Consider the following 62,304-nt stretch of genomic DNA (forward strand, 5'->3'; position numbering starts at 1 on the left):
GTGCAGATAATTGGGCAGTGATATATGTAAGAGGATCCACTGCATACACTCCAACCGGCTTCTTGACTCCCATACGCTCAGATGGCCATTGAAAACTATTGATTGTCATCTGTTCCAGCATATCGTAGGCCTGAGCGGGATCCTTTGCAAAAATGGTACCTCCAGCAGCAGAATCAACAGACAATCTAGTAGGTGTGTTCAGACCATTGTAGAACTACTCAATCTGCTCCCAATCAGCAAAGTTGTGGTTCGGGAACCGTCTCAACAAATCTTTGTATCTCTCACATGCTTCATACAACTGCTCAAAATCATGCTGCCGAAAAGTACTAATCTCGATCTTCAGTTGGGTGGACTTGGCAGGTGAAAAATATTTTGCAAGAAACTTGACTGCCATGTCTTCCCAAGTAGTTATGCTCCCCAATGGCAATGATTGCAGCCAGCTCCTTGCCTGGTCCCTGAGAGAAAAAGGAAACAAACGCAGTCTAATTATATCTTCAGAAACTCCATTAAATTTTACCGTGTCTGTTATCTCCAGGAACGTCCTCAAGTGTAGGTGAGGATCTGCAGTAGCGCTTCCATTAAATTGGTTCGATTGAACCATGTTGATTAACGCCGGCTTCAGTTCAAAATTGTTGGCGTTAATGGTCCCTCGAGCGATTCCTGAATAGTGAGCTTGGATCATCGGTTTGAAGTGGTCTCTGATTGGCACCACGGGAGATTGTTCTAATTCTTCTTCAGCCATGTTCCTCAGTTCTTCTCTCCTTATTCTTTTCAAAGCTCTCAGAGTGCGTTCGATCTTCGGATCAAACAGTAAGGAATTCGCACTTTGAGATCGTCACATAAACTGCAATTAAAAACAAGAAGAATTCAATTAGTAACTTAAATTAAAAAAGAAAAACTCTAAATTAAAATCTAGACTAATTGGTAACAAGACTAAATTAATTTTAAGCACTACTCTCCGGCAACGGCGACAAAAACTTGTTGTAAAAAATCCTCGCAATCGTACGAGTGTCAAGTTTTAATATAGTGAATGAATCAAGTATCGTTCCCACAGAGAGTAAATTTAAAATATTCAGTTCTTGTAATTAAAATAGTCCAAATTTTATCTAGAAAATTAATAATTGAGAGATTTGCAAAATAAATAAAAATACGCAGATGATTTTATAGCACGCACACAACTTTCAGAAAATTATCAATCAGAGGAAAAATGGTCTAGATGTTTAGATTTCACCTGGTTTCAACAACAATCATTCATAATTAATTTAGTTTCATGAATTCATTTCAATTAATATAATAACCAAGAACACTTAAATTATTCTATTTCCCTCTCCCGAGCAAAAAATAGATTATATCAACTGCAGTTCAATTCAAATATCCCTATTTAAGAATCTAATTGCAGTGATCTATGTAAAACAATGTTCTTCTTAAAAGCTCCGTTAATGTTCTATACTCTCTCGAGCTATATAATAATTAACAGTGTTAATTCTATATGTCCTATTCAAAATCCCCTCTGTCGAGTGCCGGATTCCAAATAAATATAACAAATCAATTATTGATCAGATTATTGAAACGACAATCAAAACTAGAAAGAACAATTAATCTAAGAAAATTCAATTCAATAAAATCAAAAACTCATGAAAGCGTCTACACCAGGTTCCATCCGACCTCTAGTCTCTAACAACATCTATGAACAGAAGCCCCAACTAATTATGGCACATTCTAGTCAATCCAACAAAAAGACCTCTTAAGATTATAGCCCATAACACAGCACAAGAAAAAAATAAGGCGAACAAATGAATTTGCGGAAACTTCGGATTTGAATAGTCCTACAGTTCTAGGGTATCCCCAATTAATATCACAATGAACTCAGGTTAAAACATGCACGTTCCTAACTCTCACAGAGATCTCACAAGATTCAACAACAATATTTATGAAAGATATCTAGCAGCTAGAACTTCACTTACGAATGAATCAATGAGATGAAGGAGATACCGTAAAGAATCCTATTGACAATAATGATCAGTCGCCGATGCTCTGTTCAGAGAGTTCTTCAGTCAAAAAGTTGTGTGAACCGTTGTGTATCTATTATCCAACCGAAGATCGTATGAATGAAGAATATTGTTAGTAACATTATGTTTTATATCATGAAGTCCAGGCGATCTATCACCCTGACATTTATTTGAAGTCCAGGCGATCTACCACCCTGGAATTTATTTGAAGTCCAGGCGATCTACCACTCTGGCATTTATTTGAAGTCCAGTCGATCAACCACCCTGGTATTTATTTGAAGTCCAGGCGATCTACCACCCTGGCACCTAAAAGCCTGTGGCATTCCACAGCATCTAAGACCAGGCGATCTACCACCCTGGCAGTCATCTAAGACCAGGCAATCTACCACCCTGGCAATTAAAAGCCTGTGGCATTCCACATCATCTAAGACCAGGCGATCTACCACCCTGGCACTCATCTAAGACCAAACGATCTACCACCCTGGCACCTAAAATCCTGTGGCATTCCACAGCTTCTAAGACCAGATGATCTACCACTCTGGCGCTCATCTAAGACCAGACGATCTACCACCCTGGCACCTAAAAGCATGTGGAATTCCACAGCATCTAAGACCAGGCGATCTACCACCCTAACACTCATCTAAGACTAGGTGATCTACAACCTTGGCACCTAAAATCTTGTGGCATTCCACAGCATCTAAGACAAGGCGATCTACCACACTGACACTCATATAATACCAGTCGATCTACCACCCTGGCACTCATCTAAGACCAGTCGATCACCCTGGCACCTAAAAGCATGGCATTCCACAGTACCTGAGTCCAGACGATCTACCACCCTGGCAATCATCTAATACCAGGCGATCTACCACCCTGACACTTATCTAAGACCACACTATCTACCACCCTGGCACTTATTTTAAATCCAAGGGATCCATTGCCCTGACGCCTATGTTCAAAACACATGCTTGTGAAAGAATTTGAATCTACCAGTTGATGATCAAAGTATTATTAAAGAGTCAAAAGGAAGACATAAGGAAAGAAGCATTCATTAAAATCAAGATAAAATGTTTACAATATGGCCGATTTTAAAAATTCTGCTCTTATTCTATCTTGTTCTCTTCCTGGGCTGCTGGTTCCTTGAAAGCAAGCTTGGGTTCGGGCTCCACGATCTCTTACCCATTTTTGGGAGTCTTTTCATCTGGCTGCTCGAAGTGGAGAGTAGCAATAGCCTTGTGAATATCAGGAACTCCTTCCTGGCTCAATCCGGCCTCATCATACTGGGCAGTGCAGAGTTCAAATCCTTGAGCAAAAAAGTCAAAGGACTTGTCAAGCACTGTCTTCTCGAACTCTTTTGAGGACAGATAGGAGTCCCTCCACTCCTCCTCGGACTTCAGACGATTTTCCAGAGCCATGGCAACATCACCATCCAACAAGCGGAGACGATCCATTTCCAACCGGGACATATTAAGCTCCTCTAGAGTAGCCCTGGTCTCTGCGAAGGCTTTTTCCGCTTTCCCTCGGGCTACCTCCATCTCTTGCTTGGCCGCCCTCGCCTCTTCCCTCGCTGCCCCTATCTGGAACAAGGCTGCAGAGGATTCATCATCTAACTTCTTCCGGACTTTATCTAATTGATGCTGAAGAACACCCTGCATCTTGGTGGCCTTGGCACGAGAATCCTCCAAGGATTTCCTCAAAATCCCCACATCCGTCGTATATATTTCTCGAGCCCGGGTAATTTCAGATTGAAGCAGGGCATTGGCTTCCTCAAAAGAATGAGCCTGGGCACCTTCTTGATGAAAGTTAACATGGGCCTCTTCTACCGTGTTCACAGCATACATAGGCCCTAGAAAGAAAGTCAAATGATGAGACAGAGTTAAAACAAAAGAAAAATATAGATAAAACAGAAAGGGTTGAAAAAGAAGGTACGACTTACGGTGTATGCATGAGAGATGCCCTCCGAAAGCTTGGTAGTAGTTCCCCGCTCGGTGAGATGCAACCTTTCCTCGGGAGTGGTCAGGCTTTGGAGGAGGGAAGCCTTAGAGGAATCCGTCCCTTGTAGAAAGAGTAGGGGGCGGGGCCCCCAAGACTGGACATCTTTGCTACCCCACTCCGGGCTGACCTTGTCATCCCAAGACGGGTTGGTTTTCTCCATTATTTGTAAAGGAAGAACAGAAAGGCTAGGATCTGAGGAGGTCTTCTCCTCCGAATCACTGAGGAGGACAATCTCCGACTCCTTGAGAGCTTTCCTCTTACATTGGTTTAGAGGCACCTCATCCTCCAGGTCTTCTGTGAGCAGGGAGAGTTGCGACTGAGGAGCAAGGAGAGGGGCAACAAAGGATACCACCCGGGCCTCGGTGGCTAGGGCATCAGGTATGGGTTGCAGAGGAGGAGTCGGGGTTGACCCAGAGACAGGGGGTTCCTTATTTACATGCGAGATTGGACCTTTCTTTTCCTGTTTCCCGGGGATCAAATCCTCGTTCCCCTGATCCATCCTGGCTTTTTTTCTAGTTTCGGCCAGAGCTGCGATTTTCTCCTTGGCAGCTTTCCTCTCGGCAGCCCGCTTGGTGAATTCTTCTTGCAACATTTCAGGTACTTCTGCATAAAATCAAAGAAAAGATGAATATAGATTAGAATTATAAATAGCAAAAATAAGGAGAAGGAGTGGAGTCCGAGATTACCAGGTTGAGTTCCCGAGAGGCCATATTCATCAACTGTCTGGTCCAAGGGATCTATCGCCCGGGCACTCAACTCGTAAGACTCCATGTTTTTGTCCGAAAGGAGAACAGACGAGGGAAAAGTCCTCTTCCCCACCAACTCGAGGCTACGGGAATAAGCTCATTCGGTCTTGTAGTGAGGAGGGAGTTCAGGTTGAGGTATAAGACTGTTCAAGAACCCGGTGGTGAAAATAAAGGGGACCGGGGTTGAAGGAAGAAGTATTTTTCTTTCCACCCCTTCATGGAAGAATGGATGTCATTAAAGAAGCGGGTATTCAACCGGGCACCCAGGGAGAAGGCCCCCTCGTTATACCGGCAAGTAAAAAAGTAATGTAGGATGAGAGGGGTGATAAGTGCAATTTATGCACTTAATTTATATATGATTTGACTTGGATTTTATGATGTATTGAGTGGATTTTATGCATATTTGTTGTTGTTTTTGTGAGATGCAAGGATTGGAGGAAAAGTACTGAGAAAAAGCGAAAAGACGAATTACGGACAGCAAACTTCAAAAAATTACTGGGCCTTTTAGAAATATCCAAATCCAATCTTCACCATTCAGAATGAAGCTCAATATGTTTTAGAGATTCTTTCCAAATTTCAGCTCAATCCAACGGCTAGAACTTAAGTTATGATTTTTGCAAGAATACTGCACAAGAAAAAATAGTGCAGGGCGCACCCGTGCCTGGAACCGGCGCACCCGTGCCCTATAGCACTTATTTTTTAGAAAATTATCGGTGATCAGTGAACCTGCGCCCGAGGACAGTGCACCCGCGCCCTGGAACCCAAAAACGCGGCGCACCTGCGCCCGAGAGTAGCGTACCCGCGCCTGACGTGTCGTATTTTCGAAAAATTTTAGTCTCGAACTTTAAAAGGACTCTTTGACATATATTAGAGGGAAATCGAGGGTTTTCATCAGTTTTTAAAGGCTAGAGACGGCTAGAGACCAAGGAAAAAGGAGAAGAAGCATTCTTGGCACGAAGACGGACGAAGCGACTTCCGGAGACGGAGAAGCATCATCTACCTTCGTTTTTATTTCGTTCTTTCTCCTGATTTTTTAATGATGTTCAAGAACATGCTTTGTTTGATTTTTATTTTCGTTATGAACTAATTCTTTTTTCTGGAGGGACGACGTAGCTTGACTTGAAACCATGTTTTTAATATTTTTATTGATATATTAGAATTTTTCATTCGGTTTATTTGTGTTTTCCTAAATTGATTGCGTTCAATTAACTGATCACTAGTTGAATTGTTATATTTATTTTAAATCTAGCACTCGAGAGAGGCGATTTTGAATAGGACCGTAGGAAAATACATCGTTGGTGTTTATAAAGTTCGAGAGGCCTATAACTCCATTGAAGTCATTGTAAGAATTATTCTGCTGTTTACCGGATTTGATATCTAAACTTTGATAGAAATATTGAGTTTGATATTAGATACGAATTTCTACTTGTCACTTGAGAAAGGGAGTAGAAAACATTGATAATTCTTGGTTAGTAAACTAGAAGAATTTATGATATAGATTTCTTTAGGAATTAAACTGGTGGATATTCAAGTGAATTCGAACCTCTAGAATTCATCTCATATTGAATTTTCCTGATTGATAATTCTCTGAAAGTTGTGTGCGTGCTATAAAAATTCATTGCTTATTTTATTTTTCTACAAATCTCTCAATTATTAATTTTTTAGATAAAGTTTAGACTATTCTAATTACAAGAACTAGATAATTTCATATTACTCTCTGTGGAAATGATACTTGATTCATTCGCTATATTAAAACTTGACATTCGTACGCTTGCGAGTATTTTTCACAACAAGGGGTGATAGCTAGATTGTGCATCTTGAAAAGGATATAGGTAGAGGCCATGATACAGAAGGAATTGGGGTGGAATTGGTTCAAAGGGACTCTGAAAAAATTGGCAACCTCAAGGTAGAAGGAAGGAATGGGAAAATGGAGACCACTGCGAACTTGGTCTCGGAAGAAGGTGTAGCAACCCGGGGGGGAGTGTCGGGGACATTTCCCTCCTGGGGGCGAAAGAGAGTATAGGAGAAGGGAATCTCTCCTGATTGGCAAAGTTCCTCTGTAGCCCCTTTAGAGAGAGTGCTGGGAAGAAAAGTAAACCAGCCAAGAGCAGGAGATTTGGCAGGGGAAGGGGGAATCATTGCCAAGGGTTTAGGATTGGATACTTTCTTTTTTCCTTTTCCTTTTGGGTGGGAGGAAGAGGCGATGGTGGATTTAGTCATAGCGCGTGAAGGATTTTTGGATCTACGGGGTCGGGAAGAGTGGAGAGAGTCAGAGCAAGCGTCGCTCGAGCCACCGCTCGCCTCCTCATCTTTGGGCGAGTCTTTGGCGTTCGCACCAGAGGTAGAATACGTACCAGCAGACATTAGGAAGGAGAAGAGGAAACTTACAGAAAGTTGATGATGATGTACGGTATGCAAAGGGAGACGCCGGGAGCTCTAGAGAGAAATGCTTAGGAGCAGAGGATACTAGATAAATCGCGAGGAAGGAGACTGTGAGGAAGAAGGATAGGTGGAACGAGAAATATGTAATTAGAAGTTTGAGGCAATCGGGACCGTACAATTTGAAATGAACGGTGGAGATGCACGAAGTGTGCTTGTAGTGACCCGTATCCGAAATTAGCGATTAATGAGTATATTAATCGTATGATCATTTAATACATGATTAAGGAAATTCCAAATGGATTAACGGAGTCCAGAAATGGATCCAGGACACTTGAAAATGGCCGAGAGGGTCCCAAGACTCGGATGGGATCGGAACCACCGATCCAGGATCGGAGCCTCTGATCTTGGTGAGTTCGGAACCTCATCGAAAGCATGGAGATCGGAACTTCCGATCAGTAATCAGAGCTTCCGATCGACTATCGGTGACAGGTGTGTGGCTTCATGTGGAGGAAATTGATGCGTGTGATCGGAGCTTCCGAAGTAGGAACGGAGCTTCCGATCTACGGCGTTCGGAACTTTCGATCGTGGAACGGAGCTTCCGATCGATGTCTATAAATATAAGGACCGAGGCTCTCATTTCTTGCCAATTCCGAATCATCTCCTTCGCTCACGTGGCTCTATTTTAGGGCTTTGGATACTCTTATTTTAGAGTTGGAGTAGGGAAATATTCTAACATAGTCAGACAGTGTCTAACGTAGTAGCGGAGCAGTGCTCGAGGTTGTGGAGCTGCAGCAGGGGTGTGCCCCTAGTTGGGGGATAGTCGCCATCAGCGGGCTGACGACGGACACAGGTATAGCTATGGTCTTCTTAAATTATTTAGGAGTATGCAATAGCTTAGTTAAGGCTTTTAGAGCTTAATGAATAATGCATGGGTATTTGCATTGTAGAGTTGTTGATAGGCTTGGAACCTAGAGTGGGACTGCTAGGACTGCCTGTAGTAAGATACGTAAGTACTGACTGAGATAGCCAGCGGGTATGCATGCTTATGTGTTGCATTTATGTGTCATATTTTGCATGGATTATTATGCAGCATGTGCATATCATATTGTGTCTGTCCATCTTTTGAGATGAGTCATGTAGGGCCGCTCAACCCTGTTTGGATGGTTGATGTCTAGTGCCCAGTGACTGACAGGTCATGGGTGATTAGCATCTGGAGGACATGGTCCACGTCCTGATGAGCAGTGTATACAAGGTTTGCTCCCCGGGTTGTACCACTCATGTCCTAGGCGCCATTACTGAGCATTTGTATACAGTTATCCCATATATGGATACCCGATCATTTGCATGCATCATATTTGTATGTTTTATCCAGTGCTTTCGTATTTGAGCTTAGAGCTCACGTCCAGTATTTTCTGTGTTTCTGGACTCCCCATTCGACGGGGCAGGTGTAGGTGCAGGTTTGAGCACCAGGAGCTTGGAGTAGCCAGCGACCAATGAAGACAGCAGGATTAGCTGTAGGTTATGCCTTTAGGCTTATTTATTCGATTGAGTTGTATAATCGAATTTGTTTATCCGGTTGTATTTTGCCGGTCTGCTTTTATTAAGTCTTTCGCAGTGATTTATTTAATGCATGCTTAATTATGCTCTTAACTCTGATTAGATAGTGGATCTGGTTTGGGTCGCTACAGTGCTCAAGAATATGAAGCGACATCTGACAAATCCCTGACACACACACTACGAGGTGGTTAGGGCTGACGTCAAGCTTGTGTTCTTTCCCAGACTCACAATTGAGAAGGCCACTTGGAGACTAATTTTCTCGGGACAGCGAAGCAAGTTCTAACCCGACTATTTTTGGGAGGTGTGGTGATGCCCCGATAAGATAGCCCGAACATTTACAGGGACCCGGGTTCTTGAAGGACCCGAGGTCTTGAAGGACCGGGTAATCTTTTGAGACCGGGAAATCACTGAAGCCCGAGTATGAACACAGAGGCCTGGTATGCAGGGGAAAGAATCGAAGAACCAGGGAAGCGGGAGAAACTCGATGGGATAGCTAGATCCGGGCTTTATATTTCCAAAGGTCAGGAAGAGGTCACGCTTACCTTGCGTGTATTTGACTTTTATTAGAGACCAAATCATTACTAATCACATGGCAGAAGGTACGGGTTCCCCCCAGAGATTACGGGGATGTCTAGTCTCATTTAATGTGGTCCTATCACGATCACTGATGGTCAGGTAACCCATGTTGTGCAATCATTACGGAACCCAGGTTGCCAGATATAAATACTAAGCCCTCGGGTCTGATTAAGGTATGTTCATTATCACTCATCACATTGAAAAAAATGCATGCACTCACTCTTTCAAATTAATAAGCCCACTCCATACATCTTAACTTGACTTAACCATCGGAGTGGCGACATCGAAAATTCCTCCGGCTCTCCACTTACGAGTTTCTTTGTTTCTGGTGTGTAGACATCCATCATCGACGAGATAAGGAAGCTTGTTGATTTACTTCCCGGGTTCTCACCCACCACCCGGGAATCCATTTTATGATCTCCGCATCAGATCTCGTATAATCAAATTAAAATTAAATTATTAGATGTAGTGTGAGGGTACAAACCGACCCCTATGCTGTTATCTGATAATCAGGGGTGTGCAATCGGTTATAACCGAACCGACCGAACCAAAATTATGAAAACCGAACCGATCGATCAAGTTTTTTAACAAACCAAACCGATCGAATTTTTATAACAAAACCGACTAAACCGAATCGATTAAAAATCGGTTATTTCGGTCGACCGAAATAACCGATTTATTATTAATATTTTTAAAAAAAAGCCTTTTAAAAGTCATTTAAAAAAAACAAAACTATATATAAATAAAATTGGGAAAAGTGAAAAAGTTAAATGAGTCAAAAAGTCCTAGATAATCTTTTCTAGTTGGGTTGGGTTAATTAAAATTGGATATATAATGTTAAAGCCCAACAAAAATAAAAAATTTGGATATCAAAGTTAAGGCCCAATATGTATTTTTTAAATATATAAATAAATATCGGTTAAACCGATATTTTTTGAAAAAAACCGAAACCGAACCGATATTTAAAAAAAAAATAACCGACCAACCGAACCGAATTTTTGATTTTTTTCGGTTCGGTCGATTTTTTTGGTTTGATCAATTTTGCTCACCCCTGCTGATAACACTACATTGTGTTGTTTTCGCAAAACGGCACCGTTTTGTAAGCTGGAAAAAAAAAAAGGAATTAACGACAGTGCTTTTCATTTTGACTTTGATATTTTGCCGAAATAAAAAACGAGAAGTCTGTACACCATAACAGAAGGAAAACCAAAGTTAAAAATAAAAATAAAAATTTGAGTGAACATGGTATTTGTTATTATGATTATGATTATTTTTTATTACAATACGAGTAGGTGATTTATTGTTATTGGAGTTTAAAACCCTCGTTCGTCGTGTATTTTTCTTGACTAACATTTTTGTGAGACGGTCTCATCCGTGAGACGGGTCAACCCTACCCATATTTATAATAATAAGTAATACTTTTAACATAAAATGTAATACTTTTTAATGGATAATTTATATAAGAAACTCATTTCAAAAAAATAACCATTGAGACCGTCTCATATGAGTTTTTGTCATCTTTCTTCTTGGCCATAACCTATTTTGGATTTTTAATTTATTCAACTATTCTGTCAATAAGAAGGAGAAGGAAAAAAAAATTAGAGCCCGTTTGCTTTTAGTAGCTTTTTTAAAAAAAAATATGTATTTTTTGAAGTTGATTTTTAAAAATATTTTTTTAAGTAAAAACTGAAATAATTTTGTATTTGGATAAATAGATTGAAAGCACTTTTTTAAAGTTGAGTTATAAAAAAAACATTGAAAAGTTATAAATATGAGCTTTTAAAAAAGAACTTATTTTTAGGGGTGGAATCGGGTCGAGACCCGTCCCGTAACCCCCTTACCCGATTTCCGTTCCGATAGGAATTGGGATATATTTTTTCTTCCGATCCCGCACCCGAAAAGTGTCGGGACCCGAATGTTCGGGATCCCGAACATTCGGGATCCCGTCGGGTCGGAAGAGGGTAATCCCGAATAATATTTTTTTCAAAAAAAAATTCTATGAAAATATTTTTTTGAAAAAAATTTATGAAAAAAATCAAACAATTTCTTAATACATTATAAATAAATTAAAATTTCTTTATATATAACCATTAAAAAATTAAAACATTTTTTTAGTACATTACAAATAAACTAAAACAACTACTTTATTAATAAAAAAATATATAATTATTCATAATAAATAAAAAAACAAAATAAAAATTTATAACTCAATGTTAATATTAAAAAAGATAAATATAAAAAAATTATATGGTATATAATTATAAAATATTATTATTAAAACATAAAATTTTTAAAAAAAATTATTTTTTTAATTAAAAAATATTATTAAAAATATTATTTTTATATTCGGGTCGGATCGGGAATCCCGTCGAGAAGGGTTGCCTATCCCGATCCTGATGCCGACATTGATCGGGTCGGGAAAAATCCCAACCATTCGGGTCGGGAAAAGTTCGGGATGGGAAAAATTCGGAACGGGAACGGGTTGGGAATCGGGACGGGTCGGGATTTCTGTAAAATTTGCCACCCCTACTTATTTTGACGGGTGTTTGGTTAAGCTTATTAAAAAGAGCTTATAAGCTCTTAGAGCTTAAAAACTGTTTTACGAGCTTATAAGCTGATAGAACTTATTTAAAAATAAACTGTTAAACAGTTAAAGTGTTTGAGTAAACTTATTTTAAATAACTTAAAAATATTGATATATTTCGTATTATAAAATATTTTTATTGTCAAAATTACCAAAAAGAATATAATTCTATGAAAATAATGTTTTAAGTTATACATATACGAAAATAGTTTTAGAATAAACTTATATTTAAAAAAAATGTTTTAATATTTTACTTTAGAAAAATTTATGTGATTTGAATTTTTTTTAAATAATATTTAATGGGTGGAGGATATGATGGAGATTTTTTAAAATATTCAAGGATATTTTAGAGAGATAGAATATTAAAATAAGATCTTTTTCAAAAAAGTATATCCCCTTACTTTTTTAAAAACAGCTTATTTTGACCGCTTATAAACTGTTTTTAAAAATTTTTACCAAACAATTTTTTGGAGCTTATAAGCTTGCTTTGGAGAGCTTATAATCTCAACCAAAGTGCTTTTAAAAACACTTAAAATTTATCCAAATACATTTGAGATAATAAAAGAACTTTTTTAAAAAAACACACACACACACACAATTTTTTTCTCTTTTGTCTATTGAAACCAAATGCACTCTTTAATTGATTAGTGGGAAATATTAAAGAACTTTAGAAGATAGCTTGCAACTAATAAAGCATGAAATCCAAGTGACACTATATAATATAATACCAATTTGATTCAATTATATGGGTCCATTAAGATTTACAAAACGGGCCGAAAAAGCAGCGTGCTTTATTAAAGTCGGCTTTTTATACACACAAAATATCTCAGTGATTGTCTTTGAGAAAAGAAAATTAAAAACTCTTCAAAGTTCTAATTCTAAAAATACAATGCGATATTACAAAGTAATACTTTATGTGTTAATATTATTACCACAGGTCCCTGTTTCGAATCTTTGATGTTTTCATATCGCTCAAATATCGTCAAACAAGAAATTGGATTTTCTATATTACAACTGAATTATTTTTTATACTACACCTGAATTATTTCTCTTGTACGATATAGTCACATTTTAGACACTAGATACCTAACATATGACGTGTATTTCCATTAAACTATAGGACCACGTCAACTTAGCCCGACAATTTAGACAATGGACACAACTTACAAGCTAATATTGAAAGCGTTAATAAGATTGTGTCCAATACAAGAATGCAAAAGTACACAACAGCAATGTATTCCACAGAGAGAAATCCTGGCATGTTACTTTTCTGCTTTTTTTTTTTTTTTTTTTGCCACCCAATTCTCTCATTCACATTTAACTAATTGCTCGAGTTAATTTTGTCCAATAACAAACAATGAACAAACCATGATCTTTTGTACCCCTGATGAAAAGTTCCAACATTAAGCTAACTCATCTAGACCTACATCAATTTGAGTCAGTTGAGAAAATGCTAATCAGACATGTTAAGAAAAATTGATCTGTGAGATCACCCTCTAGCTTTCTTTGGATTATGGCCCGTCTTCCGTTTATGGCGACTGAAGTCTGACACGAACCGAAATGTCTGGCCACAACCTGACTCGGTGCAAACATAGGGTCGAGCCCCCGTGTGAACTCTAATGTGCTCGGTCCTCGCCCATGCCCACTTAAATGACATCTTGCAGCCTTTCCAGGGACATTTCAGAGGACGGTCGTCAAGATGAACTCGTCGGTGCTGCACCAAATACTTGTGGGAAAAGAACTTTTTCCCACATCCCTTCACTGGGCAGATGTTTCTTTTGTGCATGGTCAGCTCGTGTTTTGATCCAAAACTCATGGTGCACCCCTCTACGTCACATAGATGTTCGTTTTCGTTCTCCTCATCTCTTGCTTTTGCTACCTTGTTAGGAGAAGTGGCAGATGCTTTCGTGGTTGGATGTTTCTTTGTATTTGTATCTTTTCGCAGCTTCTTTGCTACTACTTTTGGTTTACTCGATCTGGGTTCTATATCTTTACGAGTCTTTGCAGCTCTTTTCCTCAGTCGTGTGCTTGGCCCACCATCGTCCTCGTCTTCAATGAGTAAGTTGGACCATTTCTCGCTGTTCTCATGAATTTTCTTATGTTCACGAGTCTCCAGTAGCCTCGTTCCAAAATTGCTCTTAGACAGCTTGCAAGAGATGCTTGGTCGGAAGTCTCCTGGCGATTCATCCAAATTTTTGGAGTTGTCAGTCTCTTCCTTCAATCTTTTGGCTCCACGCTTGCTCTTAATTTGCTTACAAAAGTTGCCAATTGGAATGTTTTCAAATGATTCATCAAACTTTTCATCCTCAGAACTCTTTTTCTCCACTCGCTTGGTTCTACTCTTGCTCCTAATCTGAGTCCAACAGTTGCTGAGTGGAAATTCTTCCCCAGATTCGTCCAAATTTTCAACCTCAGTAGTCTCTTTCTTCAATTGTTTAGTCCCGCACTTATTTTTAACTTGCTTACGGATTTTACTGAGTGAATCTTGAGGTGGTTCGTCAACATTTTCAGCCTCAAGAAGTATGGCTTTCACATGCGAGCTATTCTCCAGCGTGCTTTTCCTCTTTCTTCTGCTTTTGCTGGTTTTAGAAGTTGTTTCAGCAGCTTGGTAGCGGTCTGACAGCTTCTCGGATCTCAGATCGGGCCAATCCACCTGGGCAGCAATCCCCTTTTCCTGCTCCAGTTCTTCTAAATTCTGGTCAACTAACAGCGGATGAGCCTGGCTAGACATCCACACTTTGCCGCACCATTTTCCGGCAACAACTATCTTTTTCTGCCTGCCTGAACCCCTTCCTTCGAAATCACTATTTGCTGATGGATCATTAACTGGGCATCTGCGTCCAAAAGCACTATATAGAACAGAGTTGTATGGCATCTGTTTACAGTAGAGAGGGGAGCGACTAAGATTCGCACTGTAGAAAAGGTTGATGCCCATTTTCACGGCCCAGTCTCCATTTCCATGTATGGCGTTTTCACTGTCTAAAGCTAATTGTATCCTTTCTTCATCCTCCTCATTGGCCTCCCTGAATGGAATTTCACTCCAGAGGTAGTTGTTTTCCAGTTCTTCTGCAACTTTTTTCGCTTGAGATTCTAATCTGGGATAGTCTGCATCAACAAAGATGTTTATAAAAAAAATATTTCTAGCTAGAAGCTTATGATGTAGTTTCTAAAATATAAAGTCGGCTAATACTTCGTGTTGTCCATTGTGAATATCTTCACATTCCGATTATACTAAACATTAGGCACCAAGTTCAAGAACAGGGAAATTTTGCTAGGTCAAGAGTACTTCAAAGTTGTGAATGCAAAAGAATCTCACCAGGATGACAGACAAGGAACACATGGGCACCACCAATTGAATTAAGCTGCTTTTCCACTTCCAGAGCATGCTGAAGGCAGAACACGTGGAATCTAGAAGAGTCCTCATCAGATCTAGGGTAAAAGGATAAAGATGTTTCTATTGATACAGAACCAGTGCTCATTGTTGCTTTGCTCTCATGGGCGACTGGTTTACTATTTAGCGTGTCAAGTATCCTTTGATGTCTAAGCCTATCAATTAACGAGTTTGAGTCAATCACTGCACAGTTACTGGTTTGAACGGTTTGAATCTTATCCGAGTCAGAACTTCTGTGATTTGTTTCATTGCATGTTTCTCTAGCTAGGCCAAAATTTGTGTAGGAATCAGAATTGTGCAAATAAACTTCTTTTCCCCCATTAATATTTGAGTCGGTATTCTCACAAGCATGTCTATTGTCCAAGTAGCTGCTTTCACCAGTTCCCCTGGCTTTGGCAGGAAACTCTTCTTCGTCCTCATTCTCCTCAGAATCGGAGGAATTACCATATGCCAAAGCCAATAGGCCAAGAGAAGAATGGCCTTTATTTCTTTCATTATTAGAATCCATTTCTAAGCTTTCATCATCCAAAGCTCGAACCGAATTACCTGTACAAGGTCGGATATCATTGAGTTCATATTTCTGCACCATCCCTACAAAAGAACGCAAGTAGCTCGCATTATAGGCCACATACAGTTGCCTAAATTCAACCACTATTATTTGGTTTGGGATCATCAACAAAATAGGCGTCACTTTACAAATGTAAACAAAACATATTCATGATATACAAGGAACACAATATGCATTATGGCCTTGTTTTTCCACCAAGCTATCATAAACAGAAACTGTGTATGACAGTGTTATGCTTACACTAATTGTAAGGCAATCATTAAGTGAAAAAATTGTGACAAATCATCCGATTTGCATGATTACTTTTACTGAAAATTCAAAAGAAAAACTGACCCAAAAACAAAATAAAATATGTATTATAAAAAAATTAACCTTATATTACCTGACCAATAATTCATTTTAGGATCTGTCGCATCACTTGTGGGATTGTGGTTGCTACCAGCTAATCCCCAGTCGTTAAATATGCTACAATCAGCTGACTTCAGGTACTGAGCAGTGGCCTTTGTGGGTTGAACTATAGCAACACATGTGAAACACAGAATTCCACAAGTGACACATGTAAAAAATCCCTGCTCATATTGAGAAGCTTTCTTTACAGCGGAATCAGTATGCCCAGTAGAATGCATGTCATTGTTATTACCTAAAGAAAAAGGGGTTTCCTTTACATCACAGAACCTTTCTTTAACTTGCACCCTGTCTAGAGTAAAATCTTCACGAACATTGCAGCTTGAATTCTTCAACTCAACATTAGGATTGCATAATCCGGGGAATCTAAACTTTGCCGTGAAATGGAATCCATCTCGTGAATTTGGGGACATTATGAGATTCAGAGAATTTTGAGGAACAAGGACGATAGATGATCCTTTCCCGAGAATTTGAAGCAGACTGTTATTCTGAATCATATCCTGGCAAAATAGCTCTTTGATCAACATTTCTCCTTCATCCTTGTTTTTCTCCTTCAATCGAGAACTCCGTGGTTTCATGGCAATGATCTTTGGTACTCTACAGTAAAAATACATACAAATGCTGAAGAAACATAATTCACAGGCAATATATAGTAGATGTCTTTATACCGAACGACATAACCACAATTCCCAGTTGAATGAAGCATTCTCTATCAAATACAAGAGAGAACATAGATAAATCTCTTACGCAGCTTTTTAGAATTTGAATCTATATTGTTAATTCAACCTCTTGAACACAGCATAAATCTCTTTAACAATGAAAATTGAGGATTTTGAAATGCAGTCTGAAGACTTGTAAACATATAATTTTGGTTTTGCGAAAACATTAAATTGATTTGTAAAAGAAAAATGATTAATACAGAGTATTGTAAACCACTAAGGCGTTGAATATGCAAATTTAAATAGCTACAAGAATTGCAAAATTGAGTGGGCTGTAATGACGGAGAGCGAATCAAATTAACACGATATCACCAAAAAGCACGATATTAGAAGTGCAAGGCACACTAAGGCCTGTGGATGTCATAGAAACTAGGCCCAAGGCATTAGACCAGACACACTAAGGGATAGCATACTATATCTAACAGAAAAAAATTTCACATGGTATCCAATATAGATGTTACAAAGTCTTGAATGATAATAAAATAAATATTAATTTGCATACAAGCAGAAATGAAAAATAAATACCATTGCAGTTTGCTCGAATTGCACCATCACTACATTTAAAGCATGCATAAAAGGCTGTCAGCCTTTAAGGGGCACCAAGGCTCATGCTTTAAATCAAAGGCACATACTTCATTGAGAGGTTGCCCCTTGACTTACATCTAGGTGCAACTCTTGAAAGATTTTTATAACCATAATTTGGAGTGAAAGAGTTCAGCAAAAATGCCTTAATGGTGCACTTTGCAGAACATAACATTCAGAAACCCCAAATGACTGCCTTAACAATGACTGTTGCAATAAGGGAATAAGATTATAAGGATTCAGTTTTGTCCAAATTTATTGATGAGCAAATGCACGGGTTTATGAAGTTCAAATTTAGGGTTCCAATTCATGAAAGTGGCTAAACATTCATCACTTCAGATGAATCAGGTTTTAACACAACATAATTTCCGGGAAAATTGCATTTGGTTGTTTCCTGATATGAATCAAAAAACATGATAGAAAACAAACCTTGAACATAACGAAAGTGCAAGATCATACAGTAACTGGAAGTGAGACACCATAGGAGGACAATTAATTGATGCCCTGCGAATTGCAGCATCTTTTGCAACCCTCAACCATTCAGGAGTAGCAATATTAGCTGCCTCTCCACAATTAAATCCTAAAATGATAATGTTGTGAAAAAATGATTAGGTTTATCTTTCAAGCCTAGAGATCTTATGCAACTTCCTCGACTGTCAAACTCTGGCGTATCAAAATTGAAACGAATTCAATGATTATAAGTGACTTACCATGACTGAACCCTGAGTGATAGGCTCTTGGAAAAGTCACGACAAATTCTCCAGCATTTTGCACCAACCTAACTCAAGATAGCATAAAAATAAGGACTACATTTTCAGATGAAGAATAAAAGTATATAGGACATGATAAATTGATAATGCAGCAAAGTGTCACCTGCAGCATGGAACACCAGCATTAAGAAGTACTTCAGGTGACATGACTGTTGTCTTCTCACCAAGTGTAGAAAATGTCACTGGATGAAAATATATAATGATAAATATACACATTAAATAGATAAAGACAAAAATTCAGGGGAATGGGGGATACTAAGCAATGAGAAGTGTCATCAACAAATACACACACAACAAAAAATGCTTTGAATAAAACAGAGAGTGTTGAGCCTCCAGTTGTGTGTGTGTGTGTGTGTGTGTGAAATCTCATCTATAAGCAGCTGAAAGAAGCATCTGTTGTTCCTCACAACTAGTTAGATTCCAACTCAAAATGTGAAAATCTATAAATCAAGTTTTCAAACAGTAAATAGCACCAACAGGCCCAAGCAGTAAACAACCATTTTTGTATTTTGATTGATAATACGTTCATTTTGGTAACCAATATAAAATCTCCTCAATGTGTCCTCCAATCTGATGAGTTCAGAACTCACAAGAGGATCATATCGTTGTCGGAGATACTGGAAGCCATAGACAGCTTATTCCAGTACCGAATCACAACTCTGTGCAATCACCGCTTTGATCAATAGCTTAACTAAGGTGTCAATCAATTGTCCTCTTTCATGATAATATGTTAAAAATGGATACATGTTGCCGAAAGAACAGAAACTTATGATATTGAAGTTATCTATTGCCGGTCAAACAAGGGAATTACTTCCACAGTAAAGGCCAAAAAGAAAACTGCTTCCATTTTCAGCCATCAACTAATATTTAACATCTTTTCCAACACAGTTTCGGAACTAATAAATAATTAGTAAGAATATTTATCAATCACAGGTTGTGGGGGAGATTGTTAATAGATGGGAGTTGGGGCGTGGAGTATCAGGGGATGGTCAGATGGAAGCAAGATTGCAACTATGGTGGCAATAATAACAGCAGAGGAAGGTAGCCGCTGCTGCTTCATAGCAACAGGGTGATCCTCAAACGCTCAACATTCTATTCTGTAGTGATCAACATCATCAGAGGATCCATATTTTGTTTCAACCAGTTGTGAAAATCAACACTGGTTCCCACAGATCCAAGTAATGTCAATGTCATATTAATATACAATAACATAAGTAGTATCTCGTGTTTAAGCCCGACATTAAGGGATGGTGCAGCAGGTACCAGCACTAAAATAGATGTGGAGACATGGTTTGGACATTTGAATGAAATTCATCTCGAGAAAGGCTTCGCTAGTCAATCCAACAATCATGTTAGATTCTAAAAAGGGGAATTTGAAAATTGGAAATCCTCCATGAGCTCACAACAATGTAAAACAGAGCATCCCATTTTTAATGTGACACAACTTTTCTTCACAAAATTTAATATTGACTTTAATATCAATATTTATGAGTCAAACTACAAGCTTACCAAGTGGATTGATTTCTCCGCCATATCCATGTTCCCTGATCACGTCCTCAAATGCGAAAGCTGCCTCGTGTGGAACACCATACCACGTCTTTCCGGCACCCATATGTAAATAATTCAAGCTATGAAAATCATGATCCTCCACATGCCACGCAAACCAGCTAAACATCATTGCAACATAAACCATAGGCGAAGTCACTCCCGGAATCTCCTCCTTCATGAACCTCAACAAAGACACACTGGCCCTGGATACTCCCCTCATGTTCCAGTCCGTCTCTCCCACAGTCACCACACCCTCACTCTTCTTTCCATTACTCCTCCTCGTCACAAATGCCGATCCTGGCATGTCATTTGCATACTCCACCGAGAAGGGCTTATCTACAGTAGCATTCCAAAAAAGGGTCTCCATTTCCAATGCATTTAACTCCTTTTTTGCATACTTTTTCAAGTAACTCTTTTCAAAACTCTTAGCCTTTGCCTCAAACTCCGACAGGGTATATCTCTCACCACTCAACCACACCGACTTCTTCACGGGTCGGTGCTTCCTGGGGCAGAACCCTATTTGCTGTTGTCGTGTGGTAAAAGTTGCTCCCTGATTCAACTCTTTTGCCCGGGCATGAAGAGACCTGTTAAAATTAGCAATAATAGTTTTCCTGGAACCTGCAGGCACAGGGGGGACAATTTTGCAAATACCATATTTAGCTGCCTCTTTTTCAATCTTGAAAATGTACCCAATTGGATCTTGAAACTCAGCTAAAGTGGGGTGATACTCTGGCGCCACCGGCATAGATTTTAACCATGGAGGAGCCTCAACACTCGCACCACAATTCACTTCAGCCGCCATTAGTGAGTAAACCAACTACTACTAAACCTCCCAAATCATATCCACGAACCAATAAGTATACACAAACAACTGTGCAGAAAAAAATTGAATATGCATGTAACCAAATGTGAGATCTGGGGGGTTTACAGGGGAAGCATTGTGAAGTATAGAATGCCGAAATTAGTCAAAAGTATGGATTTTGAGATTCCCTTTCGCCTTATTCTATAATATTTTGTGGTATTTTGTGGGTTTTAATGGGGAAATATATAAATTTTTTGGGTAGTTGTCTCTCCTCTGTTTCTTGGTAAGAAACGAACAGAGGAGAGGAGAAAAGGTTAATTGAGAGTGAGTTAATGCTAGTGTGAGACTGTGCACTGCTGGTTTAGTTCAAGGTTGGGCAAATGACTGTGACCTTGGATTAAATTACTTTTTTGCCATTATATATATATATATATATTATTCATTTAGTTTTTGTGTTTATACCCTTGGTTACAAAAATAGATAAATTAATTTACTAAATTCTAAAAAATCACTTTTTTATCTTCTTAAAATCTGGACTTCTATAACAATTGAGTATGATACTTGAGATTTCGTTTCAAATTTAAACCACGAAATCAGACCAATTATAAGTTATCGACATTGTCTCTCTCTTTTATCCAAAACTAAAAAGCCATATTTTTTTGACATATTTTTTTACCTTATTCTCAAATTCAATTCCATTGTTATATATTTTCTTTATTTGGATTTGGAAATGAACTTTGTTTGATTTATTTAGTAAATGAAATAGATTTTCTATTACACATGCTGTATATCAACTCTTTTAGGCAGAAATAATGTGTCGGGTGGTTAAAAACGTGATTTGATTTCCAAAAAAAAAGGTTGACATGGAAATAAACAAAAGTGTATAAAATTAAATTAAAAGTATCAAATATATGAACCATACTACTGTAAGATAATTTTTTTAAAAAAAAAAACTTAAATTTTTTTTTAAAAAAAAGGAAAATATTTTCTATTTATGAAAAATGAAATATTTGGAAAGAAAAAGAAGTAATTATAAATTAGTTTATTGGATTATTATTTTTAGTATGTTTATTATTATTTTTTTCCTTTGTTCAAAAATCATAAACCCTGCGTGCAGTTCCTAGCCAAACCTCCACCAGCTGCAGTGCGCTGATCCAGGGTTCTTCCAGTGCCCGAAGAAAACGACGACGTTCCGGATGTCATCCTCACCATCTCCGCCATGGCAGCACCTTTCATAGCAAGGAATCTCCGCCGGCGAGTGGGTCCCGCAGTCAATCTCAAGTGGGCACCACAATTATCCCTGTTTTCCACTTCCGCGCCAGCCATCTCTGTACCTGATGTAGAACAAGGTTGAATCATGTTATTCCACCAAAGATTCGATATTTTTCCATTTTTTGCGTCTGGGGCTGATGGGTTTTTCCAGGAGTGGTTGATATCGTGAGAAAATTGGTTCTTTTTTTATAATGGGATGGTAAATGATCTCCTATTCTGCAATGGTGTTTATTGATTTATGGTTTTGCAGAGAAAAAGGGGAGGTCAACATGGTCAAAGCTACTTCTTTTTGTACCAGGTGCCATTACTTTTGGCCTTGGCACTTGGCAGATCTTCAGGAGACAAGAAAAGGTTAGCTTTTGTATTATATTTATTTCTGGATTGTGTTATCTTACCTGCGGATGTTTGTTCCATAGTAGTGTTGGTTTGTTTTCAGTTAAATGAGTATCTTTTCTACTGTTTTAAAATATTTGGTCAATTTGTAAGATATTTGGGAGTAGTAGCTGATTGTGATTATGCTTTTAGTTGATGCACAAAATTGTGAGAATAATGAACTACTTTTGCTGCTCATTGCTTAAGATCACTTTTTCACGTAGTTATTTGATCATAAGCCGTGCAATCTAACCATACAGTGTGATGATTTTGATTAATGCAACAAATTTCTTTGCATTTGGATTGGTGAGAAAAAATGAAAAAAATCACTATGTAACTTCCAATGGATCTGGGCCATGGTTGAAATTCATCCCTCCCACTCCCTCTTGGTTTGCATGTACAGATAAAAATGCTAGAGTTTCGGCAAAGTAGACTTGGAATTGTACCACTTAAAGGCAACCAAATTTTGTCTTCCATTGGCAACCCTGATTCTTTGGAGTTCAGGAGAATACAGTGTAGAGGAGTTTTTGATGACAAGAAGTCAATATATGTTGGCCCACGTTCAAGGAGCATTTCTGGAGTCACTGAAAATGGATACTACATTATAACTCCCCTTATTCCAGTGCTTGGTGATCCTGAAAGGTAAAATTTTGGAGAGAATATTCAGATAAGCAAGCCAATAAATATTATTTGATGTCATCCACCTTCCGGTTTTGCTATTTAATTGTGTTGAAGTAATATAAGTTTTGAAAAATGATTTGCATTGTGATGCAGTATTTGTTCTGCTTCTGCAAACCATTTTCTGTTTGCTGGACAAATTTTTTAGCGAGCATGGAAAACATCTAGGTAGTGTTTGGATGTATTTGCATAAGGCTTTCTCATTTTCCTACTGACATGGTAATTCTATTTAATTCAACCAGTCATCATTACTAAAAAATCCTTTATTGTATATTATGTTTTTACTTTTAACTCAATATTTCATATATTAGACTCTAAAATACCCCGTAAACCAATAAATTAGCTTAATATACGAAATGTGACATCACCAAAACAATAAGTTTTTTCATGATTTGACATCTGCAATTTAAAAAAATATCATTTAGAAGTTAAAATCAAGCATAGATTCCAAAACGCATTTTCTCGTAATGTTTTCTGAAAACATTAAAAAACAGTTCCATACATTTGCCATCTGGGTGATCAGGGGCACTATTGTTTTACTTCACAAGTGATTTGTGGCTGTTGCTAAAGATTTCCTTATTGTTCTTATGAATATGATAGCGGCAATCCTTGATTTCTACTATATTCATAATAAATTTTTCTTGGTTGCTTGATGTATCCAATATGCATTGTCAATTATGTTCATGGTTTCTGAGAATACAGATAAGTTTATTCAAACTATCCTTGAATTTCTTGCAGTCTGCAATCACCTGTGTTAGTCAATAGAGGGTGGGTGCCGCGTAGTTGGAGAGACAAGGCATTAGATGTCTCAGAGGATGATAGACTGTCAAGTAGTTCATCCATCCCAACTCAAGAGATCACAAAAAATTCTTGGTGGCAGTTTTGGTCTAACAAACCAAAAAAACTCAAGGTTGTAACTTTTGTTTCCTTGTGTTTTGGCAAGCGTTAATGGACTTAACTATGAAATAAAATTACAACGTGTTAAAGCTGACAGGAGCATGATGCATCTGTCGTCTCAGTAGAAGTCCTTGGTGTTATACGTGGTAGTGAGAAGCCAAGCATATTTGTGCCACCAAATGATCCTGGTACCTCTCAGTGGTTTTTTGTTGATGTTCCAGCAATTGCTCAAGCTTGTGGGCTTTCTGAGAAAACACTTTATATGGAAGCTATCAATGACAATATCAAAGCAAGTAGCCCATACCCTGTTCCGAAGGATGCCAATGCACTTATTCGTAGTTCGGTTATGCCACAAGATCATCTTAATTATACATTAACATGGTATGTATCATTCTGTTGCCCTTTTGTAGTCATCCACTCAAATTTGCATCCTTTTGTACTTACTTGATACCCCTTCTATCAAATGAGCTTGATTTTCTTGGTATTTTCCTCAATCACTTACTAGATTTTCCAATATATGAAAACCTTTAATCTTCCCATGATTTCTTGGTGCCAATTTGCAATATTCATATTTTAGTAGTATTATGCTCAATGTTGGAGAACTTTTTTTCTGAATGCATTTCATATTTATTGAAATTACTTATTTTTGAAGTTAATAGGCTTCCTGCTTCTATCATAATTTAGAGCCATGACAATCTTCAGCTTCATCATATAGGGATGTAGCTTCCATTCCTCTACCCAACCCTTGAGCTATCGAATCAGTTAAGAATTTGAGTCAGAATAGGAGGCTAGGGTTAATGGGATATCTGGATAAACTTCTAAAAGGCGTCTGTCATCACCACAGTTGTTAAAGGCTCGGTCCTCGTGCCTTGGCACGACTCTTTATGAAGCACACTCCTTGCCCACGAAGCATGTGTCTTAAAGCCTCAAGCTTGCTTTAACCGAGCCTTGTGTCCAAAAATCAATTTAAGGTCGAATATTGTCTTATTGCGCCTTATTTCAATAAGGCTCACACCTTGTTATTTACCTTGAGTGAGGTTATTGGCCAGAGTTATCCAGTTTTATCCTACACGGATATTATTTAAGTCATCCAAAGATTGCCTCGAAAAGACTTCCTTGCTACTATTTTGCGGTAACAGGATTACACGTTCGGGTGGGTGGTGTTTTTTTCCTTCTATGTAAGCTGTTACATGAATGAGTCTGATTTTTAGGAAATGTGCTGAGACTTCTTTAAAGTTTGAATTTTTGCGATGGGCTTAACGTTGATTTCTTTTTCAGTTATAATCTCCATTTTAGTCTCTTCACTTGTGATAATCTACAACAATGGTTTTTTCTGATATAAAAAATGTTATCCGGTGCAGGTACTCACTTTCAGCTGCAGTAACATTCATGGCTATCAAGACACTCAAACCGAGAAAGAATAGGAGATAGCGCAGTTCATTTTCAACAGCTTTAACACATGACGAGTTGATTCCTCCCTCCCATGCAAAGAATTGGCAATTGGGGTGAGATGAGGCATTTCGGCATTCCGGCTTACAGTGTTGCACATGCCACCAGGGAAGTAAACTTGATTCTTTTCGTGACTCTTTTTTTACATGCTTCTATGTTTCCTTCACCAGACCTAAAAATTGATGCTCCATGATTCTTGAGCTACGTTTTTGTTACAATATGCGGTTGCAAGTTTCTGTATTCAATAAAAAGATCATGTCTCATATTTTCGAAATGAAATATCGTCCAAATGTGCAATGTACACGGGTGAATTCCCCCATTAGTCCTGCATTAAGATGCATGGATGAACTCTCCCTGTTGACTGAAACCCCTTATAAAATGCATAATACTCCTTAAAATACGCTAATATATTCTATAATGTTTAAGATTTAATCAAGTATATTTTTAATATTTGTATCGAAGACACTCAAGCACAGGTGTATCATTTATAAGATGTTTCATACATGATTTTTAAAAACAACATAAATTTTAATATAATTAAATTTACAAAAGAGGTTTGTAAATATTTTGTAGTTTTTTTATGGTGTATATACAATTTGACTTGTAAATTATGTGGAAGTAGAAGTCTGTTATAAAATGTTATATTTTGAATGTGAGAGATATTTTTTTTATCATATATAGATTTAGAATACCACCCCAAAAAAAAACCCTTCTCACAAATTTTAGCACATGTCCAGAGTAAGATTTTCTAAATTGGATCTATTTGACTTTGTTCAATTCTTAAAATTAACTACTACTTTAATAATCAAAATCTGTCGTTAACCATTAATACAAAATCTGGCGCCAGAATAAGCTAAAAAAAATCTTAGTAAAACAAAATATAAATATAAATAATATATTTTCATTTTAATTCCACAAATATAAATAAGTAGCAAGCATGCATGTCAAGTCAAAATAAAGAAAAAAAAAATGGACCCGGACTGGTAAATGTTGAAAAAAAGATGGGCAAAAAAGATGGTTAGCCCACTGATCATTGTCCTAAACAAACGCTGCACATATTGCACCACCGATCCACCGCCGAGAATCTGCACATCCCCGACGGCGCCGCCGGCGAGGACTCCTCCACGACCTCCGCCGGAGGTAGGACCCTCCCCTCAGCGAACAAAGCCCGCCCATTCCGCGGCTGTCCCAGAACAATCCCTTCTTCCAGCTCCACCGCCACACTGCCGTCTCCGAACCTCCTCTCCACTTCCAGATACTCCCCCAAAGACGCCCTCCTGGCGGCGTCGCCCTCTTCCCCACACAACATCCACCACCTCCGCCTCTGCCGGGCCGCAACCCCACCTCCCCTGACTTTCTCCGGTCTCCTGCTCCTCCGGCCCACTGCCGCCGCGGAGATACTGGAATTCTCCCGCTGGGACGCGGCCCTGAAGGTGATGGCCTGGAGGGTGACGCCCATGAGAGTGCCCAGTGTGGTACTTCCATCGTGGAAGAATGATCCAGTCGACTGTAAAAGAAAAAGAAATTCAAGAAATGATTTGCTGGAAAGATTAAAAGGGTGAGCCATTTTTGTACCTCGGTGTCGAGATCGGAAGAAGATAGCGAAGAATCCGACGGGGAAGACGGCGGCGGCAGCATATCGTTTGCCGGATCTAACATCAAATGGTTGTTTGTCGGTAGAAATGGAGAAGGAAGCAGAGCAGCTACTATGGTATATTTTTTTGACATGTAATGTAATGGCTACCAACTGAAATCCAATCTTGGAATAAATTAAATTTCATTTTTTAAAAAAAATAAACAAGATATAAAATATATATTTACTACTTATCGTCTCATTTCATGAGTCAAGTAGTGACTGTCTTTTTATTATATGTTACTTATTTATCATTTGTATGTAACACGAAACCTCTAATTTTATCATTTATCGTCTCATTTTACACATTTTACAAATTGAGCGATGATTGTGTGAAAATATGTATCATTTTTTGAAAAGTAACTATTTTTTCCTCGAAATAGATTATTTGCTCTCTATTTGTTTTGTGCACATCTTTTAGATTGAAATTTATAATTAATTTATATAATAGAATGATATAAATAGGAGAAGGCTCCACACACCTAAAGAGGAGATGAAACTTTCCACCTAAGTAAGGTGAGCAATAATTCTAGTAAAATGTTACATGGAAAACAAATGGACCACTGGATGTACACAAGTGAGACTTGATATTCCCAACAAGTTTTAGAGTTGGTTGGAAAATTAACAGTGATTCGATGTAAGAAGTAAATGTTTTCAAGGGGGAAAAAGGTAAAAGTAATTTAATGCGATCTCACGAATTTAACTTGTGAGACGGTTTCATATCAGTTTTTGTGAAAATTATATCATTAGATGTTTTATAAAATGATAATACGACTCTATATTTGTGAAACATATCGATTTGATTTATATTTATAATAAAAATAATAATACTTTTAATTATTTAGATCAAATCGAAGATTCATCCCACCAAATTTTAGCGTAATAACTATCATTGAGTTTTAGTGTATGATTATATACTCATAAAAATCAATAAGCAAGAAGTCGGTTGGACCTTCTTCATTGCGACATACTTGATTCCTTTTTCTACGTTTAGAGGATTTTATCCATAATATATTTTATATACAAATTATTGTGATATGAATTTTTTAATTGGATCACGCGTGATATTATATTATTTTTTAAAATATATAATTATTTATTATTAATATTGATGGATTTGGCCCATGGATCTAACAAGAGATCAACTCCTTTTATATGAAGATAAAAATTTAAAATAAGCATACAGTCCCAACAACACACGATAGTTGATAAAAGAAAAGCAATTAAAATAAAATTGTTTGTGAGATTTGGCCTAGGGATTTGAAATTTAATTTAAATGGCCTCATGAAACAAAGATTTAAAATGCAAGTTCTAACGAAATAATTTTAAAAGTAAACCTAAAAAAAAGTTAAATACAAATAAATTCATTTATTCTTTAATTTAAAATATAGTGCATCTGACAATCAAGAACATCACATTTTAAATTAATGCTTTTCAAATTATGCCTTTCTATGATTTTTTTTTTACTTGGAATTGTGAATTTTATACAATATCTTTTAAATTTTAATTATTGTTTATTTATTTTTATTTTAATTTTTTTTACAAAATACTATGTTGATCACTCACGGAATCCACACTAGCCAAAAATCCACATAAATCTCGTTTCCCCCTAAAATTATAGATAAACCACATGTATATATCCTAGTGTCTTGTTAGACCAAGATCATTAATATATTGCAAATCTTTACCATTATTCAAACTTTGTTTTTGTAACTGGTTCAATGTTACGTCAAATTTATAGATTTTATTTTATGATAAATTTCATTCAATATTATCTATAATTTTATATTATACATTGTTTGATTCCTGGATGAGATGATAAATAATGCATAATATAAGATAAATCAATATAGTTGGATAAGATAAATATGCATGAGTCATGACACTAATTTTTTTGTTGAATTTGAGTTAAATATTGAACAAAACAAAAATGAGTAACACTCTTGTGAGACGGTCTCATCCGTGATACGGGTCAATTCTATCCATATTTATTATAATAAGTAATATTTTTGACATAAATTATAATATTTTTTAATGAATAACCCATATAAAAGATTCGTCTCATAAATATGACCCTTGAGACCGTCTCATAGAAGTTTTTGTCAACAAAAATAATTGATTAGTCGATATCTTATCCACCGTGTCATGAACTCATGGTGTAACTTTTATATAAACAAATAAGTACCCAATATATCTCATGGTGTGGAGAATATATTTATATTAGAACGACATGATCTATATTATTGTAAAAAATGATATGTATCATATGAAAAAATAATAGTTTTTCAATAATTTAATCGAATAAGAAATAGGCAAAAACTTCTATGAGACGGTCTCAAGGGTCATATCTATGAGACGGATTTTTAATATAGGTTATCCATTAAAAAGTATTACAATTTATGTCAAAAGTATTACTTATTATTATAAATATGAGTAGAATTGACCCATTTCACAAATGAGACCGTCTCACAAGAGTGTTACTCAAAGAAATATATCATATGAAATTGATTCGTGACAATTCACGTGAGTTCTTGTGTTGCTAAACTATAATATAAAAAGTAATACTCATGTGAGATCGTTTCATACTTAAGACGGATCAATCCTACCCATATTTACAATAATAAGTAATACTTTTGGCATAAAATATAGTAATTTTTAATGGGTGACCCAAATAGGAGACATGTCTCACATAATTAACTCGTGAGACCGTCTCATGAGAGTGTTTGTCTAATATAAATTATATAATAACGAGTTCATAACAAAATCGAAAAATAAAGAATTGACCAAGTCTTAAATGTCGCTGAAATCTAGTTTAAAAAATAAAATAAAAATATCGTCGTAATCTGATCACCGACTACGTTGGCAAAATGAATCCGAGTCCTTTCAGTATAAATCTCTTCCCCAACGTTGTTTCTTCCATCGATCACGTTCAAAGAAAACAAATTACAAGAAAAAGGAAGTCTTGAATCAAGTCAATGGCAGAGGCCAAGATCTACGAACTTAACAATGGCTCTATGCAAGTCCATGTCTCCAATTTTGGCTGCACGATCACCTCCTTGTTGGTACCTGATAAAGAAGGTGATTTCACCTTCTAAATCATGAAGAAATAGTATAATTCCGGAAAAGATTGAGTGTGAATATCTGTTTACTGATGTTTTGTATTTGCATTTGAAGGGAAATTGGCTGATGTTGTTCTGGGATTTGACACTCTGGAGCCATATTTGGTCAGTGCCTTTTTTATATCGATTTATTTATTTTTTTTAAAAAAAAAAACCCAAGTGATTTTAGTCTCGATCTTGTTGTTTTCATGTGAAAAAATTGAATCTTGGCGTGTTGTCGAGGGTAAATAAAGGTACCCATCGTCGTTCTTGCTTTGCTGGGACACTTAATTTCTGACATGGGATATGATTTTTTCGTGGGGCAGGAATCTTTATGGGTTGATTAATTTACTTTTCTGAATATGGTGTCTCCCCCTTTTATGTCTATGTACAGAAAGGGGCTTCCCCTTACTTTGGGTGCATCGTGGGTCGGGTGGCAAACAGGATCAAAGCTGGGAAGTTTACTCTAAACGGTGCTGAGTACTCGTTACCTATTAACAATCCTCCGAACAGCCTCCATGGTACTCCTGTCTAAGTGTGTTTCAAAATCTTTTTGTGTTCCTGTGATTCTATTTCAAATGCATGTCTGTCATTAAATGTGGTCACGTAGAAGCGAGTGATTGCGATGGTGGCCCGAATCATTGTGCTACATTTTAGGACACCCTTGTACTTGTAAACCGATAGCCGGAAAATATATATCCGGAAATGATTTCCACCATGTACACATTCATGTTAATTGGACATTGTAGGACAAAAACTAGCCGAGACCAACTCGACTTAATTGTGGGGTTGTGAAATTCAATGTAGTAGCTGCTGATACTTGGTTGTAAAATTATAAGATTTGTTTTGTTGAATATTTTTTTAAGAACAGATGTGACTCTATTTGTTATTGTTGTTGTTGCATACTTGCATATCTAGATTATACGTCATTATATATGTTAGTGCATCTGGCATCATTTCATTGTCTAGCCTTGAACATGCGCCTTAAATAACGATGATATGTCATGTGAAGTTGAGGTTTCTTGGGTGTGGGTTTTTGTTGATGTTGATTGTTGATGGATGTTTTTTGTTATTTTGTATTGACCTGCCTCACCTTGATGTTATCTTTAGAAAAGTAAAAATCTTTAAAGATTCCAGAATCAAATTCTCTGGATATAAAATATAATTATCAGTATTTTAAAGGAAGATAAATATTGTTATATTTCTTCACGAGTGAATGATGTGTATCTGAAGAAGAATTTTATATAACTAGAGTGTTGTTTTGCTTCATTATTTATATAGTTGGGCCATATTTGTCTCACATATGGTAAATTGATTCTTACTTATAAAAATAAAAGGAAAAATTGTTATTCTTTACAAGTAGTCTTCCTTTCAGTCTTCAGATCTCATCTGTTTACTTGTATGATATCAGATTGATTGGAGATGTGGGAAGAGAGAAAACTTCTGTAAAAGTTCACCATGATGCATGACCTTTCAGCTTCTTAATTAAGATTACACATTAAGCAATAATGCACAAATGTTAATTACGAATCATTTTGTTCACAGTTTCACTTCATGCATGACCAGAAACTACGTCTTTTATGTTTGCTTGCTGGCCTTTATTTTGGTGCTAATGGATATGGCATAGTATGGCTGTATGATAGAGATTATATGATGATAATAAATCTAAGAGGAAGGAAGTGCATTGTATTTTCATAGCAGATGAGGCTGCATCTATCATTCTTTGGAATGACAACTAATCTGTATCTAGAAGGCCATGTGATTCCTTAAAGATTCCAATTTTCTAACACCGTCTTTGTATAATCTTTTGAACCTTATCTCTCGAAGGTGGGCTCAAGGGATACGACAAGGTTATTTGGGATGTCGTGGAGCATAAGCAGGGTGATAATCCATCAATTACCTTCAAATACAAGAGTTGGGATGGAGAGGAAGGTAACCCCTGTATTTTGTTTTGGCTCACAGAACTAATGTGTATACTGATACTACCGTTTCTTTTGTTTATTTTTATTGCAGGCTATCCAGGTGATGTTTCTCTCACTGCGACTTACACACTTACTTCCAAGACTACACTGAGACTCGACATGGAAGCCGTGCCGGAAAACAAGCCAACACCGATCAATTTGGCTCAGCACACCTATTGGAATCTGGCAGGCCACAATTCTGGTAACATTCTTGATCACACCATACAAATATATGCGAATCATCTTACTCCGGTGGATCAACACACTATTCCGACCGGGGAGATCATTCCCGTCAAAGGCACTCCATTTGACTTTACAACTGAAAATAAGATCGGTAGCCGTATCCACGATGTTGGGATGGGATACGACCATAACTATGTCCTTGACTGTGGAGAAGAAAAATTGGGATTGAAGCATGCGGCAAAACTGAAGGATCCCATTAGCTCGAGGACTTTAAATTTGTGGACTAGTGCTCCTGGTATGCAATTTTACACTGCAAATTATGTTAATGGACTCACCGGCAAAGGTGGTGCAGTGTATAATAAACATGCTGCTGCGTGTCTCGAAACTCAAGGGTTTCCAAATGCCATCAACCAACAAAACTTCCCCTCAGTGGTTGTTCAGCCACGCGAGAAATACCAGCACAGCATGTTGTTCGAGTTCTCCACCGAGTAAGATCGGACTCTTTCGGGTAAATATAGTTTTTTTATGAGAATAATTAGGACTGGAGCTATGTTAGGAGTCATCAATGAACATCTGAAACTTGCATATTTCCTAAAAGGTTTTCAAATTTCCTTCATTTTGTTCCTGGATGAGCTCTTGCGTGCTTCGGTATCATTGTTTCTTGGATTCTTGAATTGCTAGGATAATGAGAACGTTGATTCTGGGGTATAATCTTTTAAATTATCACGCGTTACAGTTATACAATAATTTATTTGTGCCATAAATTTTCGGTTCGGAGTTCCGTATTCATAAATAATAATGCATGGAATTCCATATTCCTGAAATACTCGTACCTTTACACGAATACCAAGTATATATGCACACAACACGTGAGAGAAGTGGTATTATTATCAAGTTTCTCATTGCCCCAACCTCATCATTCAAATGAAACAAAGCCTCAAATGAAGAGCAATTTTATTAGCAGCCAATCATAAGTTATAATCACAATCATGGTATAGCGTAAATTTGTCTGAAAAAATAACAAGATTTCACTATTCAGCTACTGAATATAACTCAGGTCTTTAGGCACTGTTACTGGAAGAGGACTCCAACTCCCACCACAATCGACATCCATTGGGGAAAAAAAACTCATCAGGTAAAGTAAAACGCCCCAGAAGAAAAACTGTTCCTACTCCAATGACCGCCCTCCGGAATTTGCCGGAAGGTAAAATATATGTAAGGAAAACACCAGAATCGTCACTTCGAGTACAGAACATCGTCATGGTTACCTGCAAATTTTTGTGGCACTCTTGCTTAAAGAAGTTATGTTGATCAATCGCAACGCAGTTATATTCGGAGTGTCAATTAAATTAACCGCAACCACAAAAGAAAAAAAGTGATTACATTTGAAATTCCTTTTAGACTCTAGTTACTTGGAAACTACAAAGCAAGTCAGTAATATTCTTGGATCCTTTTGGATTGAAGAAGCCTTACAAGATCGTCACTTCAAATAATTTGAAAGTAATTTTAAATTCATAACATGTAAAAATCAACAAGTATACCTCGCAATCACACGGGAAAAAGCTATCTTGTCATTGTCATGCTAAACACTGATAAGCTTATAAGATCTAAAAATATTAACTATCATACCTTAAATATGGCCAAAATAGGCAATAGCCTAAGAAAAATTTTAACCACGATTTCTCGATGTCTAAGAGACATTTGACAGGAATCAATGACAATAAACACACACAAGGCATCAACAGAAAGCTACAAAAGTTAGGGGTACTGCTTGAAATGGAACATAATCTAACCTAGTGATAAAATTGTTTTATGCACCATCAGCTGTAATAAGAGCTGTTACTTTACCCACAGCAACAGTTTTCCCTGTCAGAAAAGAATTGTAAGGAAACTTAACAAGGTTGAGCTACTCGAGTAGCAGCATCAGAGAATAATAATTTACACAAAGCCAAATGTTTTTTCAACCTTCAGTGCGAAGAGTGAACCGTCCAAGTTGAGGAAAATCAGAGAATTTCTCAATACATATCAAGTTATTCACCTGAGGGCAAAAATGTAGCAACACAAATTATGTCAATCCCCTAAATACAAAATTCAGTAGAGAACTATAATACCAAGATTAGGAACAATATTAAACATATCAGATAGCACATAAATCATATGTCAATCACCTTTATTAAGCCTGCACGTCTCATATAATTCGATAGATCGGTTCAACTCAGATTAAAAGAATTTTAGAAAGAAACTAATACATTTTTAAAATAAACTAACACCACGTAAAAGTATTATCACAAGAAAAAATGTGAAACTATGTTAACCTGAATGTGGCATACAACAACTGCACCATTCTTCACGAAAAGAGGTTTTCTTTTCATAGGTTTTTTAGTTTTGGGATCAACCTGTTGCGTCAAGTCAACAATCTCACACTCCTCCACAACTGCATGGATGTGCAAAACAGCCTTGTATCCAGCAGTAAAAATTGCCTAACATGAGAAACATACCTCTTTAGATACGATGACGTTATATCCGAGTAAATAGATGGATAGAAAAGCAAGTAAATAAATGAACAGCAAATATGCACATGAAAAGACAGACAAGTATGCACATGAATACGCAGACAAGTATGCAAATGAAAAGATTAAGAGAACGAAAACATAGATAAATAGATCAAAGAGAAAAAACCATACATTGTCGAGCAACTCCAGAATCTGCAACTGGGCAACAAATTCAGAAACAGCAGCCATTTGCTTCACTGTAAACACAATCAAATAATTTTGGTTAAAAACACATAAAGCAACAAAACTCACAAGCTTGAGAATTAAGCAACCAAATGCAGTACATGGAGCCAACATTTCCACCCATTGAACTCATTCAGACATACATATATATAATATATTTTATAAGAGTGAGACTAATAATTATCAACATTAATAGAATCACTATAATTGAACTCAGACAGGAACACGGTCTATGTTCCGAGAGTCTCTCTCCTTTAACTAGTAAATAATGACCATGACAATTTCTAAAGGAGCTACCTCATCGATATTTAGAAACTTTGTACAAGATTTTCTGTACAAAGCTCTTGAAATGCATGTTATATTTGCAAATTGTAAACCAAAAAAGGGAAAGAAGAGATCAAAGCACAACACAAAGAGTAAAGACTCTGGATGATCAACAAATGAGAACTTCAATTCATACATTCAAATCCGATGGTCTTCATCCCAATAGAGCAATGCAACAGATCCCCCCAATTTGTGTAGTACAAATCACAACACAGGTATAATACGCAAAAGGATACTTCATTGAGTAATAGATGAAATTCGGGAGAATATACATACTTTACCTACCAGTGCCACATAAGACAAAACCAGAAAGGATATCCTCTTCCTCAATCCCAGAAACCCTGACTCGCAAATTTTCACCAGGTCCTGCACGACCAACTTTATCTTCATCACAGAAGATGGCTAGAACCTTCACCTGTACCTGAAAATTATCAAAGCACAAGATTTAACCCCAAATCGATTCATGCATTCATATAATAAAAATTTCGTGCAAGGACAAAAGGTAAGGGGTAAAAACACCTTATTTGGCATGATCAACAAACTATCGCCTTCACGAATACTCCCGGATTCTACTTTGCCCATAACAACAGTTCCCATGTCTTTGAATTTGTCAATAATGGGCATTCTATCACACAACAAGCAGTCAAGCACATAAAATTAGGCTGAAAAGTGTGTATGGCGTGATTACTTTCCCAGGTAAATCGAGAACAAAAGTAGCAACTTATAATTTTCATCTAACGAGATAACCAAAGAAGACAGAGGAATAATAGAAATGATTATATTCTACCTGAATGGACCTTTTGGATCAAGTGCAGGGACTTCAACACCATCAAGAGCTTCAAAAAGATATGGACCCGTCCACCATGGGCAGACATTTCTGTCGACTCTTGTCTTCATATTTGTACCCATAAGACCAGATATGGGAAGAAATTGTACATCTGAAACCAAAGACAAAAATATAAAAGAACTTATGATCAATACATTAATAAGGATACCAATAGATAATATTTATGATGAATTCATTATTTAGTAGAGCATCTGCTCACATTGAACATCATTTTAAAATTCTTTCCTGAGAAAAGGCTTCTCGTTATATGAAGTCTTTAAATCAACATGGCAATTCAACATTGATTTCAGGCTATAACACATGGATACGAACAAGGACATGTACAAACACAGACATGGACAACACACAAGATGGCGACATGGATTTTTAAAAAGTCGAGTACATGAGAGCAAATTGTGGGCACATATATATTCGTATTATGCATGCATGCATATTGCACATAAAGGTTTGTAAATTACTGAATATGAAAATAAAACCAATTATATTATATTATATAAAGTAAAAGTATCACAATTAAAAAAGATAAGTGTTGTGAATATATTTTAAGACACCAAATCCATCTCATTTTAAAATTAATATTATAGTCCAGTAAATAATAAATTCACTAATAAATTGAAAGACAATGATTTATTCAGTTTTAAAATTGAAAAAAATTTCAAGCATAAGAAAAGATTCACTAAAAATGAATGTGTTTTGACTTTTTGGCCTAAAATTTTAAGAAATATTATAATTTATGGGAAAGTCCCTTGGCATGTCCCACACACATTTGTGCCACGTCAAAGATGTTTCTATTTTTCAGGTGTATCCAACCTGGCATGGGCCAATAATTTTAAATGTTTGTGGATCATGAGTCAATTATTTTAAATGCATGTGGATCATATGTTTAAGGTAACACACGAGTCATATCCCGAGGAGTGAAGTCGAATTCTATTATACTGAGAACGTACATGGCCTCATTTCTATAAAAAAAATTTCTCGCCACTTAGCTTCATGGTTCCGACAAGGAACCAAATTAGTCTAGTGAGTTCAAGTTCAATTGTTAAGAACATAGTGACAGGACTCGATAACAAACACTGAAACACACACTAGTAAAATAAACAAATCAAAACACAGTGTCAATCTGATGCTCCAAGCCAACAAGGAATTTACCTTTCTTCACATTGTAACCTGAAGACTTCAGAAATGGTGACATTTTTGACTCAATCTCATCATATCTGCAATTACACAACAGCATCAACACAACTACGCAAGGAAAATATTAAATACAGGATTTTCAGATGCTTGCTCAACTCTCAGAAAAAGGCACCTCTCTTTTGACCAGTTCACAGTATGATCATCCATTTTGTTCACAACAACAAGAAGCTTCGAAACACCCAAAGTTTTGGCTAATTGGACATGTTCGCGTGTCTGTCCACCTCTCTCATAACCAGTTTCAAATTCTCCCTTCCTGGCAGAAATTACCTGTGATCATAAGATGATTAAATGGAAGAGAAGAAGTCAAAATCTGACCAAGTAAAGCATAAAGTTCAACATTTATAGGTGTACTTACCAGTACACCTATATCAGCCTGAGATGCTCCACTAATCATGTTAGGTACATAGCTCTTGTGACCCTGAAGTACCAAAGTTTAAAAACAAATGTGCTACACAAGAAGTGCAGATAAATCAACTGGTGCGTAAAATGGTAACAAAATTGTCTAATGAAGTATATTCATTGAATGCCATATATAATGTAACTTTAAAAGATTTATGTCAAGATCCAATGCATTTCCAATCTCCCTCAAGAATGAATATAAAAAATTTCACGTCAGAAATCAAGATCAATTTATAACAGGTGCGATCAATTTAAAGCTTTAACAATATAAATATAAAAATATCAAATATGTAATCGAAATTTATTACAACTGCAGAACTTCTACAAGAGAAATCGCAAAGCAATGAATAAAAGGAAAATAGAAATTACCGGGGCATCCAATATTGTAAATCTGGTAGTTTCCGTTTCAAAGGAAGCTCGACCAACTTCAACTGTTTTTCCCTACAAAAGACAAAATAGGGCCACAAGCCACTCATCTCTTCACACATTCAAATGCATTTGGTGGACAAATATCGCCAGGCATCACTCAGTAACCAAAGCCACAGATAAGTACCTTAACCCTCTCTTCTTCATTTGTGTCCATGATATAAGCCATGTACCTAGTTTTTTGGAAAAAGCAAAGGAAATCACAAAAACAGAAGCTAGATTAAGCAATGTTATCTAACAGGGAGTTGAACGACTGCAAAAATTATCCCACCAGCACGAAAGAAGTGCAAAAAATTTGAACAAATGGTTTAGAGTATCTATTTATAGATCTGAGGTCGGAAAAACCCTTCCAATATGTTTGGGAATTAATAAAAGATTGATGACGAAAGGACTTAGGGGAATGCAGAAACAAGACACTAAGAGGGGAGCAAGCAAAAATTCATTAGAATTTTGCCTTCCGCCTACTTTCACTACAGAAATTTAGCACAAATTTTAAAACATTTTTTGTAAGAAATTCGAAGGTGGTATTCGGACAGGCCACAGGGTCTTCATAAGCTGATCAATGTGAAGTGAATTTGACTCACAATTACAGAAAATGTGAATGAAGTAATGACTCGTTGAAAACAGCATAGGGAAAAAAATATGATTGTGTAATACTTTGAATAGATTTGAAGTAGAAAATTATATGTTGGTTGCAATTTTTTTTTCTAAAAAAGCAATACTCAAAACAGTTCAAAGGTTCAAGAGAGCAGGAAAATGTATGATACAACATTACATCCCTAGATGATATCGCATATAAAGCAACCTATTATAATGATGACAGCAACAGATTAGATGAAGCCCATCACTACTGCACCGTTACGATAGAGATGCGTCTAACTTTCTAAGACACAAACAAAATTAATTACTCATGAACATCATTGCAGCTGATGAAGCTGAAGTTCAAATATGAGGCTTCTGTTATGCTACACGAGGTGTTAAAACTTAAAAGTAGCAATTTCTCTGTAAATACTCATGAGCATTTTGAACCAACATCAGTTGTAACATTTCCAAGCAGCATATGAAGCAAGTTAACACTCACCAACTCTCTCTACTTTTATCCTTTGCCTCTTTCTCATACTTCTGAATAGTTCGGTCATCGACTTGTCCACTGAGAAACAGTATTTGCCCTCCAGTTGTTGACTTGCCAGCATCTGCAGACACGATGAATAATATTGCTCATCATGACAAACTATGATTATTGATATGTTAAAGAGCAGCAACAATCCAATCAGAACCCAAGTTCGAGGGTTCCATTCCCTTCCTGTGCTATTTGAAACCCAATGAAGAGAAAGCAATGAAATATTGAGTAGTTTTATAGCAGTACCGGTAACCAAAACCCAAAGAAAATGATAATAACAATAAAAGAGATGGCATCAGAACTGCAAGCCAGAGCATATCAACAATTAACACACTAAGGTAGCCCATGTTCTCCCAGTCAGAGCACATTTGGAAGGAAAATTTCATATTATGATAAATACAACAATTCACATGGATCTCTTAATTGAAGAAAAATTCACTAACCAACATGGCCAATGAATACAACATTCAAATGTCTCTTTGTATTAGCCACCTCATCCAAAACATCCTCTGGAGCAGAGATTTCTTTTTCTTTGACTGAACAGACCAATCAAAAGTCAAATATAAATTACATCCTCAAAATAAACTTAACTTTAAAAATGAAGAATCGCCTTCAATGTAGAATTCACTCAAAAACAGTACCTATAACAATAAAATAAAATCACAGAGACCTTTCATGGTATGGGAATTCGAAGCAAACACAACCCAAAAAAAAAAAGATTCCGGATGCAAAAGGGCAATAATTTCGCTTAAGGCAGGATTAGTGGTGTTTTAACAAATTATTATAGTTTTATTTTGTTATCTCTAATATGCAATAAAGTGGAGAACTAATTAATCTAAGGTAAAATGTTTTTTATCGTCAAGTTTATAACATTTAATTACAGAGAGACCGACCTTTTATCAGGCCTTGTTCTTGCTTATAGGGGCATTAATTTGACGTTATGGTGGTGGGATTAGGAGTTGTTGATGGGTTATTATTATATCATATTATCAAATGATAGGTTAGTAGTTATGTTAGTTATGTGTGAAAATTCACTATTAGCATAAACAATTTATTCTCTCAAAAAAATATACTTTAAAATGCGAGTAAATTAAATAAACAAAAATAAGGTGAGAACAAAACATAAAAATGGCAATTTATAAATATAAAACTGGATATAGAAAAGTGATCAAAAGGTGATTATTTAAGCCATTATCTCTTGATGCGGATGTATATTTTTATATTTAAGCTTTTTATAATAAAAACAGAACAAACCAAGCGAGGATTACGCGACTAAGTTCACTTGCAAGGCATTGCGGGGACACAATGCTGATAAAACACTAGATTCAGTAATTACCTACTTTCAGATACGTCTCTTCGCTCTTCTTGCAATGGTTTGGAGTCTGTACACGTTGCACTGGCCAAACCTAAATCCATCATCAAAATGAGCTCTTTTTTATAGACGATAAATTCGAGAATCGAGATCAACAAATTATAAACCTTATTCTTTTGATACTAAATTGCCATGTGTATATGCATTATATGCATCGAAGATAAAAGTGATAAAAAAATAATTTTTGGGTACACATGAGAATCTCCAGGTGATCTATTCAGTTTCTTATCATGGTTATAAAGCAGCATATAGTGAAGCCCAATATGAGTTCTCCTCTCAAAAATGGCAGGTGTCAGATGTAGATGATTAAAAATAGAAATTCACTAAAAAGAATCCTTGTGACATAATCCTCAATCTCCAAGCATAAATCACAAAGACGTGTCATACAGTGCTACCAAAACAACATAAAATCGGGATAAAAAAATTCCTCCGATCTATACTAAGCACATCATATGTGACTTCCCCACCTTTATCCACCTCCGGATTCACTTCTATGTCAAGCTTTTCATCTTCCTTGTCAGCGACAACAGTATCTTCTGCAAGCAAAAAATTTCAACCTCCCAAAAATTACAGTGACAACAACAATACTCTATTGTATACTACAAACAATAACGCACAGATTCTGATGGATACAAGGAATTTGATTTGAAAAAGATAGTTGCTAATCCTCTAATAAAAGAATATACAGATTCTTGAATGAGTGATCGTAATTTTTGTTTTGTTAACACATTAGCAAGTCTCAGAACCATGAAATAAAGCAAAGGTTTTCAAATTCACGGCAAACTAGCCAAAGTTCTTAATCAAAACACAGACTTTTCGATGAAACACACGGAGAATAAAAGTAATAATCATAAAAAACTTCACTTTTTAACTTCTGAGAAGTTAAACAATAAAATTACACGGAGTAAAAAATTAAACGACTATCATACCAGATGAATCAAGCTGCAACGCCTTGATATCCTCCTCGATATCTATATCAGTTAACAACACAAAACAAAACAGCAACTAAATAATGAGGCGATGTAAAAAAAAATCACATATCACAAATATCGACACATATAACTTCAAAAAAAAAAAAAACACCCTCCATTACTATCAATCAGATGAATTACAAGGGAAAGTGATAAAAAAATGTAAAGTGAAAATGAATCGAAAAAACAAAAAACAAAAACAAACCCATCAAGTAAAATTCGGGTGGCCGACAAGGGTTTCAGATGCGGCGGTGATCTTGAGCAGTGGCCGTCGTTTTGGGCTGCAAGCCGCGGCGATAACGATATTACAAGTGATTTCGAGTTTCGATCGACACAAATTTTGTATTTGATTTAGACACCGTGGCTAATTTCATTTTTTTCACTTATACTTTAATTTAATTTAATTTAATTTAATTTAATTTAATTTAAATATAAATATAATGTTGTCAATATATTTTAGTATTGCGTGATTTATTTATCTATTTATTCAGTGTTATAAATATGTAATTATAACAATATAACTTATATATAAAGATAAAAATCTCAATCATTATATTTATATATTTATAAATATTTATCGTAAATATACTTGAGTATATAATTTTTTTATTGATATATGTGTGTGTGTGTTGGTAATGATTTATAACATTTTTTTATACAACGAGTATAACATATTTATTATAATATTTAAATCAATATAAATTTATGCTTACAATTTTAATGAATAAAATAAATTTAAAATAAATAGCCGTGCCAGTATGTGTGTATATATGTACATCCTATGCCTAATCTGTGTTATTTTCCAATGAATTTCCTCAACCAATCTATGTGGGTTTTCAGACTCTTTGGATTGTGACATGGAATAATGTATTTAAAGATCCCAAAATCTCATCCGTCTTTATCAAATTTGAATATTTGAAAATATCGTACGTTGTACGTATATACGTTGAATTACGTGACTCGAATTGGAAGAAAATAAAAGGAGTAAGGTTAATGTGAGATGGTCTCATCCGTGAGACGGATCAATCCTACTCATATTTATAATAATAAATAATACTTTTGGCATAAAAAATAATACTTTTTAATGAATAATCCATATAAGAGACCCGTCTCAAAAAAATGATCATTAAGACCGTTTCATAAGAGTTTTTGTCAAATAAAAGGCAATGAAATGGCTTAAAGCCTTCAACCCTAGTTTTTCAGTTTTTACATGGATTAGTGTGACTAGTTTAAAAATCCAATATCTAACTATATGATTCAGTAATGGGTAATTTACACTGGGTTTTGGTACACTAACTTTGCATTTTTTGTGTTTTTTGGTCCAACTGCATACGTGTCAGCTTCTGATTGGTCCACGTCATCATTTTGGACCAATCAGAAGTTGACATGTATGCAATTGGACCAAAAAACACAAAAAAATGCAAATTTATTGTTCCAAAACCCACATAAAAAAAGTTAATGGACCAAAACCAAAACATGAATAAGTTAATGGACCAAAAAACTTATTTTTTTTTTAATTCTCTTACATTATAATTCTTACATTTGATAACTGATAAGGAAGGTAAGTGTCAAATACATAAACGTGAATGCAAATGATCTGTTCATTAATTATTGTTTGTAAAATTAGGTCGATTAAATAAAAACTTATAGATTGGATTTTTACAATGAAAACTTGCATGATAAATTTATCACTAAAAAAATCTTATAGGACTTTCGTGCATTAATAATATTGATGAATAATTATTAAAGAGTGATTATTATTGCGATATTGTTTACATTTGTATGATCTCAATACAAACAAAAGAGTATGCATTTATTCAAACAAAAAAATTGTTTATAAGATTATATTACACAATTTTGTGAGACATATCTCTTATATGATCAACTTATGAAAATAAATATTTTTTAAATTAAAAGGTAATATTAATTTTCATTGCATATGTATAAAAATAAATATTTTTTAAATTAAAAGGTAATATTAATTTTCATTGCATATGTATATCAGGTCGATCGTTATCAGATTTATTTTAAAAATAACCTTATGACTTTATTAAAGATTAAAAAAAAATTAGTATATTTCCACATTAGCACTTTTTTGTTTAAAATGAATAAAATGCGAGACATTATTTATTAATATTAATTTGGAATATTCTATTTGTTTTTTTATTATTGTATTTATGTTATTGAAAGTTATATATAAATATATAATACTTATTTTCGTCATTTTGTAAAATTTGGATGCGGCTCTCAAACATAAAATATCGGATCCACCTGTACGACGAATATAGATATGTGAGACGAGCTCACTCAATAAACTCAAGTCATCTTAAATATTATTATTTTATTTAAATTATTGTAACATTAATATCAAGTTTGAATATATCTACTTACAAAACTTAAACAATATATACTATTTTTATTATTTTTGAAAATTTTATTAAAAATTATAGGTCGTGAATTCTGATCATATCATTGATCTTCTTTTACATAATGATGATATTTCTAAGATAGCAGTAATGGTTTTATTAAATTTGTTTATAAATGAACTAGAGTATGCATTTTATAGGCAATCTAGTTTCTTCTAATAGTTTTAAAAAAATTAAGGAAATTTTTTTAAATTTCCATTGTAGTAAGTTGAGAGTTTCCAAAATCAATTTCAATGTTTGCCAACTATAATAAATATCGTTATTACAGTTATTTTGTGAGTAAATATAAAACCAATTATATACTTTATATTTAGAAATTTGACACTAATAATTATTTGAAAAATGTTCTCCCCATAAAAAAAAAAAAATTATAGCTCACTCCTTGATTTTTCAACCATAATTGAATTTGAAAAAAGCACTAGAACACATATGGAGGCTGCTTATTACCCATAACAAGCCATATTTTTCTTTTGGTTCTAACTAGAGAATATATATTCCATAGGAATAAAATAAATTGTAAAAACAATAATCGTGAATTTAGATGTAATTAAGGAGTACTCGATTTGGATGAAAGATTATTTGATTCAGAAAAGTAATTTAAAAGACGACTTTCCAAACTTGAATGTATTTCAAATCCATCCTAATCAGTTAACCATCATTGCATCCACACAAATCAAATAAGGGAAGGTACTGAATTCTTCGTAAATTCATCCAAACATTCAAAAGATTTCAACTTCATGAATTCGAAATCTTCATATCCTTCCATCGAGTCAATGATCAAGATCTTGCTATGTCACAAACAATTAAGCACAATATATACATGTGGCTACTAGCTAGCTATATACCATGCATGCACACAAAAACATGAGTAGTTTAACCTTCCATTAAACACCAAGTGCAGCAAACGGACAATAGAATACAGTTGGAATGGGCATTGACAGCACATACACTTTCCCCATTCCATAATGTTGGACAGACCATTTAATGGTAATTTTGGGGCCAGTCAAAGCTAGCTCTACCCCCTCTCTCCCCTTTTTCTTGTACAAACGCATGTGATTTTCAAGCAAAGGGAATCTAATCAATTAACCCTTCTCCTCTTCCCAAGATCTTTTTTTTCCCTCCAAACTTTTCACTCCTACATATGCAAATAGTTTTTCTTTCATTTAAAACAACATAAAATATACATATATACAACAACTAGATTTGATATTACGAGCATTCATGATGTGCACTTTTGTGTGCATCGCTGACGTGACATCATTTACATCCAGTAGGTGAACGTCACTTCAGCAGGTGCACACATAAATGCACATGATAGATGCTCACCATATCAAAACTCATAAAACAACTCACTCAATGCATGTATTGATTTATCATCGTTATATCATACATTATGCATCATATCAACCACAAATCGATGCAAGTGATCATGTTTTGTGATACAGTGATATAAACTAAAAAAAAGGACAGAGTAGTGACGCCTATAGCCCCCCCTCCCACTTGCTATTTTTCTCTCCACTCAAGTCTCACCCACCCATATCTTATCACTAGCCAGCCTAATCTCTCCCCCTTTATATATAGTACTCACATCTTCTCCTGGCCTTTCTTCTTGTGCTAGGGTTTCCACTTCTTGGCTGAGTTATGGGATCTGTCCTCCTATGTGTGTCTTTTTCTCATGAATATACATACATGGTCTTCAAGGGCTTAGCTAGATCTGGTTCATACACACAAATCTCACCCCAAAACAACAAGTTTTCTTGCAATATTATTCTTGTAGCTAGCTAGCTAGGTTTCTGTTTTTGTTTGTTTGTTGGAGATTAAGTAAAGTTCATGAAGAGTGGAGCTCCTTGAAGTCCAATAGAGGATTCTGCTGGGGAAGATTAAGCTGCTGGCTTATGGATCCCTCAGCCCCTATCCCCATATGTTGACTTTGGATGGGGTTTGTGGTTTGCATACGCCAGGAGCTTGAAAATCCACCCGTTTTCGATCCTTGTTTGGATTGAAGGGAGCTCTACACTTCTAGCTAGCTACTTATGATTAATTATAATCAATCAATCTGGTTAATTAATTAATTAGTTTGGTTTTTCAAGATCCGAGAGCCGTTGAAATGAATGGTATCTGCAGACAGAATTTTAATTTGTGAATAATGGTTAATTTCTTGTTCTTGAATATTAATTGGATCATATATATATCTAATTTCTTGTTTTCTTACTTGATTATGAGATATATAATACCTGTGGATCTGGATTAATTAATGCTGGGACATTTTTTTTTTTGTTTTTGTTTTTGTTTTTTAAATCCTGATTCTGCATGCAGATGGGGCTAGCTGATGCTGCTTATAGATATCATGACTTGTGAATCTATATATCTCTAGATTTGCTTTGCCATTTTTGGTGTCTGGAGAAAGCAGCGTTCCGTTGAAGCTATATTCAAGCCAACATTGGATTCTATAGAATTTTCCTTTTCATTTTTTTTTTTCATTTATTTATTATTTGATTGTGATTTTTTTTTTTCATTTTATTTTTGTCAAGGGATTTTTGGGTTTTATTTGTTGCAAAATTTATGACGATTTACTCATCAGAAATTAAAGGATGAATAATATATGGACCACATTCATCCGTAGGGGGGATTAGGTGTGGCAGTGCAACAGTTTTGATTTATATATGTGTTTAATTAATTATTCATATATATATATATGGATTAATATTTTCACATGCAACGGTGTTTAATTTCTTGTGAAGTTTATTTTATTTCATTTATGTGGGATGTATGTGAAAAACCAGCCTAAGAATGAGACTTGGATTGGTTACAAATACATAAACTGTTTGGTTCATAGATTAGATAACGATGAATTAATAATATAAATATTTTAAATCAATATATTTGGATTAGATATTGGTGAATGACACTAATCCTTTTAAAAATTTGAGCAAAATAAGCAAAATAAACAATAATTATTATTCAACCAATGTTTTATCCTTCGTACCAAACAATATCAAAGTTTGAGTTATCATAATTTGTCTCAAGTTTTATAAGATATATTAGGGTTATGAATCATGATGCTATCAATATATATATATATATATATATATATATATATATATATATATATATATACTGATTTATTGTTTTTATATTATATATTTTCATCGTTATATCTCCCTATTCAAATGAAATCTTGTGAAATACCGAGGAGAGGAGGATAAGTAGGATGTTATTATATAAGTTGTTTGCACGTGCGATTAAAAATCAATTTTAACCTTGATTGGTAATAAGTAAATTTGAACAATTGTTAGGAGTTTGACTTCCTCCACAAACAATTTGTCGATCGAGTTTGTCATATGAGATGTAGTGTGATTTATTTGATTAACTTTCTTTACATATTATTGCGTTGATTGAGTTTGTCATATAATATCTAGTGTTATTTATATGATTAACGTTATTTACATATTATTGCGTTAGTCCCAAAATTTATTAAATGAGCATTGAAGTGTAGCGATTGTTGGTTCTATCACCATAAAAACAAACAAATTTAACCCTGATTGCAATAATTATCCAAGGACATAGTTTTATTATCAATCAGTCAATTAACGATAAATCTTGATGATTTTATATATTTTTTACAACTATAATTTACAGACGGGACAATCATTGGACGAAAAATATATTGCCATTAATTTTTTTTTTAAAAATTGTTTAATTTGCAAAATTTGAATTTTCGTCGTGCAAAGATTACCATTAATTTACGTATCATTATGAAAAATATTAAATATTACTAGTTATTAATATTATTTTAAGATGAGCCAACATTATTTCTTGGAAGGAATTGAAACCGATTAAAGTTGCACAATGCTCGAAGCAATATATATTTAAAAGAAAAAACATTTTGTCTACGCCTGGTTAATGGTTATACTTTTAAATAGATTAATCAAAAGTTAAAAAATTCGGATTTTAAAGCTTTTGTTTTAACTTATTAAACAAGTATTTTACAATAATTAATCATCCTTCCAAAAATTATAGAATTTGCGTGTGTGCGAGTTTTTTTAATGACACTTTAATTAAGATGGTATGACAAGTGAAAATAATTTAAAGGTTGGTAGTGTTTGCAATCTCTAAAAATAAGTGATTATGGAGATTCTCTTTACAAATTAATAAAAAAAATCTCCATAATAATTTATTTTTAGAGGTTGCAAACACGATCTTAGTCAAAGTTTTTAATATTCAATGCAATCGAGTTCTCGTCCCAGCTGTAGGAGATGAGGTTTATGTCATTGCATTGTTAGAGTCTTTCACTATACAATATTCATATTTTATGGTTCAACTAAGAGGTGCGATGAGAGGCACCTCCAACTATATGACTCGCTTTCTATTTTGTTTCGATTTTAGGCCTTATTGGGGTTGGTCGATGCTGGGTGTAACGTTGTTGCTTTAACAGTTTAACCCATTCACGGTTTGCCACATGTAAAATTACATCCATTATTTTTTTAAAAACAAAAAGAATATATTTTTATTCACACACCCAACATCGAATTTTCTCATTTGGATAAGAACTTGTAACATTTTTATAAAAGTGTATTTAACAAAATTTTATAAAAGTTCTCTTAAGACTAAACATGTGTTTGTGCAACCATTCTATAAAAATATTTTTATAGTTCAAAAGTAATTTATTTGATCTCTATCGTGTTGCCTTTAATTCTGAAACATGAAAAAATATCTTAATTATTCTCTAAACACTATATTTAGAAAACAATTTTTTTTATAAAAAAATATGAACTTTTAATTTTTTTTGTTAAAATATATACTTTAAGTTTTTTTTTTATAAAAAACTAAAAATATTTTTTAAGTATTTTTCTAAACGGAGTTGAAGTTTCTTTATTATCTAGGTTACTATTTGAACAAAAAACTATTCCTTTAAATTTTTATAACCAAAAAAAATTGCGACATAACTCATGAAATAATAAAAAGCACTAATTTAATTTTATCTGCTATATTATAGAATATATATTATAAATATTTGATTTTTAATTTAATTTAAAACAAATAAAACATGGGTTAAATTCAAGTTTATATAAATTAAAAGTTGTATACTTATGCGGGCCAAGGCATGTTTGGTCACGACTCACGAGAATTGAGAAAATATTAACCTGTTGGGCTAATTTTCTTTTATTATTGGGCCGAATTTTGGTCCAACTGGAGTTAATGTTCCAAACCCCTGAAACCCAATAAGACCAAAAACCCTAATTTCCCAGACTCATATATACAAAAAACACACACACATTTCGCCTTCTATCCTCGTCCCCGCCTCTTGCAAACACACACTCACATTTTTGCTCAGGCAACCAGCTGCGGCGACGAGTATGGCGCAAGAACAGCTGATCCTCCGTGGAACGATGCGAGCCCACACCGACTGGGTCACGGCCATCGCCACTCCAGTCGACAACTCCGACATGATCGTCTCCTCTTCCCGCGACAAGTCCCTCATTCTCTGGTCCCTTACCAAGGAGGACAAGAACTACGGTGTGGCCCGCCGCCGCCTCACGGGACACGGGCACTTCGTTCAGGACGTTGTCCTCTCGTCCGATGGCCAGTTCGCCCTCTCCGGGGCCTGGGATGGAGAGCTCCGTCTGTGGGACTTGCAGACTGGGAACACTGCTCGCCGCTTTGTGGGACATACTAAAGACGTCTTGTCTGTTGCTTTCTCCATTGATAACAGGCAAATCGTATCTGCTTCCAGGGATAAGACGATTAAGCTGTGGAATACACTCGGGGAGTGCAAGTATACGATTCAAGAGCAGGATTCCCACTCCGACTGGGTTTCTTGCGTGAGGTATGGTTATAAAGTGGTGTGTAGTTTGTTCATTATAACTAGTAATTTTGTGTTGTCCAGTTGCCGTGGGTAGTGTTGAATGTTTATGTTTTTGAAGGTTACATTTGGGTTCTTGGAGCGATTTTGATACATTTATATTTCTTTGCCATCGGAATCGTGAATCTAAATTCCAGAAGCATGATTGAAATTCTTAGTGTTTTGTTGACTTTTAATCTTAACGACTGCAAACAGTATTCTAATGTCAATAGCCTTTATCTTGTTGTGTTCAAGATTTTCTCCGAGTGCCCTCCAGCCAATGATTGTTTCAGGATCGTGGGATAAAAATGTAAAGATATGGGGCTTATCTAATTGTAAGCTGAGGTCAACACTGAGCGGCCATACTGGATACGTAAACACTGTAGCAGTGTCTCCTGATGGGAGTTTGTGCGCGAGTGGTGGGAAAGATGGGGTGATTTTGCTCTGGGATTTGGCGGAAGGGAAGCGTTTGTATTCATTGGAGGCTGGTTCGGTTATTAATGCCCTGTGCTTCAGCCCGAATAGGTATTGGCTTTGTGCTGCAACAGAGAGTAGCATCAAGATCTGGGATTTGGAGAGCAAGAGTGTTGTGGTGGATCTCAAGGTTGATTTGAAGCAGGAGAGTGAGATGGATGCTGAGGGGACTGATCAAACATCTGCTTGTAAAAACAAGGTACATATTAACTCTCTGCATTGTAGATTCAGAGTTGCACTTTGTGCCATTTGTGTTTGTAGTTCTTTACTATTTTTATGTTTTTTGCCTTCTTGTTACTTATAGTTTCTTTTTGTCTTCTGTGTTGCTCTTTTGTGCCATTTTGTGTTTTTAAGTTTTTAAGTAATATGGTTTTTTGTCCCTTTTGTTGCTTGTTCGATTAATATGTCACTTATTGATTAATAGTTATCAGGCAATAGTAAATCTTAGTATGGATCTGTTTTTGGTGTTTTTGTTTTGTTTTGTATGCTTCTGGTTGTTTGTATGAAATATGATGACTTTGTTCACTTGCTTAGTGATTTGGCTATTTCTTTTATTTGTGATGGCGTTAGTTTCCGCTGTCCAATTATTACGGATTTGTTATATTGCCTGGCTGGAAAGAGCTTACGGAAGATAATGCTTGAAACTTTGTCAAGTGTCAAATGTAAAATTTTGGTACCAATTATATCTGCAGATTTTTGCATGATCCGTTCCATCAAAAGTTTTGAATTCCATGCCAAACTGATAATTGCCTTAGCCTTATTGGTCATCATCTGGTTGTGGATTTTGTATGGGAACTTGTCACTGGGGACTATGCTTTGTGAGGTCTAGCTTGTTGGATTTTGTGGTTTTACGGTTAAAAGTCCTTAATTCCATGTCAAGTTGATTATTGCATTATAGGTCGTCATCTGGTCGTGGATTTGGTATGGGAATTAGTCATTGTGGACTGTGCTTTGTGAGGTCCAGCATTTTGAATTTTGTGGGTTTACATCATCTTACTTTGTTGGAGGTTTGCGATCAGTGTCTATAACCCCCTTGTAGGGGTTGGGAAGGTTGATCGAGCTAGTGGATCATGATTATTACTTGTGACTACAGGCTATCTTGCTGCTACTGCAAAAAATGTAGCTAGGATTCTTGGCTTGTTGTTGCGACTGTTTTTTTATTGGAAGATTCACATTTCTTGTAGGATATATTCGTAATTGCATTAAACTGAAGGCTTCACGGGTTCTTTGTAATACATACCATAAGAAAAAGCCGAAAGTCAAAAATATATATTTGACTAACAGATGGATGGATTGATGTGTTTATCATTTATCTGATATTGTCAATGGTCTGATGTAGATCAATTTCTGCACTTGCCTCAATTGGAGTGTTGATGGAAGCACACTTTTCAGCGGTTACACAGATGGCGTCATTCGAGTTTGGGGTATTGGACGTTATTGAAAGAGGACCAACTGAAGTTGATATTTTGTATCCCTGGAAGGGATTCAAGGAAAACCTTTTGTTGCCATGGTTTGATGTCTACTGTTAAATTTGAGTTTTTTTGTTGGTAGATAGTATATTTGCTAATTGTTAAGTTATTTACTTATTTTCGTGTAATCGAGACTTGTTGAAGTTTTGCAGTTTTTACATTCAAGAGTGGTGACGTGGGTCAAAAATTCATTTCTATTAAATTTTCAATCCAAAGTTTTAGTATTTCAAGTTACAATATGCAATAATTGTTCACATATAATTCGATATCATTGCACTTTATATCCCCAAGCCTACAAAATTATATAATTTAATAAAAAAACTATTAAACTTGTTATTCGAAGCTCTCAAGGTTTATCAAAATCAATTTCAACAGTTTATTTTAAATCTACGGTTCAAGGATATGGTACGGTACCTATACTTAATACCATATTATTGTCGAAAACATAATTTTAATATTTTTTTTTTTGAAAGCAGTATTTTACTCTTTTGAATCTTTGATGTCTAGTCTTGATAGCATTTCGATGCCATCGTTATTCGAAGACCACCCAAGCCAAGCCCCAGGAGGCTTCTTTCAGTGATCACAACTTGCTTAAAAAAAACCATTACAGAATCCATGTTTGGTCCAAGTCGCTGAGAAGTGCGCCATAGAATTATTTTCGCACGGCAGTGTACATATATTGCGAGTCAATATATTATAGGTGCATCAATTTTTTACATTACAAAAAATTCAATACAAAAATTCTATTGTCACAAAATGTTTTGATAAATTGAATACAAAAATCTCATGATCGATAGAATAGTTATAGATATAGAATGTATTATATATTGGACGTACATTAACATTATTATTGGTGTACTCAGACTGGAGAATGGTGCGGGTGGCAAATGTTAAAAGATGGTGGGGTAGAGACGAGAGGCATGGAGATATTTACGATATTCCAAAAGGATGGGACACAGGCGAGTTAGCACGCAAAGGTGTTATATTGTTGCATCATTGAATCGTCGGACAACTGTTTTTTCATACCACAATTGACTGAACCCTCATTTCACCATTTTTATTTTTACAATTCAATTTTAATATATAAAATTTGTCTCTGACTGTACGTGTCATAGAAATATGTACACATACACTATTGTATTTGTACGTACATATGGTATTTAAATAAAATAAAAAGAAGAAGAAGAAGAATGAAATGGAGACAAAAAGTGTGGTTTGTGTGGAAATAGCAGTTGGGATTGGGAATAATAAGTATGAAAGGCACGAGAGACAGAAAACAATAAATGTGGTGATGAGCCTTATGATAAGCCTCATCATCGTCACGTCGTTTTTCCTTCACTTTTATCCATGCATTCCCCTCCCAGAATTCCACGCCTTTCTCCTTTTTTTTCCCCCTTTTTTTTTAAATAGCCAAAAAAATATTTATTTTTATATTATAAAAGAAGGGATTATCAATTTTTTGACGTAGGAACTCAACTTCGTTTTTTTTCGACGCACATTAGATAAATTTTCAAGCTAACACTTAATTGCAAATCACGTTAGTTGAGTGAATCACATCGAGCAAGTTCTATGCAAGAGTCTCGAGCAAAAAGGGGATTAAATATCATCTTTTGATCATATTGTAGATTGTCACATCCTGTTAATTCGATATTTTTTCAATTATTTTAATAGTTTTTTTATCGAAGCGCTGATGTAGCATCGAAAAATGTTGATGTGTCAACGAGAAGTGCTTGATGACATAGAAAAAAAAAGGAGGCTAGGGATTTTTTATTGACTTGCATAATGAATCAGAATACAATAAAGAGTATTTATAACTAGGGATTACAATGAAAAGAAATAGACTAAAATACCCTTAAACACTAATAAAGATAATATTATAATACAACTAATATCCCCCCTCAAACTCACGATGCTACAGCGATAAGCATTGAGAGTTTGTCAAACAGGAAACGAAAGTGCGAAGCCGGGTGTGCTTTTGTAAACATATCAGCAATTTGCAGAGAAGAAGGAACGAATGGCAATGTGATGGTGCCGATCTGCAGGTGGTGGCGAGTGACATGACAATCAATCTCGATATGTTTGGTTCGTTCATGAAAGACTGAATTTCGTGCAATCTGAATAGCACTCTGATTATCACAATGTAGTGGAGTAGGGTGACAAAGAAAAATACCCATATCAGCAAGCAACCGACGCAACCAAACAATTTCACAGGTAGTTGAGGCCATTGCACGATACTCAACTTCAGTAGAAGACCGAGAGATGACATCTTGTTTCTTGCTCTTCCACGAAATAAGCGAGTCAACGAGGAAAATACAAAATCCAGTGGTCGAATTGCGGTCCGTAGGATCACCAGCCCAATGCGTGAGAGTAAGCCCGCAGCTCTAACGAAGACGTAGAAGGAAACAAGAGACTATGAAACTGAGTGCCCCGAAGGTACCTGAGAATACGAAGAATAGCAGCCCAATGAACTGTAGTAGGGGCAGTGACAAATTGACTAACCACATGAACAACATGTGCAATGTCTGGGCGATTCACGGTAAGATAAACCAGGCTTCCGACAATGGTACGATAGAGACTGGAATCTGCCAAAGGAGTGCCATCCGACGGAGAGTATCTAGCATTGGTCTCAAGGGGAGTATCAACAGTCCTGTTGTCAGTAAGTCGAGCACGCTCAAACAAATCAGCTATATATTTTGATTGAGATAAGAGATAGCATTTTGGAGAATAGGCAACCTCAATTCCCAAAAAATAACGTAGCATACCCAAGTCTTTCATAGCGAAGCAACGTGCCAACTCAGATTTCAAAGATGCAATACCATCATAATCATCACCCACAATGATCATGTCATCAACATACAAGAATAAGAGAATACGACCTGTTCTTGTACGCTTGACAAATAAAGCCGAATCATGGTGACTAGAAAGGAAGCCAAGTGAAGTGATCACCATAGAAAACTTCTCAAACCAGGCACGTGGTGCATGTTTGAGACCATAAAGAGCTTTGCGAAGCTTGCAAACTTCACCAGGCTGATGAGCGACACCAGGAGGAGGCATCATATAAACTTCTTCATGAAGGTCACCATTCAAAAAAGCATTCTTGACATCCAACTGAGATATTCTCCATCGACAAACGAAAGCAACTGCGATCAGAGTGCGAACAGTCGCCATTTTTGCAACAGGGGCAAACGTTTCTTCATAATCCATGCCACACTCCTGGGAATAGCCTTTAGCAACAAGTCGAGCCTTGTATCGCTCAATGGATCCATCTGATTTGGTTTTAATCTTGTAGATCCAACGAGAACCAATGGTATGTTTTCCGGATGGCAGCGGAACCAAATCCCATGTATGAGTCTGGTGTAAAGCAGTAAGTTCCTCAGCCATAGCAGCCTGCCAAAGGGGATCAAGAATTGCCTCTCTATAGGACAAAGGCTCAGAAAGACGATGAACAGAGGCAACAAAGAAAGCAAATGAAGTAGAATAAGAGGAGTACTCAAAATCGGGGAGTTTAGTAGACTTACGAGTGCGAGTGAACTGACGCAGAAAAGGAACATCCGCAATCGCATCCGATAATTGGGTGGTCGTAGGAGCAGGGGAATGTGAGGTGGATGCCTCGTGAACCAAAGTATCAGATAGAGCTTCATCGAGTTTGGCATCGAAAGGATCAATACGAACTAGATCTGACGGTGTCATATGATGTGAACTAGCAGTAACAGAGAAGAATGGAATATGCTCTAAAAACACAACATGATGCGAGACATACAATTTTTGACTAACTGGATCAAAACAACGATATCCCTTTTGACCAACACCATAACCCAAAAAAAAACACATAAGGCGGACCGGGGAGACAATTTATTATGCTCAACTTGTGGTCAAAGAACAAAGCAAGTACAACCAAAGACGCGCAACGAGGAATAATCAGATGAATGACCATACAACTTTTCAAACGGGGACAAACCTAAATTATGAGATATTGGAATTCTGTTGATTACATGAGCAGCCGTAAGTACTGCTTCCCCCCAATACACACTAGGAACCTCGGCTGACAACATGAACGAACGAGCTGTTTCAACAAGATGACGATGTTTTCTTTCAGCAACACCATTTTGTTGAGGAGTATCTGTACACAAGGTTTGGTGGATAGTCCCATCAGAAGCAAGTAACTGAGAAAAATCGTTAGAAGTGTATTCACCCCCCAAATCACACCGAAAACATTTAATGACAGATGAGTGTTGGGTTTTCACAAGAGCTCTAAAGTTACGGAATATGGTAAGGAAATCAGACCTGCGTTTTATAAGATAAACCCAAGTATAACGAGTGAAATCATCAATAAAGGAAACATAATATCTGGAACCTCCTTTGGTGTGTACAGGAGAAGGTCCCCACACATCAGAATGCACAAGATCAAATGGCGCAATTGAAAAAGAAATGCTTTTATAAAAAGGCAAGGCGGAAAATTTAGCCAGTTTACAACCACTGCAATCAGAAATATCATGACTGTCCAAATGATCCAAAACTCCTGTAGACACCAAAAACTTTAAACGAGACCCAAAAACATGACCTAAACGAGAATGCCAAAGATAAAAATCAGAAGACGAACGACTCAAACGAAAAGACGACAAATCCACACTAGATGCAGCAACATCTGATACTTTTAGCTCATTCAAGACATAGAGTCCCCCTTCCCTACGGCCTGTCCCAATCACCTTCTGAGATCGCGTGTCCTGAACACAACAATTGGTAGAAGTAAAAAAGAACTGAGAGACCCGAATCACACAATTGACCAACAGATGCAAGATTTAAAGTTAGATTAGGAATGTGATGTAGTGGCCCATATCCAAAATTAACGATAATGAGTAATTATCGTGTGATCATGTTATATTTAGTAAAAATGTGATTAAGGAGACTTCTAAATGGATTAATGGAGCCTTGAAATAGACCCAAAATGATCAGAAATGGTCCGGTGGGTCAGACAGATCGGAAGCTCCGAAGTTAGGATCGGATGCTTCGAAGGTGATCGAAAGCTCCGATGAACGATCGGAAGCTCCGATCGAATTACGTCATCCATGACGTGTGGTTGATCGGAAGCTCCGAACAGGATCGGAAGCTCCGATCACCCTATCCGAAGTCAACCAGTGATATTTTGACACGTGGCGGATAATGCAAGATCGGAAGATCCGATGGCAGGATCGGACGTTCCGATCATGTTCGGACATTCCGATCGCGGTTCGGAAGCTCCGATCGCCGTCTATAAATAGGGGGTGCCGAGCCCATTTTTGAAGTGCACCATTCCTCTCTTCTCTCTCAATTCCTTAGCCTTCTAACTCAGATCTAAGGAATTCTAGGCGTCCCGTGGGGAATCCGGAAGTGGCATAGAAATCCAGGCATCGTAGCGGAGTTGTGGCCAAGTTTTGAGGCTATCTACAACAAAGGACTGACGACAGACGCAGATATAGCTATGGTCTCCTTAAATTATTTAGGAGTATGCAATAGCTTAGTTAAGACTTTTAGAGCTTATTGAATGATGCATGGGTATTTGCATTGTAGACTTGATGATAGGCTTGGAACCTAGAGTGGGACTACTAGGACTGTCTTAGAAAGGTACGTAAGTACTGACTGAGATTGGCAGCGGATATGCATGCTTATATGTTGCATTTATGTGTTTGCATGTTATTATTCTTATGCGACATGTGCATATCATCTTGTGCCTGTACATCTGTATATCTTTCGAGATGAGCCAGTTAGGGTTGCTCAGCCCTGTTAGGACGTTTGATATCGAGTACCCTTAGGTACTGATACCTCAAGGACTCCGTGGTCCGCGTTCGGGATTCGCGAATGAGTGGTCGCACACAGTGGTTAGCTACCCCGATGTGACGAGCTTATATCCCAGGCGCAAGTTTGAGCAGTTTGTATACAGTTATCCCAAATATGGATACCCGGTCATTTGCATGCATCATATTTGTATGTTTATCCGTGCTTTCGTATTGAGCTTAGAGCTCACGTCCAGTATTTTCTGTGTATCTGGATACCCTATTCGATGGGGCAGGTATTAGGTGCAGGATTGAGCACCAGGAGCCTGGAGTAGCCAGTGACCTTGAAGACAGCAGGGTTAGCTGTAGGTTTTATTTAAAGTAATTCGATTGGGTTGTATAAATCGAGTTTGATTAGCCGGTTGTATTCTGTCGGTCTACTTGTATTTAGTCTTCCGCAGCAATTTGATTTAATGCATGCTAAATTATGCTCTTAACTCTGATTTAGTAGGTGATCCAGGTAAGGGTCACTACATGTGATATACATTTGAAAGTGATAAACTAGATGTGTGAACAGAGCCAATTCCTGCCAATGGCATTGGAGTGCCATCGGCGGTCATGACAGACAAAGATGGAGCAGAATTAACAGACACAAAAGAATCAATATCAGGAGACATATGATGAGAAGCACCTGAGTCTAAGATCCACAGGGGAGACGATTTGTAACACCCGGTATTTTAAATACGTAAATCCGCATGCATAATTAGGATATTTAATTATTTAAATTTTAGATTTATGGGTTAAATAATTATCTGAATTATTTGTGCATGATTTAAATTTATTTTTAAGCATTTAACCCATAATTAGTGATTTTTATGATTTTTAGTATTTTAATTATTTTATCGCGTAGACGGGACCGTGGACGGACGAGATGACAACTTTCTAGCCAATAAATTTCATGAGCCTTTTTAGAGCCCAAAAATATTATTTTGAGTTTTATTATCTCAAAATTTTTAGTATTTAATTTTATATAATTTTAGGAATCCATTTTATTCAAAATTAGCCAAAATATTGACTTTTTAGTATTTTTAAAATTCCTTTAATTTATAATTTCGAGATTTTTTTTATGATTAACTTAAATTATCAGATTTTAGTTTTTATTTAGAGTCTTAAAATTTTAGGTTTTATACTTAAAACTTTTAATTATGCTAAAACCTATTTTAATTAAAAATAAAAAAAACTTTAACCTAATCTACCCCAAACCAACCGATCCTTCACCCTCTTAGCCGCCTCCCTCCCTTCCATTCATCTTCTTCATCGAGCCATCAGCCAAGGAGGTTCCATAGCCGAGTTTTCTTCGAAACTGCGAGTTGTTCGTCGTCCCGTCGTCCCGGAATCGTCGCACACGCCGTTTTCGCTTCAAACCACGGTGCAAGGCATGTTTCCTTTCGATTTTTCTTGCCATGTCAGTTATGATAGTGTGTGTAGTGTTGTGCATCGAAAACTTTTAGTTTTTTTCAGAAAATGTTTGAGTTTGATGAAGGCGTACGGTTTTGGTTGCATTAGTAATTCATGCTCACGTTTTTCTTCTTCCATGGTAGACTAGCTGCTGGTCGAGGGTCTAGTGGGTGTGTATGTGTGACCTGGACTCGAATGGCTCGAGTGGTTCGAGCCAAACGAGTCCAGGAGGCCTGCTGTTCAGATCGAGTTCCCTAGAGGTGCAGTTTAGGGTTGGAGGGAAGAGGGGTCGGCTGGGGCATGCAGGCCGGGAACCAGCCGACCCATGGCCAGGTTAGGACCGGCAGGACTTTGGGAAGGTCCTGCCGGCGGCGGTCCGGCCAGTGGTGGCCGAACTGGTGCGGCAGCAGCCCTTGAAGGGCTGCTGCACGCAGCCGAGAGGGTTTGAGAGAGGGGGGGGATCGGGTTGGGCTGGGTTCTGGGCCTGGGTTGGGTCTGGGTGTCCTGGGTCGGGTCAGTAGGTTAGTGGGTCGGGTTAAGTTGGTCCGGGTCCGGGTTTGGTGGGCCGGGCTCGAGTCTTTTTAATTTTAAAATATTTTAGGAATTAATTGGTTTTTGGGCCAATTAATTAGAAATAAAATTATTTGGACTCCCAAATAATTTTATTTGGGCTTTTAAAATTTTAATTAAGTTAGTCCATTAATTTTATGGGCTTTTGAGCCCATGAAAGTTATTGGACCAGTCTTTGGGCTTTTGGGCCCATTGGGCCAGTTTAACTTGTTATTGGGCTTAGAATGTTTTAAATGAGCTTTAATTATTTAATTGGGCTTAGAATAATTTTTATTGGGCTTAAGTATGTTATTGGGCCAGTCTCAGTGTTAATGGGCCAGATTTAAGTAAATGGGCTTGAGTGTTAGGGCCAGCAGTCCAGGACCATCCATGAGAAAATTGCATGTGTCCTGATTATATATTTAATTATTTTTATGCATTAAGTTATTTTAATATTTATATGTTAGTAAGAAATTAAATTAAATATATATGAAGGACACACATTTTATTTAAGTACATGCATTCATGAAATAATTTTATGCATAATTAAATGTTTAAGGTTGAGTAATAATAAAGTATTTTATGTTGGAAGTTGAAGTAGTGTGACAATTTAAGGGGGATTCGTCCCCATATGTGAACTATTGAAGGGCAGTTTACTGCCAATTTAAGAGGTGATTCGTCACCGCCACGTACGTTGGTTTCCACGCTGATCAGTATTTAATGTATGATTTAAGATTACACTACGGATACAACCATGCGATGTTAGAAAATTAATTGCTCAATAATGTTTATGTATTATGTTATTTAAGTTAAGTTATGTTAGGTTATGAAATTTTCAAGCATGCTCATTCATGTATATGTATGTATTAGTATTTAATTATTTTAAATTATTTTAAACCCTTGTTATGTTAGCATGTTGGGTCTCTAGGCTCACTACACTGGTATGGTGCAGGTGAGTTCGTTGAGGATGAGGTTGTACCCACCGGAGGTGAGGATGTATGAGCGGGCATGCAGTGACCCCGTGACCGTGATAGATGGCTGAGTCAAATGCATGTTTTTGATTATGTCAGCACGTTTCACATTTTATATTATTTTTTTTCAGTGGTTGTGAGTTTTGAATATTATGGAATATTGTCAGTGCATGCAAATTTTACATCATTTTATTATGCAGTATTTTTTTAAATTAAAGGTTTGACTCAGATATTTATTTTCTTTTAAAGAATGCATTTTTATTTAAGTATTTAATTGTTTATTTATTTATTTATTTTTAAATCTTTTATTCTGTGCATATATGTATGGGCATAAATGTACATATTTTATTTAGTAAGTATAAAAAAAAAAATTTCGCATATTTATTTATTAATTATAGAGTTAGGGTCGTTTCACAATTTACCTGAATTATCGAACAAGGACAAACCTTTATGAGAGGAGGCAGACATGGCATGAGGCTGGGAAGCGAGGAACTGTTGAAACTGCTCCAACATATGTGGATCCAAGGACGGGGCAGCAACTGCATTGTTGGCCTGAGGTAGGCGATACGACCATGGAGCAGTCTGTGGCGGGCGTGGTGGTTGAGGTGGTCGTTGTTGCTGTTGTTGTTTTTCTTTACCCAACAATCTCGGACGCTGAGCCTTCCAGTGACCCTTTTCTTTGCAGAAAGCACATTCATCCGAAGAAACCTTAGGAGCTGGTCTATTTTGGTTGCTAGGCGGAGACTGTCATGGAGCAGCAAAGACAGATGGAGTTGTAGGTGTGACAAACCCCTTATCTGCTTTAGACTTAAGCCGAATCTCCTCTGCTAACAGTTCATTAACCACAGAATCAACAGACGGAAGAGGAGAACGATGTAGAATTGTCCCACGCAATCCCTTGAAATCATTTCAAAGAGCCATCAAAAACTGTACCAGACGTTGTTCTTCTCTAAGAGCCAAATATGGTTCAAATATTCGCAGCTCTGCAGACTCAGTGAGAGCCAACTGATCCCAGAGATTAGTCGTGTCAGAATAAAACTCCTGAACATTCATATCATTCTGCTGAAGTGCGCGAATATCGGTCTCCAACTGATACTGCTTGGCGAAATTAGACTGTGTGCACAATCTAGCCAGATGATCCCAGACCTCTTTAGCCGTCTCATACTTAGCCAACTGAACGCCAATGGAGTGGGTAACAGAATTGTTAATCCATGTAATAATTTTTGAATTATCAGCCTCCCAACTGTCGACCAAGTCCGCATAGTTGGTTGTCGTCTCGTCTGTAGGTTTAATACGTACACCTGTAACATAGTTCCACAGAGATTTTCCACGCAAGAAATTCTTCATAACGTAGCTCCAATACGTATAGTTTTTACCATCCAATTGAACACTAATCGACTGAAGTGAATCATCCTTACGACTAACCATGATGAAAGAGGCACAAATACAAATAAAAACCCCAAAACCGAAATCAACGGATTCGAAATTCCCAAAATTAACCGAATCCAGACAAACCAACGCGAGCGAGAACAAATCAAAGGGAAAACGGAAATACCAAAATCAACCGCAAAAGCTGTGGATTGGATTATAACTTCTTCAATCAAACAAGGAGAATCCATAAACCTAGGCTTTGATACCATGATGACATAGAGAAAAAAAGGAGGCTAGGAATTTCTTATTGACTTGCATAATGAATCAGAATACAATAAAGAGTATTTATAACTAGGGATTACAATGAAAAAAAATAGATTAAAATACCCTTAAACACTAATAAAGATAATATTATAATACAACTAATAA

General features: G+C 36.3%; 6 protein-coding genes across 6 annotated transcripts; 3 read left to right on the plus strand and 3 right to left on the minus strand.

The window, feature by feature from the left end:
- Positions 1-13,101: 13,101 nt before the first annotated feature.
- Positions 13,102-20,973, minus strand: LOC140879537 (lysine-specific demethylase REF6). The gene is made up of 7 exons (XM_073283289.1): positions 19,794-20,973; positions 18,388-18,466; positions 18,225-18,292; positions 17,944-18,094; positions 16,191-16,810; positions 15,166-15,831; positions 13,102-14,954 (listed from the first exon to the last, which is right to left on the minus strand). The coding sequence occupies exons 1-7, from the start codon at positions 20,632-20,634 to the stop codon at positions 13,339-13,341; spliced, it is 4,041 nt and encodes a 1,346-aa protein (XP_073139390.1). The 5' UTR covers positions 20,635-20,973; the 3' UTR covers positions 13,102-13,338.
- Positions 20,974-21,726: 753 nt separating this feature from the next.
- LOC140881598 (surfeit locus protein 1-like) lies at positions 21,727-25,561 on the plus strand. The gene is made up of 6 exons (XM_073287030.1): positions 21,727-21,983; positions 22,157-22,257; positions 22,682-22,920; positions 23,695-23,866; positions 23,951-24,234; positions 25,215-25,561. Exons 1-6 carry the CDS (start codon positions 21,854-21,856, stop codon positions 25,282-25,284), a joined length of 996 nt encoding a protein of 331 aa, XP_073143131.1. The 5' UTR covers positions 21,727-21,853; the 3' UTR covers positions 25,285-25,561.
- A 213-nt stretch (positions 25,562-25,774) lies between these two features.
- Positions 25,775-27,144, minus strand: LOC140881599 (uncharacterized protein At3g17950). The gene is made up of 2 exons (XM_073287031.1): positions 26,878-27,144; positions 25,775-26,809 (listed from the first exon to the last, which is right to left on the minus strand). The coding sequence occupies exons 1-2, from the start codon at positions 27,028-27,030 to the stop codon at positions 26,333-26,335; spliced, it is 630 nt and encodes a 209-aa protein (XP_073143132.1). The 5' UTR covers positions 27,031-27,144; the 3' UTR covers positions 25,775-26,332.
- A 2,645-nt stretch (positions 27,145-29,789) lies between these two features.
- On the plus strand, positions 29,790-32,793 carry LOC140881714 (uncharacterized). Its single transcript, XM_073287241.1, has 5 exons — positions 29,790-30,013; positions 30,110-30,159; positions 30,428-30,554; positions 31,861-31,965; positions 32,047-32,793. Exons 1-5 carry the CDS (start codon positions 29,911-29,913, stop codon positions 32,667-32,669), a joined length of 1,008 nt encoding a protein of 335 aa, XP_073143342.1. The 5' UTR covers positions 29,790-29,910; the 3' UTR covers positions 32,670-32,793.
- A 295-nt stretch (positions 32,794-33,088) lies between these two features.
- Positions 33,089-41,908, minus strand: LOC140881427 (uncharacterized). The gene is made up of 19 exons (XM_073286725.1): positions 41,771-41,908; positions 41,524-41,565; positions 41,062-41,130; positions 40,563-40,628; positions 39,666-39,758; positions 39,184-39,295; positions 38,230-38,275; positions 38,046-38,117; positions 37,633-37,695; positions 37,390-37,544; positions 37,233-37,297; positions 36,024-36,174; positions 35,756-35,861; positions 35,522-35,657; positions 34,862-34,926; positions 34,493-34,657; positions 34,143-34,215; positions 33,971-34,043; positions 33,089-33,445 (listed from the first exon to the last, which is right to left on the minus strand). Exons 1-18 carry the CDS (start codon positions 41,772-41,774, stop codon positions 33,988-33,990), a joined length of 1,539 nt encoding a protein of 512 aa, XP_073142826.1. The 5' UTR covers positions 41,775-41,908; the 3' UTR covers positions 33,089-33,445; positions 33,971-33,987.
- A 7,356-nt stretch (positions 41,909-49,264) lies between these two features.
- Positions 49,265-52,006, plus strand: LOC140881113 (small ribosomal subunit protein RACK1-like). The gene is made up of 3 exons (XM_073286159.1): positions 49,265-49,818; positions 50,089-50,506; positions 51,647-52,006. The coding sequence occupies exons 1-3, from the start codon at positions 49,349-49,351 to the stop codon at positions 51,746-51,748; spliced, it is 990 nt and encodes a 329-aa protein (XP_073142260.1). The 5' UTR covers positions 49,265-49,348; the 3' UTR covers positions 51,749-52,006.
- Positions 52,007-62,304: the final 10,298 nt, after the last annotated feature.

Source organism: Henckelia pumila, chromosome 2 (genome assembly GCF_033568475.1).
Source record: "Henckelia pumila isolate YLH828 chromosome 2, ASM3356847v2, whole genome shotgun sequence".
In the NCBI taxonomy this organism is placed as follows: domain Eukaryota; kingdom Viridiplantae; phylum Streptophyta; class Magnoliopsida; order Lamiales; family Gesneriaceae; genus Henckelia; species Henckelia pumila.

Bases quoted from the DNA above. Each gene is read 5' to 3' on its own strand.
- LOC140881599 (XM_073287031.1), bottom strand. From the start codon at position 27,030: ATGTCAAAAAAATATACCATAGTAGCTGCTCTGCTTCCTTCTCCATTT. The intron at 26,810-26,877 runs GTACAAAAATGG...TTTCTTTTACAG, and splicing joins CTTCCGATCTCGACACCGAG to TCGACTGGATCATTCTTCCA.
- LOC140881427 (XM_073286725.1), bottom strand. The intron at 37,545-37,632 runs GTAAGTACACCT...TTATGATCACAG, and splicing joins AGGCTGATATAGGTGTACTG to GTAATTTCTGCCAGGAAGGG. The intron at 34,044-34,142 runs GTTGAAAAAACA...CTTTTCTGACAG, and splicing joins GTTCACTCTTCGCACTGAAG to GGAAAACTGTTGCTGTGGGT.
- LOC140879537 (XM_073283289.1), bottom strand. From the start codon at position 20,634: ATGGCGGCTGAAGTGAATTGTGGTGCGAGTGTTGAGGCTCCTCCATGG. The intron at 18,467-19,793 runs GTAAGCTTGTAG...ATTTTCATCCAG, and splicing joins CGGAGAAATCAATCCACTTG to TGACATTTTCTACACTTGGT. The intron at 15,832-16,190 runs GTAATATAAGGT...GTTCTTTTGTAG, and splicing joins TAAAATGAATTATTGGTCAG to GGATGGTGCAGAAATATGAA.
- LOC140881598 (XM_073287030.1), top strand. From the start codon at position 21,854: ATGGCAGCACCTTTCATAGCAAGGAATCTCCGCCGGCGAGTGGGTCCC. The intron at 22,258-22,681 runs GTTAGCTTTTGT...TTGCATGTACAG, and splicing joins TCTTCAGGAGACAAGAAAAG to ATAAAAATGCTAGAGTTTCG. The intron at 23,867-23,950 runs GTTGTAACTTTT...TAAAGCTGACAG, and splicing joins ACAAACCAAAAAAACTCAAG to GAGCATGATGCATCTGTCGT.
- LOC140881113 (XM_073286159.1), top strand. From the start codon at position 49,349: ATGGCGCAAGAACAGCTGATCCTCCGTGGAACGATGCGAGCCCACACC. The intron at 49,819-50,088 runs GTATGGTTATAA...GTTGTGTTCAAG, and splicing joins GACTGGGTTTCTTGCGTGAG to ATTTTCTCCGAGTGCCCTCC. The intron at 50,507-51,646 runs GTACATATTAAC...GGTCTGATGTAG, and splicing joins CATCTGCTTGTAAAAACAAG to ATCAATTTCTGCACTTGCCT.
- LOC140881714 (XM_073287241.1), top strand. From the start codon at position 29,911: ATGGCAGAGGCCAAGATCTACGAACTTAACAATGGCTCTATGCAAGTC. The intron at 30,014-30,109 runs GTGATTTCACCT...TTGCATTTGAAG, and splicing joins GTTGGTACCTGATAAAGAAG to GGAAATTGGCTGATGTTGTT. The intron at 30,160-30,427 runs GTCAGTGCCTTT...GTCTATGTACAG, and splicing joins ACACTCTGGAGCCATATTTG to AAAGGGGCTTCCCCTTACTT.